The 72,089-nt window shown below is 36.6% G+C and overlaps 1 protein-coding gene across 1 annotated transcript; it reads right to left on the bottom strand.

Moving 5' to 3' along the window:
• Positions 1-39,990: 39,990 nt before the first annotated feature.
• On the bottom strand, positions 39,991-46,721 carry LOC140141448 (uncharacterized). Its single transcript, XM_072163304.1, has one exon. It carries the CDS (start codon positions 46,358-46,360, stop codon positions 44,126-44,128), a length of 2,235 nt encoding a protein of 744 aa, XP_072019405.1. The 5' UTR covers positions 46,361-46,721; the 3' UTR covers positions 39,991-44,125.
• Between the last annotated feature and the right edge of the window lie 25,368 nt (positions 46,722-72,089).

The raw sequence follows: 72,089 nt of genomic DNA, 5'->3' as shown, positions 1-72,089 counted from the left end.
ACATTTGAAAATGTTGGTACAAAACACATACTCTGCAACTTGAGGCCAAATTTTCCACTATGATTGTTTTATTGAGGTTGTTGAACTATGCAATTGGAATGAGGCCATTTTGGCTAATAGTGTTTGTTTTTTTAACAAAATGTATAAGATAAGATGTTTTATAAGTCCAATACTTGAAATTTAAATATAACTAAAATACTTTAGGAAATAAAACGGCAGTATCCGTAAATGTGCTTCGTGTGACCTTTAATTGGTCCATCCCTGATTGGTCAGCAATAGTTGTTAGTTTCCCTGGATCTGTTTGCTTCCTGTTGTCTATATGAATTGTACTTAATCATCAAGACACTCACTGCACTTTACTGGTCGAACGCATTCAAATGTTAGATCGGTTTTTTTTTATACTTTTTATTAATTATATTTGTTACTTGAATGCTATGGTATTTTAACAAAGTTGGCTTTCACCGCCGTTAAAATACTTTTCAAGTGATATTATCAGGGATAGGGTAAGGAGTGAATAAGAGTACTTGTTCTCCTCCTCCTCCCTCCCTCCCTTCCTCCTCCCTCCTCCCTCCCTCCCTCCCTTACTCCCTCCCTCCCTATCTCTACCCTGTCCACGCTCAATGCTCTCTCTCGCCCTCTCTATAAATATTATTTATTTGTAATGTATTTTAATACTTTCTCTTTTCCTTCCATTACCACTATTTTGATATGAATTATAAAGACCGTAAAAAATGATACAATTGCAATTTTACTTTTCAGAAAAAAAAAAAGGGGTCTTGGCAACAATGTTATATGCTGTGGAATACGTACTATCCTGGCTACCGGGAAAAAAAATTACTTGGTTTCTTTACTACTTTTGCCTTGCTGGTCTCACTGAATCTCCTGAGTTGGGCAACATTTTGCCATATTCTCACAGATGAAGTTTGCACCGTAAAATGCATCAGGTCACCTTCCTTTAACCCTAACACCCATGAATACCAGAGAATAGCAAGATAAAAACTCTGCCCATGCGTGAATGCCATGGCCTGCGATGACGCAATCACCCTAAGTGCTACATGCTCACGGAATCGCTGCCCACCGGGGCAGTATAACCCGTGTGGCTACTGGTCGGTGATCGTGTGCTTGGCATGCGGGTATGGCAAGCCAAGGGGGCCAAAAGCGTGGAACAGCTACGCGTAGCTTCTTTCTCGTTACGAGCAGCTGTTTGACCAGTCAAAATAGTCAAATTTAATCACGTGGTTAGGTCGTTAGCTGCGCGTAGTATAGTTATAGGTATCCTCTTTCACAATTATTATCTTGTAATTAATTTACGGAATTAGCATATAGATAACGAACGGGTAAAGGAGGCCAAATCACAGCACGTGTCAAGAGAACATGTTGCTAATGCCTGGCTAAAATGACACAAAGCATATTTATTTAGTGTTTCCATGTTTAATAGCAAGTAACTTTATACTCGTGCTGTATTAGCGGTACAGTGGATATGAAGGTCAAACAACAAGTACTACTGATGTAAAGCGCTGTGTAAAGATATTGCAGGGAAAGCGATATCACATGCCACTGTGTAAATATGGAGAGAGTAAAATGGGTCATCATTTTTTTCGGAACGGGGGGAGGGGGGTTCCTAAATTTACAAAAAGTCAGCGTCAATAAATTGCGGCCCTCACTATTTCGGCATCAAAATGTTATGACCCCCGACTCCCACCACCGATACACCTTACCCCCTAGACAGGCTAAAAATGTATTGAAATTAGTCTTTTTGAATACAATAAACACACTATCTGTAGTCATCTTGTGACTCCCTACATTTTGTCATTATCAATTTATGCCCCCCCCCCCCCTTATTTTTCTTTCCAAAAAAGTATGACCCCCTATATTTGGGATCCCCTTCCGAAGAAAATGATAGCCCCTAAATATAGAACAATCATCATTCTGTTCAGATATTACTTTATAATAGCACCTATACCATTTTTGCTGATATACTACAGATATTTTCATTTACAAAAATTAACAACGTAATATTTGTGAGAGAGGATGTTTACATCAGCTCCACGTGTTTAAAACTGCGAATCTGATTGGTTAATAAGCTGCACGTAACGAGAAAGAAGCTGCGCGTAGCTAGTCCCACGTTCTGAGCCGCTTAGCTTGCCATATGCGGGGGGCGCAGGCTCGAATCCCGGGGTGCCAAGCGACTTCTTTGTTCATCTTCTCTCCTATTTCGTTTCTTCTTTCACTTCTGATAGCAAAAAGCAGGGCTGGGTGCTAGGGTTAATACGACGCTTATACATCGCATTTCTCTGTGAACTGCTATGCGAGAAGAATTTCATTGCCCAGGCCACTTTATTATTGTAATTTACGTAATTTACGTAAAGAAATCACAGTGTGCGATTTTGAATAATGGGTCGTGGAGGTAATAGAAAATTGTTTAATGTTTTTGGCTGCACCATCGGATAGATGAGTACTACCACTGCTGTAAAGGTGATCCAATAAGGTATAAGATATAAACTGCTTAAGTGAAGGTTATGTCTTAAGTTATAGGTTACGAATACAGGGTGATTTAAAAGAACTGTACCAAATTTAAAAATATAACTAAAATACTTACCGATATTTAAATCATTTCATATTGCAAGATATAAATAGGATAATAGTATGTTGCCTATTATTGGTAAAATATCTTGTCTTTACCTCCAACAGTTTTAATGAAAAATTGACCAAACACGGATGAGTTTTTAATCCGCATTATCTGTGCTAATGCTACCAAAATTATCGAATTGTGGGTACTATGTTCTTGTCATTAAACTATTAATGCGATGCATTTCACTAACATTAACACATCGCAAATCCTTTAAGTCAAATCTCGTCACAACATTAGCATATAAATTCCATGGAATAGTTATGATGAGTTTAGGACAACATACGATAGTTCTTAATTGTTATTGAAATACACCCCTGGGAATAGACAATATGTAACGCAAATGATTCATAAAATATGAGTGTTCTAATTAATTAATTATGCTTGTGGTAATTAGTCAAAGGGCATGCGGACAAGTGTTCGCAACAGGCATTGAAAATAATGCACTGTATTCCCATTATAAAGACATGAGTAACTATTTTAAGCTTTTTGACTAAAGTTCCCTTACTACAGCCATCTGTAGCGACGTAAATCGGTGCCTTCTTTTAAGTGTCATATCTGGAATCTCTTTGCTGTCTCAAACTTCACAGGTATATCAATGACACATTTAACTAATGAAACATCATTTGTAATCAAATATCATATTAAATTAGTAATTATGTGCCAATTAATTAACCCCCTTTTTCCATTATTACATAAACATGAGTTTGGCCGCCCTGTATATCTTTACGGGGTATGATTGAAGACGGGTTTTTATTTTGAAAGCTCTATGTCATGTGTTCTTAATGCAGTATTTGTTTGAGAGAAAAAAACCCTTTTTATGTTACACCCTGTATAATTCATAAACTCCCTGCATAATAACATTTGATGTTAACATATTATGTATTCTTATAGAGTCAGCTTTTTAATTTATTTACTTCATGTCAATCGGGTGTATAGAATAAAAGTTATGTTCATTTGGATCTGAATTGGTGACAGATCTCCCAATTATTTTGCAAAGTGTTAGTTTTTCCATACCAACTTAATAAATGGACATACGTCTTTTTTACATAATTTACAAGAACAATTGGAGTACGCCTTTGTGTATTTCATTCATTATCACAATCTACATTTGATTTCCTTTTAATTAATATCGATCTTTATTTTGCATTAATTACTTTAAACTATCTTGGAAATTAGTTTTCTCAAAGGCAAATTAGAACTGTAATAACGCTGAAATTGAAAATTAATAAGTTTCAAAAAGATCAAAATAAATAATAAAATGCGATTGTAGTTTTCGTTATGTCAGGCTTTCCCCGTAGATTTATCCTATCGTGTGCAAATTCAAAAGATGACAACTTAAAAAAAATAATAAACATTTATACATTTTCTGGCTTGTTTTGTTTTGGTGTTTGCTTGACCTCGATGTGGCCACCACCTTTTTGTTCCGGTAGTGCGTAAACTACTCTATCTTTAAGACGACCCAAAGTAGTTTTGTTTTTTAAGGCGTTGGTGAATGCAACTGGATCGACTTTACTATAACCACACCTCGATAATGCCATAGGTTCTAACTTTTTGCCTCCATTATTATTGCCTGCGTGGGGTAAAGCATAGATAACTTCATCGTTGTGATTATTTATACTATTTGTCACAGTAGACCGAGTTGGAATTGGAATAGTAGAATATATTTTAGTGTTCTTATCCATAGGAACCGACTTAACATCAATATTTAATTTTACAACATCGAAATGTGACTTTGTATTCTCATGCTGAGGAGTCACAAAACGATGTCTGTCTTTTAACATGACAACTGTTAACAAAAGAACTACTATAGTTAAAACAATAAGCGCTACGATAAGTGTCCAGATTAAAATCGGAATATGGTGAGTTTTAGCGCGAGAACTCTTTGAATAAGAATCGGTGTGGTTTGCTGGTTTTCGATGAATTTCTGGTATTTTAACAATTTTTGTCTGTAAATTCTTTTGAATAGTTTGATATGAAATAGACATTGTAGGTGTCACAGATAATCTGCGTGCTGCTACTGCAGAATCAACCGCAACATTTGTCCTTTTATAGAATCAGTAGTCACTTTGTCTGGTTCAATTGTGTCCATTGCTTCTTGTTCCAGTGATTGTGTTTGAGTCAACGTTTCCATTGTAGCGTTTGTATCTTGGGGCAACTCTGGTATATTTACATTTAACGAAGTTTGATACGGTGTAGTTGCTCTTAGTTTAGGCGTATTTGTGTCGGTGCCAGGATATGTAGCAAGCACTACCAACAAATGTGGTTCAATTGATGTCAACGACTGTTGCTGTTCATTAAAATTTCACACCAAACGCGTGTTCTATTGTCTCTCACACCCACCTCCTTAATACGAAATGATTGACCATTATTTTTAAATCGATACCGACCTGTGGTTTCGTTAAAAACGCGTCTCTCGCCATTTGGTAATTCAATCAACCACCTGTACGTAACTGTTGAGACATCCTTAAAATTCAGATTGCACTCAAAGTCTGCGCTTTTGCCTTCCAATCGTTCTACTAGTATTGATTTTATTAGAGCCGGCAGCACCTGTATAGGTGGAATGCTACACAGCGCACCTCTATCAGTGTCGTTTTACCTGCGTAACAGCTGAAAATGGAGTTGTTATCGCCCATGTTGACATTCCATAGTATGGTATGCGTGCCACCTGGCTCGACACGTTGCTTTTGTAATAGTTTATTATTCGTGCTCGCCCAGGTGAGATCCGTGGGAAAATAATCAGGTGGCAGGTGACATGTAAACATCAGCGATGTACCAACTCTCGCGTACCGATTATGGTCAAGAGGAACCACGGTACATCTTGGAGTTGGCCATGCACGTTTTGATACAGTCAAAGATGCCGCGTGAGATTTGAATTTCTTCCTAGCGGTATTTGCTTGACAGAAATATCTACCCCCATCTTCTGGTTTAACGTTTTGAATTTCAAGGGTATACGCATTGGTATAAACATCGTACGAGACAGAATACCTATCATCTTCTCCAAGAAGCGCAGTTCTGCATGATGAAACTGTACTCGGTCCCAAGTCCGTTTCCTTCATCCAGTTAAAAGATTGGCATGGATAACGTCCATCCAAAACGCATCGAAATCGTGCGTGTCCACCTTCATGTACCTGTGCATCTTGCGGTTCGGATGGTTGACTCCATCCTGAAGACACTAGCATTAGTTGAAGAATTATCAAAATCAGCATAGCGATAAATGGCGTGGAAAAATCAGTTTCTGTACTACCAAGCTGATGGTAACTGTTCCAAGATCTTCGTTAACTCATATCGTGGCATCACAGGCACAAAATGTTATCTATCATTGTGGTGACACATTCTAAGCTGTCCATATATGCAAACCATGTATGTGTAAAGATCGCCAGCTTTTTATTAGCTCAAGCAGTGAACTTCATCGGGTTTTAGTAACGCCAGGACTTCCTCGTTGGTCATAGGTTGCCTGAGGGTTGCATGCTATATTTGTAGTATGATAACGTATAAATATGAACGCATTTCAAGGTTCACCTGTGTTTCACACTAAAGCCACAGCCTTTCTAAACAGATACCTGACTAAGATATATGGTTACGTTAATTACTGACTTAGTTAATTGGCCATGTTTCATTTCCCATAATTCATTAGAACAGTCCTAATTTACGTCATCATCTTTGAGCAGACGATAGCGATAATTTCAATTTAGTCATCACCAACCAGCAGATGATAAGGATACTCCAAGTTTGGAATCTATCTTGTACATGTCAATGGTGAGCAGGCGATGGTCTGTGAGTGTACACTCTTATAAAAATGGTAATAAAATGGCTCTACTACGGCTATCCTTATCCTCCTTGGGCATGTTGGGAAACCTTAAAAGGTTCTTCAAAAACATTTATGTTATCAATAAGGTTAAAAATCCATTTGAGTTCTTGAACTTATTTCCTGAGGGTGTTCCCATTAGGAAACGAATTTGGAGAAAACTTTCTGTTAATAAAATACTATGCTGAGCCACCAGCCTGGGTGGTTCACGCTCTAGTAATTTCAGATGATTGAGCTCAGTAATACATCAAAGAATGTCTTCCAATTTATGAAAACAAATAGATAATCAGCTTATCGGATTAAAAGCTTAGAGGGAAGGTCTTGCTGCTCAGCGAGTGTTTGTAATTATCATCAGGTTTTCTCCGAATTCATTCTATAATGCGTACAGGACAAAATGGTTGCACAATTTTTAAATATAAAACTCTTCCAGACAATTGGACTTCTATAGAAGAATGTGTCGATATACGAAAAATAGCATTCAGAATAAAAACTTTAGAGAGAAATGACCCGTGAGAATATCGCCCAATGTCCTTTGTCTGCTATCTTTCGGTAGCAAGTAATAATTTGCTAATATTATTGTAGAAATGTTTTTGCTAGAACAGCTGAATTCGATATGTTTTCTCCACGATAGATGACTCAAACATACCTCGAAATATAATCCTAATTTTGACCAAACCTGAAAAATTGACAAACACATATAATTTAACAAGAGTTGATTGACCTGTTAACTAATCACCTTGCAAAGTGCGTATATGTGTCATTGTGCCTAAAAAAACTTGAAACTGGAGAATGATATTTTATTTGGACTTTTTCTCAAAATTCGGCCAATGTCTGATATGTCAGTATTCTTCATACATTACCAAAATGTTAGTTTAAAAAGTAAAACATCAAAACAAAAAGGTGTGCAGTTTTGTGGAATCGAGATAAGACCTAATGTGTTTGATTGGCATAACCCGACCGACCTAAACATAGGCCCGACTCTAGACTTTTCTTACTTATTTTTTAACAAAAATACAAATAAATAAATAAATAAATAAAAGGGTTCCAATGCCTTTATCATAAGGAATTTACAGCTTAAAAACTGAGCAGCATCTGTAAAAATATATATATATATATTTTTTATGTTACGCCAATCAAACAATTATTTAGGCCTAATACTTTTTCAATCAAGTGCCGGTACTATGGATTGTGGGATATTCGCAAGTGATATAAATATCAATCGAAGACGTATATCATAATGTGGTATGATATGATCCAATTAGGCTAAAGGAAGCAATGTTGACAAATGTGTCATTATCCTCATCAACTTACCCAACCAATTAAGCATATACAAGGTGTCCTCCAAAACGGGTCACAACAAAATACCCCAGACATCTATTGTAATTAACTGAAGTACATTTGATAAAACAGTTTTAAAGATATGATCTCGAAAGTAAGAAGGTAGCAGGACCAATATCCCATCTTGGTATGGTTGCAGTCTACTTGCGTTCATCCGTCGATCAATAAATTATTCTATTTTGATTAAAAATGTCAACATTTTTGTGAAAAAATATAAACTGATAATAACATTCTCAGAAGATTTCCTATAATCTCAGAAAGAGATGTGGTGGAGCCAATTCTATTGCAATTAATACAACAATAACCACTAACCGCTAAATTTGGATATCAAACTAGTTTACCCCGCAGGGCAACAAAGACCCACTATGTCCAACAAGCTGAAACTAAAAATTAGCTCCGGTAGAGGGCATGTCTTGACGAATGAGGGAAGTTAAGGGTTAAAAGATTTAAAAAACAAACAAATAAAAGTAGAACAAATATTCAGTATCAGCGGCAGCCCCGAGGCCAGCGTTTCCCACACGGTGACTAAACAGAGTAAACACTACAAGTGTGACCACAATATAAGGGCCGCGTAGGGCAAGAAAGCAAAGAGAAACGGTAATGTATAATAGTAACCTTAAAGTAATTTGACACCACAAAATATATATTCTACTTTTAATATTAACATTTTAATCGAAAAAAGGTAGAAGAGGTGTCCGGCAAGGTCCGCAGAGCTAGAACAGTGATTGTTCGCGGGCAACCCAACCCAAACCTTAACGAGGTGTCGGATGGGTCACTCTAACTTGGGCAATGGGGAACAGGCTTGGATGCGAGGATTTCAGCTAGCCGGAGGATCATGTTGAGTTTTGGCCACGGCCTAGCTATTTCCTCGGCTGACTCAACCTGGTGTGGCTCTGAGAAGATACGGTTTGGTTTGTTGAAATGCAAGGAGGCGAAAAGAAATCACCATACAAGTAACTGCAAAGGAGACATGTGCACGCGGTCTGGACAATGGAAATAACTAAGGTGCAGTGAAGCATAGAACGTATCGCAGTGGAAAAAGCTCTCTAGAGTTTAAAGGGATACCTAGATAATCGTGCATGACCGTGGTAGTTGAAAGCACCATTCACTCTACAAAAACGAAAAACGAAGGTAGAAGAGGCGCCTTTTGCACGCTTGCAAGAGGACTTGCCTTCACATTTTGTAGTACTTTGTAAGACAACAGCCTGTTCGTTAAGGACCGAACGTGAAAATTTCCCCACTCAAAAACGCAAGTCCAGTTGACTAGATTGTAGTTCAAATGATAATCGTCTCAAACATAACCAACTTGGCTTCAAAGTTATGAGGTTATATTGTGCCAATTTTCTTGCGTTTTTGATTTGTGTGAGTCGCTAATTAGTTTTTGACTGAATTCTCAATTTCACATTTGCCTCTTATTGCCAGGTTTAATAGGTCAAATCATGTCACCCATTAGACGCGTTAAATATTTACCGACAACAATAATATATATTTATTATGTAACGCTATATTCGTTATGAACACGGCAGAGTGCCGAATACGCAAAATTGCTGTTCTGAGTAAACGGCGTTTGAAAATCTTGGTACCATTCCATTGGTCTTCCTAAAAATTTAGAACATTCGTTAGCACTCATTTGAAATGTATATTATAGAAGTGAATGTACACGAATTATTGGCAATACTTGCATATTCTGAAATAATCGATATATCCCTCAAAACTCGTTTTAACAGCTATTCGGCTTTATGCTGTATCCAAAATGTCTCTACCACTGCGCAGAGAGAGGTCGAATACGCTTTCACCTACGTGTAAACCATAGCACGCATTCTTGATTTGGGGTTGTCCTAAGGCTATGTAGAATTAACTTGCTATATAAGTTATAAATAGTCATCCCTGTAATATTGAGCAAAAACTCGAGGATTTTTAAGCAAAAATAACAATATTGGCCAATATTTTGCGTATGATTTTCCGGGATTTTCCAATTTCACGGGCGCGCACTTACATTATTAAACCACAGCAATATCATGTGGGGAATGTTTGTACTTATTTTGGTATCACTGGATAGAAGATACCTACAGCTATACGTTGGTATCAAATATATTAGTATAGGACATGTAATATAGAAAATTCGGGGTTTCCCGCTATACAATACTATAGATCAACATGATTTGTACAGCTAAGTATACGATTCGTCTCTCTGGCGAATTCATTTATCGCACTTAGGCGCGATTCGTCCAAATCAAAATTTCAATAACTACGTAGGTGAGTAAGATTTACCATTAATTTTTGGTGGAAATAAAAGATAACCTGAAACATAATCATAAGCATACAAAAACTCAATTTGCTCAAAATTCTCGATTCGTCACTCTGCCGAATTCATAACGATATGCTATCTGGCTGAAAGGGAAACATTACATTAAACACTGAAAGATTCTGTCAATTTGCTTTACTGATGAAAAATACATACAACATGTTCAACAACTGGTTTTCGTTGCAATTAATTAATCAATTATTGCTTAATCATAATGACAAATGTCTGAAAAAAAGCAGCTGCATGCAGACATTTTTAATGTCGAGCATATCTTGGCATTAACAGTTAAAATCTAGGAGATAACGCTGGCAAAACGTCGGCCAGGCACAAGTGACCTGGTGAAGGGGGTCGCCGTAGATAGTTGGTCAGGGTATTTTTACAGGGTAATTGGGCGTTACCCTGATCGGAACCGACGGTAACGAGGTCTTTTATCATGGACCATCTGCCCCGCCATTACCAGATGAATCACGTCGAGAACGGAGATTTTTTTGGTCCTGTGGGGAATTGAACCCGGGACCTCTCGCATCAAAGGCAAAGACCTTAACCAGCGTGCTACGTTGCATTGAAAAACAAGAACGAAATTGTTCATATACTTAAAGTAATTATGTGATTTCAATGTGGGTTTTCACTGACCACATTGTCCCTTTTAATTTCGAGAGAAGCAAACAAAGTACAGCATTGGAAATTACAATCAAGCAAAAATTGAGGGCGTCGCTGTGGAGCAAGTCACACGGCTTTAATATGGTTTCTGTTATATGGCAATGATGCAGTTAAAAACAATAGTCAACTCTATCATAATTATGTTCGTTTGTTTGTTTGATTGATTGATTGATTGCTGGCTTGCTTGATTGCTTGTTTGAGTCGGGTTGGTTTTTACTTTCAAGTTCTGAAAACTGCTGCGTACTTGTGTTTGAATGTCTTATTTAAAACTGAGCCTATATTTATCTCTGACAAACAAAAAGCTTAATAAGCATAATCAAACACCTGAAATAAACTGAATGACTCTACTTTAAACCACTGCACACTCCCACCTCACTACACCCGTGAATGTTGAAATAAAGTATTTTCCGTTGGGAATGGATGACCCGATTCACATTTAAACGTTTTAAACTCAAATCCGCATATGTGAAAGTCAGTGTGCATCTTGTAGTGGTTTGGGGTGCGTGTGCGTGTAGGGCTATCAAGGTGCGATGTCGTGTACGTGCTTGACGGTCATGACGCGATGTCGTCTGCCGCGCACAAGAGTGACAATGGGGAATGCGGATTCCGCTTCGTGTAGAGTCACTCAATACTCATGATGAATACCTGCAGGCGAGCAAAAATTATATTTAGCACCACTTGTCATTGCTAATATAAACCACAAAACAAACCAATTTCCCAATCAATGGTGTTAATTGATTGTTTACATTATTATAAACATCGTAACCGCTGAAATAACATAGCCACACTTTAGTACCATGTTTACTATTTTTTTAAAGTAGACACACTTTATGCTTTTATATCCTGAAATGAGACATATTTAAATATAAATAATACAGCGGAAAGACACGGCGCGAGAAAAGCAGTAATCCTTTTTTGATCAAAAATGTCAAATTCCGATACGCAATTTGCATTTACGCGCCAAGTGTATTTCTATTTTTGCGAATAAAAATATAATAAAAATAAAACAAGTTATAACTTTAAGTCAAGACCTTGTTTTCAGTCATTATTATCATTATCTTAGAAAGCGTTTCAGGAAAGTTGTCTTAACGCCAATTTGTGTTGTATAATGCTGGTTTCATACTACCCTGCCGCTTGCCGCTGAGCGGCGTGGCGCACTCGCATTGCAGACAAACGGACACAATAAAGGCTTGTCATTGGTTGAAACGCCCTGCCGCTTGCCGCAGCGGCAAGCGGCAGGAAAGTATGCTGGAGGCTTAACTGTTTGTAATCAAATGCTTGGAAAACCTTTGAATCGTGTTTCTCACTTTAGCATTAGCAAAGACGCAAGGCTAATGTGAAGATCTCATGGGTTATTTAATATTATATATACAGTAAGACAAAATAGTTAAGGTACCAGTTATGTTCACCTCCTGTTATCCTATGTCATAGCTGCATCTTTTAGCTCGAATTTAAGATCTCATTCGTTGAAATTGTTCAAGAAATAAAGACACGGCGATCCCAAAACCCAAGGAAGATACCAATTTAAAAGTTGCAGTTTGCTGAATTAAATGCCCTATTGATTTGGACACAAAGCGTTCGTGAACATGAGAACTAGCGCTGAGCTTCCATTGATTAGCACGTTAAAACTAGGCTCGTGTTTTCATTGATTAGAACACAAAAGTGCAATTTTTGATTTCGTTTCTGGTACCTTAAATCTGTATATAACCATAACTCTACGAATGAATCCTAGCTCCAAAACACATGAAGACTTACTTGAAGCGTAGCACTGATGGCAAATAAAGCTAGTAATTTTTCCCAGGGATTTGTTTCAACAATGGCGTGCCGGCCTGAATTGGCCTATTAAAATTATTATTCGAGATATCAATGGACACAAATCTGCATCTTTTCAACAACTAATATACGCGTGGGCTTAAGGGCTGGGGTATGAACGTTTGGACAGTATTTATTTTGGGACATCAGAGCACATCAGACATATCGAATTGCATTCTGAATACGAAGATGTCATTCTGATATCAAATAATTTTGATTTTTTGAAATTCGCAATTTAATACACATTTTATGGCAAATCATTAAAAATTGATATTTTTGATATTTAACAGTACTTGAAGTAAACTTTAGAAATCTGATGATTTATACTTAAAGTGTATGTAGGTGGGATGAAAAGCCGACGATCAATTGAAAATTTTGACCTTTCGTATTGAAGATATGGGTTTTTTCCCAAAACACCAAAAAAAATTAGGTGTTTTTGGGAAAAAAATCCATATCTTCAATATGAAAGGGCAAAATTTTCAATTGATCGCCGACTTTTCCTCCCAGCTACATACACTTTAAGAAAATAACATTAGATTTATATAATTTACTTCGAGGACTGTTATATATCAAAAATTTGAAAAATATCAAATTTTTATAATTTGTCATAAAATTTGTATTATATTGTGATTTTCAAAAAATGAAAATTATTTGATATCAGAAAGACATGCTTCGTATTCAGAATGCAATTCGATAGGTCTGAGGTGCTCTCATATCCCAAAAAATACTGTCGAAACGCAATAAACGCTCATTTTAGATCCCTTAACAACCTTTAACTAATTGATTAAGATAAAAATTAAGATAAAATAATTATACACTGATTATGCCTAAAATAATACACTGTGAAGTGGACCATAATTATGGGCATACAATGGCAAGCCATTGGGGTAGGGTGTACAATTTAGCAAAAACAATTGTGCGGCTTTAAATTACTGCGCGAGTCAATAAAGTCACAAATCACGCTCGCGTCAGTCATGCATTGCGAAACACACAATTCTATCAATTATGTACAGACGAATCCAACGAGCCAAGTCATGGTCGGGATTTGGTCGGCCATCTTTGGGTCCCCGCAACACCAAAAAACCGCTTAAAAATCGATGATAGATTCTTTTGTGTTGTAAAGTGTCATCATTCTTTTGTCTACGTGTAACACGGGTGATAGAATGCAGTTTAAAATACCCTCCAAGGCCGCATTATGATATTGAGCCGACGGGGACCCAACTTTGGCAGCCATTGAGGTATAGGAATGCTTGAAATTGGATTCGTCTATATTATGTTATGAGTCTTGCTGTTTGCCTATTATATGCCGAACCACCCCGTTGTCACATTTTAGCTCGCTTCGTAGAGATCAAAAGGGTTTTATGGGATTCTCTTAGTAGCGTCGATCAGGTACCTGTTTTGCCCGGCGTACCTGTTTTGCCCGTTGCAGAGCATTAGGACTAGGATTAGGGTTTGGATTAGGATTAGGGTTAGGGTTAGGATTAGGGTTAGGGTTAGGGTTAGGGTTATTCATTGGTAATATACTAGTACTAGTAATAGTAATAGTATACCGTGTGCGCGCGCTTTATTTCGTAAACAATAAGTATATAATAAATAGACGGGTTTCTAGCACAACCACTTGTAGCATAGTATGTAGTGCCTCGACTATGGATCGATAGGTTGCTAGTTCGAACCCCGGTCGATCCTTGGTAGAATCTTAAATCTAACTTGTTTCGTTTCTTTTTATTAAGTAAGAGGAAATAATAGTAGCCTAAGTAACTCCAACGGAACGGAACGCAACACAACACAACGCTAGTAAGCATTTCGCGCTTGTTAGCCGTCGGATATCGTGAAAATGTGACAAGAGGCTGGCCGAACAAACTGTGTTAGTCATGTTAGTCCGTGGGACATGCCTCTCCTAAAAGTAACATGTCCGGCTGAAAATATTAACATGTCCATATTTTTTATGATTTTGATGTATCGGTGCTCGGGCACTGTCTTAGTGTCTAGTTACCAATGGACAAAATTTCTAATGTGGGCAAAATTAGAAAATGCAAAATTGTAAATTCGTGCGGCTGATCCGCTCATTTACCAGGTAGTCTGCACGCGAAGGGCGCGAAAATTCTCAATTTTAGAGTTGAAATAGACCAAAATAAAGGCTAAACGGAAAATAAACATCACACGTTTTGTCTATTTTGTCAACTACTAGTCATACTGACAACAATTGAGGGCGTCCTCAGGACGGCTGGTTGGCAGGCGGCATAGAACACGCAACACGTGACGTTCGAGGCTGGCGAAAATGGCTGACAGCCCCATTCAAAATAGACGGTTAGCAGTTATAAATTGAAAAAACAACATACTTACAATGTGGTACATTGTCGTACCCCAACGGTTTTAGAGTAAGATAATTTTGCTTTGACACCACATAACAAATTTAGAATTGTTTGTGAAGATTTCATGATTATGTTTTTAATCCAATGGCGACCTCAAAATTGGCGATATCGCTTCCATCACCGCCTGCTGGTTCGGGAAATAGTATGCAGAAGACAAAGTAGCCCATCTCAATCTCGCAAGTGCGGGCGGGCTTTATTTTACACACTGCATTGGGCCGTACATAACGCGTTTAATTCGTTATGGCCCCAATGGCTTGCCATATAATGCCATAAATGACAGACTGATACATGACTTAAATGTAGACTGCGCCACCATCGTATGAGGAAAGAAGATTGACGGTTGGTGAGTTAAGCTTAAAAGATGCTCAGGAAAGAAGAACAGTCATGTACTTTCAAAATTTCCGTTACAATCATAAACCCGGCTGTGTGTAAGTGTATAACATGGATTTCCCCATAGGAAAGACAACGTGATGACAGAATCTGACAAGGCAGGTTTTGTGCATATATAGGCCAGATTCTGACGACAAAAAGAAAATACATCAAAATTCACAAGTTTAACATGTTTAACCGATTAAGTGGATGTTGGGAACAAATTGATATTTGAGATAAGATACAAACAAACAATACAAATCAAAATTGAGGCTGCTATTCCATTTCTCCGATCAGAACCAGATCGGTCTTCCTTTTATGCGCTATTAACATGTGTAAACCAATGATCGTAATTGACTGTGACATCAGACGCGATACATTCTTTTTATCTCTGTCTTTACTTATTATGTGGTCTCAGTCTGCATGGTACAAAAAATATATATTGAATACATTTAGGCTTACACATTTTCACGTCAGCACAAATGCACCTTCAATTGTCGTTAAAAAGTTTAAAATTTTAACCCAATTCCAATATCCTCGAAAGATACTTGCACGATATAAAGACAGATGTATGCTGTGCTGTCGCACGTCTTTACAAAGGGAAATACGTGCCCATTCCAGGGCCAATTTGACGGTATTAAAGTACTTTCATTCCATCAACGCGACTTTCAATTGTGAGTGTCAAAACTATAGAAATCTTCCGGTAAATAAAAGTATTTATCATGGTGCTGAAATGTACAAGGTGACAATCCATTCCTTCTATTTCCTCTTATAAATTTGCAGAAATGATCTTTAGTATTCCTTACATTTCCACTTTTATTGGTAGCTATTAAGGGAACTGGAATGAGCGTTTTGAGCGTTTCGACAGCATTTTTGTGGGACATGAGAGCACATCAGACATATCGAATTGCATTCTGAATACGAAGAATGTCTTTCTGATATCAAATAATTTTCATTTTATGAAATTCACGATATACTACAAATTTTATGAAAAATTATTAAAATTTGATATTTTTCACATTTTGGCAGTCCTCGAAGTAAATTTAATGACATATTCTTAAAGTGTATATAGCTGGGAGGAAAAGCCGACGATCAATTGAAAATGTTGACCTTTCATATTGTAGATATGGATTTTTTTCCCAAAAAGACCTAATTTGTTTTGGTGTTTTGAGAAAAAAATCCATATCTTCAACACGAAAGGTCAAAATTTTCAATTGATTGTCGGCTTTTCATCCCACCTACATACACTTTAGGTAGAAATCATCAGATTTATAAAGTTTACTTCGAGTACTGTTAAATATCAAAGATATCAATTTTTAATGATTTGCCATAAAATGTGTATTACATTGCCAATTTCAAAAAATCAAAATTATTTGATATCAGAAGGCCATTCTTCGTATTCAGAATGCAATTCGATATGTCTGATGTGCTCTAATGTCCCACAATAAATACTGTCCAAACGTTCATACCCCATCCCTTACGATAGATTCTATTCGACTGTTAAAACGAAAATGGTCGCTCAGAAAATTCTTGTCGATACAGCAATATTGTACAGCATGCTAATGTTTTTATTAGTATGCTTTAAAATGCATAATGCTTAATTATATAAAAAATGCCTTTGTTTTTTGTTTTTATCAGAAATGTATAATTTTATTCGTGTACGTGTGACTTATACGCGCGAGCGCGGCGTCAATTTGACGTACGTATTCAGTCTGTACAACCGACACCTTGCAACCAACCAGCAGTTTGGATGATGACCACATTGTGACATTGCTTGTCATGCTTACATAAAGCCATATTATAACATTTCTGTAAAAATAGATTAGTATTTATTTTCCATAAAATGTTAGCTTTTACTGTCAGATATGTCCCCTTTTAATTTTGAGCCGAACAAGTGAGGTAAAGCACAGAAAATTGGAATTTACTACTAGCGCCCATGCATGTTACTCCCGCGGTTGTAATACGGTACGATCCTCGGGGTGTGGGGGTGTGTGTATCCCGCACACCCTGTACGTACTGTGCATACGTGTTCGACTAATATTTCCATCGTAATAATAAAACGCCGGTTCCATCGGTTTATTCAAAATCTCGGATTTATTTAGCAAATTTTGAGTTCTCCTCAGCAAATGTTATAATATGGCTTTAACGAGTGTAATATAGGCCTACATCGATGCGGATAGGCATACATTGATGCTGATAGGCCTACATTGATGCGGATCCTACGGAAATCTAAATCAAATTGTTTTTAATTTTCATCTTAAAAATTCACCCTACGCAATACAGAAGTTTGAAAATCACAACCATCCCAGCAAACACAAAACGTTTTCGACATAATTCGCAAAATGTTATAAAAGGTTGTCAGAAAACGTTTAAATGTCGGGTTATATAAAGGGTATGAAACGTTTTCATAACCTTAAACAACATTTTTTGATAATCTACTGATCAGCAAACAAAAATGTTTTACAGAAAACGTTTAAATGTTGGGTTATATAAAGGGTATAAAAACGTTTTAATAACATTCCAAAAACATTCTTGAAAACTTGGTACAAAACATTCTAAACAGAATGTTATTTTGGGGTGGAAAAAATATTTTGCGAAAAATGTTTGCACAAAATATTTTCAATAACGTTTTAAAAACGCTTTCATGACCTTTATATAACCCAACATTTAAATGTTATTAAAATGTTTTGAAAAAAACATTTTAAGAACATTTCTGTGTTTGCTGGGTTCAAATATTTTAACATAATGTTATTTAAGTATTGACACAATATTTGGCAAAAATGTTTACAAAAATAGTTTACAACAACATTTTTTGAAAACATTTAAAAATATTGTTGTAGTGTGTTTTCATACAAAACGTTTTAAAACGTTATCATGGCCTTTATATAACCCGACATTTTAATGTTATTAAAACGTTTTTACCTAAACCAAAAGCCAAAATCTAACTTATTTAAAACGTTTTTAAAACGTTTTTGTGTTTGCTGGGATATCAGCATTATTTCAATCGATTGTATATCAAGTTCTTGTTTCTTACTTAATCGAAATGCATAAATTGCAATGGCGTATAAATTCTCGGAAATTACAGAAGTGCACGCTATAAATCCCATCAAGCATGTAAAGCTAGATCCATCAAACCTTAACATTTATCGTTTTCATCAATGCAACATGTGCAAAGCGTGACCAAGTTCATTTCTTGTAAGGGAACGTGTAAACCTACTGGATTTTAGTAACCGCAAATTTAAAACAGGACATGTACCTCGTTATGACGGGTCTTTCAAAAAGTTCTGCATCAAATCTTATAGCACTACAAATTAACTTAACTGATTAACTTATTTCGAGATGCTATATAAACATCAAATATAAATTACATTATAATTTCAATTCTTTGAATCTTGCTTTCGTTTTTATTTTACTAACAAGATTAAACCACAAGATAGAAATGACCAACATTTATATTCATGATAATTCAAAAAAATATCAGAAGTCAACATGTAAAACATGCAGAGATACGATGGGTAAGGCAGACTTTATTGACTGACCCTGGTATATCACGACTTACTTGATACCCACTGTAGTTGATACTGTTGTAACGTAGATGCATTTCACTATATTCTTGCAAGCGGAAAGCATATTTCCAAAATATCATGGCGTTTAATATAGACTTATCACGTTTTGGAAAATAAGCTTTTCAAAATATAGATTCTCTACTGCAACATGTGCAAGGTGCCTTTAAAATAAGATAGTAATTTCATAAGTAGTATATAGATTAAGCCTGTACACTGGCTCGGTTAAAACGTGTTGTATTGTATTATCTTGGAAGTTGGTGTATGAGGTCCAGGGTTCGATTCCCGGCGGTGGAAAGCTTGCTGCGATATTGACCTAGATAAATAAAGTCCGAATTTAGTTGACAACATTTGTATATAGATTAAATTCAAATTTCCGCTCTTCATGATGCATTTATAGTTGGGTAAATGTGAGAAAATTTAGTCCATCGGAGGGGACGTTAAGCCGTTTTTCCATACCTGTACTTATAGCTTATAGTCAGTTTCGGGAAGAGTAGGGTGTTAACCCCTGGATGTTCACAATTCCCCACAGTAGCTTCAAACTAATAATTTCAATTCAAGTTTCTAGATTAGAGACAATGCTGTGCATGTTTACATGACTCCTTTTTCTAGGTTATTCACCGTTGAACATGTTCAACGGCCAGGATAATTGAATTTCTCCTGTACATACGAAAGAGGATATCTTCCAAATCTAACATAATTATTAAGGACAATTTTCTTAAACCCTAATGTGCTGACGGATTGCCCTGCATTTATTTGACAGTATATCGGTTGAGAACGCTTATTGAAGAGAGTGTTTGCAATGTGATGGCCAGACAGTCTTCCTTTCTGACAGCACACCTTAACATTTCCAGAAGTGTGATTTGTAGCACGCCTGGTATTTTCAAAACTCAACCCCTGACCAATCCATTTTATAACTATAGTTGGATTTTTTATTATTTTTTTAAAAAGAGAATAATGTACCAGTAATAGGCTGAGAAAATTGATACGTGTCTAGAATTTAAGCAACATTTCTAACAAACTTCCAATATAAATTTTAAGTAGGATTTTTTGGAAAAATTAATGTCACAAATATATTGCGAAATATTAGGAAAGAGGGCTTACATGACTTGTATTAGTAGTTTGTTTGCGATGTTGTTTATTTGTTAGTAGGCCTATTTCTTATTGTTTCTTTGTTTTAAAAGCACGAGTTTGACTTCCACTTTTTGCGTCAATTTTGCGCAAAATGGTTGATTTTGCCCCCAAAAAAAAAAATCCTGCTACTGGTTGTAGTATTACTCGTAAGCAACGCCGGCTATACTTTTACGTGTAAAATAAGTAAGGCAATAAACACGTTGAAGTGTTTAAAAGTGCAATCCGGACATTTTTACAATAATGCCTACATTACGGTGTACCATGTGGGACATATAAACTTCAATCAGTATTTGCAAACTTCATTCGGTTTGAAGTTTGCAAAAACTTGAAGTTTGCAAAAACTGCTTGAAGTTTGCAAAAACTGCTTGAAGTTTGCAAAAACTGCTTGTAGTTTGCAAAAACTGCTTGTAGTTTGCAAAAACTGCTTGAAGTTTGCAAAAACTGCTTGAAGTTTGCAAAAACTGATTGAAGTTTGCAAAAACTGATTGAAGTTTGCAAAAACTGATTGAAGTTTGCAAAAACTGATTGAAGTTTGCAAAAACTGATTGAAGTTTGCAAAACTGATTGAAGTTTGCAAAAACTGATTGAAGTTTGCAAAAACTGATTGAAGTGTGGAAAAAATATTGAAGTTTGCAAAAAATGATTGAAGTTTGCAAAAACTGATTGAAGTTTGCAAAAACTGATTGAAGTTTGCAAAAACTGATTGAAGTTTGCAAAACTGATTGAAGTTTGCAAAACTGATTGAAGTTTGCAAAAACTGATTGAAGTTTGCAAAAACTGATTGAAGTTTGCAAAACTGATTGAAGTTTGCAAAAACTGATTGAAGTTTGCAAAACTGATTGAAGTTTGCAAAACTGATTGAAGTTTGCATGTTCCTCATGGTATACCGTACTACGTGCACTTTCTCCGGTAAACATGGTAAAGAACTCTTTAGCCATATTGAAAAACAAATCCTGAACGTGTCGTGTTGATATATGAAGCCAAGTTCGTGTTCCGGTTAAGATACATGAAATGATGCGCCAACCCGCAGTGTAAATCGAGACGTCATGATGGTAAATACAGCGACATGAGGACTGACTCTTTGTGATCCGTTTCTCCACCCATGCATGTTTATCATGTTTATAGTCATTCGACTGGTCGTCAGTAAACGGGTATAAAATGCCCTTGTTTACAAATGTTAGGTCCGTGACTGATCCCCACTCATGATTTCAATCATCTGTTTAGATAGTTCTCCATAACTTGCAATATTTGCTCAAAATACAAGTTAAAACAATTATTATGCGGACCATGCATGATGTCTGCAGTCTGCAATGGTGCCATGCCATTCATCTTGAGCATTTCACATTGCTCTCTCATGATCAGTATAATGGCAGTCCAAGTAAAAATAATAAGTTTGAGCGAAACATATAATATAACCTTTGACCATATTGACACTACTCTCTCCGTCCATTCCCATTCCTCTCCTTCGCCGCCCCCCCCCTCGATCTCCATCTTCGCGCCCCCTCCCTTTGACACCCTCTCCACCCTCTCCCGATCCTTTTCGATCATCTCTTACTATCAGCGGCGTACCCATCCCCTCCCGCCTCCCGTGGGATGCTGGTCGGCCTGATATTTAAAGTATTTAGACATGCACGTACTTTTTCAGTTTTAACCATTTTCGTTTGAAAGTTGTCATGTCCCCTTTTCCCCCACCCCACCTAAAACGTCATGGCTACGGCACTGCCTCTCCACTAAACCACCACCAGTCTTACTCTCTCTGCCACATTTCTCCCCATCCTGTTTGATAATCTCTCACTCTCTGTTTTACCAACAACTTAAATTTTCTCCAACAAGCTCTTCACTCAGCTCTCGCTCTATGTCCACTAATCAAAACTTCTCACACAAAAACCTGTTAGACCTGAAAATTATAAAGCCGAATATGGAGTAAAATTAGACGCCATGTACTTGTTGATGCGATTCCTAATTTCCTATTCTTAAAACGTATAAAGACGTCTAAATTCCCTCTACCATATATCCATGAACTACCTTAACCGTATCCATAAAATTCGCGTTAGCATACGGGCATTAGTAAAATAACATCCGGGACTCAAGGCACTTCCTTCTGATAGGCACAGGGGCCCGATGCTATTTATGAAGTTCCTGTGAAGGATAGAGATAGCCTCTTAAACTTTGTAATAGCAATTTTATACACGCTATTGTGTTATCAGTTTTATAATCAAATTCAAATGTATAGGTAACTCATATTATTTGGTCCACCTATACATGTTTTGTATCTCGATCAAAATTTAGGATACGCCCCGGAGAAGAATGTTGGCCAAACTAGGTACCGTATTATATTGATCATGTTTATATAGAACTTCACAAGGCTTCATGCAAGTTCTTTAAAACTATATACATGCATTAACCTTAACGCGACTGGCGACTGGAATGGAAAGAAGTGAGGAATAAAGAGAGAAAACAAATAAAGAAGTTGTTTGCTCTTGATGGGATTCGAACCCCAGACCGGGGTCGCCGACATTCAGCCACGGGTCTTACGCTGGCATGGCTGGCCGGGCCACAAATAATTTTTCCGTAGTTAACATTTGAATAGGGAGCCCGTTTAAGCAACTGTATGCGTGCATGGTGTCCCGCACAACCCTATTATGGTTAGGGTTATAGCAAACTTACATAAGTTTCTCCTATTCAAGGTGGTATTGGAGGCATTTTGGAAGTGTTCTGTTGTAAACAGATTAATTGAGTAGAAAAAAGCACACTTATCAATATACCTTTTATATGAAGCAAATCGGACATACGGTTTTCAAAATATATCAATTTATATTTGCTTTATATCTTATTGTTTTTATCATAATCAATAAAGTTAATGAGCTAAAATGACTGGAGAAGCTCATTAATATGTAATTGTTGGCCAATATTTTGCTAAAAATCCATGCATAAATGTTCATGGTACTTTTATTTTGCATACTATTGCCTTGAAACTTGGTCAAAGTATTTCTAATGTTCTAATGTATTATAAATTTTATGCAAATTAGCTCAATAATTATGCAAATTAGAGGGCGGCTTCACTCTACATTAGAACATATTATTACATATTCACTGATATTAGTTTTACAAACACTTTAACCAAGTTTCAAGGAAAAATTATCTAAAATAAATGTACCCTGAACATTTATGCATGGATTTTTAGCAAAATATTGGCAAAAATTACATAATCACAGTCATTTAAGCTCATTAACTACATCGATTATTGATAAAAACAATGAGATACGAAGAAAATATAAATTGATATATTGTGAACACCGTACGTCCGTACGTATTAACAAAATGCATATTGGTCAGTGTACTTTGCCCTACTCTATAAAGCTGTTTAAAAATGTTTGAAAATGCCTCCAATGCCACTTCAATTGTTAACGACGGAACGAAATATTGCGTCCGGGCCAGCGAAAGCGTGCCTATCACTTAAAGTGATTGCGTCATCAAATCCCGTGGGATGCACGCACGCGCAGTGAAGTTGATTGTAGTATTTTGTAAGTATTTTATAAAAAACGAGACATGTAAATGGTCTACAATAAGTAAGTCAAAACCTCATAATAGAGAGGTTGCGATTTTCCAAACGTAGACGTAGGACGTACGTTTTTACGTACGTTAACACGTACGTTTTTACGTAGCTATGTATTGCAGTGAGGCCACATACTTTACCAACGCTCGTGTTGTGGCGCTATGTCCTATAGTCAGTCATCTGGTGATTTGTTTTGCATGAAATCAGCCCGGGGTAGTCGGTGGGGTCAGTGATCAATAAAGGGATCTTAATCCTCTCTACGTCATACATAAATTCGCCCAGTCTCATTTCCCTAATATTAAATTTTTAAAAAAATGGAATTTCAGTTCGGCACAGGTGGGCCTCGAACCCACGCCGCTGCTACATACAGAATACAGAAGTCCAGCGCACTAATCCACTGGACCACATGACAGTTCGGTAGCCATATTGAATTTGAAACATATAGGCTATAGGCAACTCCAACATTGATCGGGTATAGACCACTTGACATGTGACGTCATTGCCCGGCAGTATGCGCGCGCAATTATGACAATTTCCATTGTTCTTTGCCGTGCAGTGTGCGTACGCATCGGAGTGTGGTCAGGGCACGTGCATTTCAAATCGCCCACCATATTTCATATAGTACAAGAAAGCCATTGAACAGTGTAGCGGTTTGTTTGAGCATATCGACAGACGAGTCCTCGCCTTTGTTGATAAACAATGATTTCATATTAGCATAATGACAGTACTCATCAGTTAATAGCCACTTGGTGAATAGATGGGCATTATCAGCTGTCAAAGAGATGTCTTATGCAGCTGCCAATCACGATAGAGGCTTGAAAACATTTTGTTATAAACCCAAAACTGATATAAGGACAAAACTGTGCATGTTGGTACTTGATTGTTTGGATTCTTATATGTTGAAAATCCCTTGTAGTAGTATTTTTTATGTGTAGTGTATATTGTTTATAAATTATACAGTTTTTCAATTTTGGGCATTAATGCTCACCAACCTATTTTATCGTAGTGCATTTCTTGAGCCGAAATGTCGTGGTAGATTGCAATCATGCTTTTGTTGAACTGCACTCCGCCATAACTACGGTGAAGGACACCGGTTCAAATCCTTTGTTTGGAGCCAATCAATAAAAAAGAATGCAGGGCCTCTATAAGTTAAGAAGTTACGTAATAATCGCAATAGATGAATACAATGTTTGAATAGATCGCCCAACCATGCCAACACAAGCAGATTGCACTAATCACCTGTGTATGTCTGCAAACATAGATTGAATACAATACAGCTCTTTTCATCTTATAGGTGCGAGTGAACCGTTGCCTTGCCAGAGGTCTATACTTTGAATTTGTGTGTAAATAAATAAATAATTAAATAAATAAATAAATAAATAAATAAATAAATAAATAAATAAATAAATAAATAAATAAATAAATAAATAAATAAATAAATAAATAAATAAATAAATAACCGATCAGGAATTGTGCATATTTGAACGTGTTCCTAATGTTCATAAAATATCTGAGCCAAACTTTCCTTGCCCTCCCCCACCCAACTTTCGACCTGCAAAAAAATGCTTGCCCCCCCCTTGACCTGCCAACCAATCTTTTACCCCACCCCCACCCCTATAATACTTCACCACCTCGGGGATACACAAAGTTATTGCACCCCCTCTCAGCTGTACAAAAAACACATGATATGTTGACTATAACATTCGTAGAGAAACACTCGTTCTCTACGTTTCCTTTACCTAGACTCAAGGTAAAATCAGCCTATTTCCACGTGGAACCATGGTGGAACGTACGTTTTAATGCTACGTTGAGTCCAAAATGTCAAATCGCAAGGTAATTTTTTATACGCAAAGTATCACACACATTTCAATAGACAATCTCTGCGTATGAATATTGCGTTTAAATTTAGTCCATTTTAACACATCGCTGTACCTTTATTATAATGATTTGTTACAAACAAAAGGATCATAATAATAATTAGACTTTTCTTCGTATGTTCATTATCCTTGACTGTCTTTAACATATTGTGAAATGGACAAATTTTGTGCATTTTCAACGATGTATCTACGTCGATTTCGCACGTGGAATATCTTCAAAAATAGCTAAATACGTGACCTCGCTTCGATACAGGAGAGTGGTTTTGAATAGATCAACGTACGTCCGATGTCTACGTTTGGAAATCGCAACCTCTCTAATAATGTAAAGTGGGGGCCCGATTCCATGAACGTGTTTGGCTATTTTCTTTTACATCAGGTTTTTCATTCGACCTTTTGAAATTATATGCTTACGAGGTATTTCCCACCGAGCGACAATAATGAAGAAACAATAAATCATTAATAATATATTAATTATTTATTTGTTTTAAGATAATCAATTGTGCACCTTCAACAGACCCAATCAGGTAAACAGGTATTGTTTTTTGTACGAAATTGTGTTTAAATTGCGCATTGAAGATAAACATCTCAAACAAAATAATTACCCCCTTTAAATAATGTCCATTATTCAAAAACGGGCTATTGTATTGCAAATCTGCAAAATGCGTTGGAAGCCGAATTTATTTCTGCGCATTTTGACACCTCATTTAATACGATAGGCCAGAAAACAATAAAACACCAGTCAATTTAATGTAGCGAGGTCCATATTTGAAACTTGCACTATACAACAATACAAAAACACTCAGGTATAATTACACAGATTTACTTCTAAAGTCTGCAAAAAAAGTAACTCAGCTGTTATAAATATGCCTATAGATTCAGAACTAATAATTGTTTTCACAATGTTTCAACATAAAAAGAAGGATGTCAAAATTGACAATGCAGCAGTGTTTTGAAAGAAAAATACCCAAATTTAAAAGTTGCAGTTATTTGTATTGATTTGAAGTAAGCGCGAAGATAATGGCGGGCTTTACGTGTTTCCAGTGCTGGCATTATAACCATTGATCCCTGTAAACGGCAACTTTTAAATTCGGGTATTTTTCTGTAAAAGCACTACTGTGTTGTTAATATTGAACGACATTTGACGAATGGGGTATCAAAATTCGTGTAAATAAATCATCCTTCTCTCTATGCAGTTAGGACGCTGGACAACCGATTGTTATTGTTCTGCAAGGCTCACTCAGTCATTTAATAAGGCAATACAAACGATCGAATTTGGTATTCAAATGAACAAAAAAAATTTCTCAGCCAAATGAAAAGCAATAATTTTCATTTTTTCAGTAAATGTCAGGAAAAACTGTAATGCTTGATACTGTATTTTTTTTCTTCAAATCTTAGTGTTAAACTTAGTCGTGAAATTCAGTCATTTAGTGTAAGATTTTCGATTTTGATAGGCTTCAACTCTGCCCGCGAGCCTTTTTTTGGATCAACCTTTTAGCTTTTCAAAGTAATATAGTTCGCTAAAGAAGGATTTTTCCCCACTTTCTAACGCACATCACCGTGAGCGATATATCATAGTTTTGTCAGAATTTCCGTTTTGATTCCATAATTGTTGACTACCAGCTGAAAAATTTTCAAATCCACGCGTGAAATGTTAGGCTAATACTAGCATTGTGGATCGATATCTCTGGGTGCCCGGCCTGGATACAGTGTTGCCAGAACTTCAATATAGCAAAGAAATTACCTAGTGTTTCAATTGTCATGAAGGTGACTGGGTATAGTGCCTTTTGTTTGTGTTTGTTTGAAATTGCTTAAACCCACCGAAAGTCATAATGAAGCAGCCAAAACAATACAAGGTTAAACATGGAAGTTTATAACAACCTATTATAATGACCCAAAGGAAAAATCATTTATGGCAACAATGAGCCTTGCATTGTAAGTCATGGTTAAAATGTGTTGAGTACCCACCCCACCCCCATAGGCCTACATAATATTACATACCGGTACCTTATAATATTTATATAGCACGGCTATAACTATACATTTAGAAAGTAGGTCCTATAGCGCTAAATTATGACAAATAGGCCTACACAAAACCGAACGCAAGTCTGAAGGGTGTAATGAAAATGCCAACCCGCGATTGGGGGGGGGGGTCATTCAAAATTCACATGGAGACGCTAAAAATGAATTCCGTAAAAAGCTCGCGGGCGAACTAAAGGCCTATAAAAATCAAAAATATCACACTAAAAGACAAAATATGATGCTTGAATTTTAACACCAGGATTTAAAAAAAAATGTATATCCAAGCACTATGTCTTTAACTGATATTACTGAAGAAAAAAAAAAATTGCTTTATATTTGACCGAGAAAATAAATTTCATAGCAAAAAGGTGTATCTATGAATTGTGCTGATTTTAACATGTATCGATCGACTTTTAGCGCAACTATGCATTTCTAAAGAATTGGTTGTCCAGCGTCCTAACTGATTAGTTCTGAATCTATAGGCGTATTTATAACAGCTGAGTTACTTTTTTGTGCAGACTTTATTTATACTGAATACAAATCAATAGAATTTACTGCAACTTTCAAATCTTGGGTTACATTGATTTAAATGTACGCTGTGACCTCAGTATTTAGTCAATAACAAATAAGGTGTCAAAATGTACAGAAATATATTCTACTTCCAACGGATTTTACAGATTTGTAATACAGTATCCCGTTTCTAAATAATTGCCATTATTTAAAGATTCATGCCATGTATAACAATAATTTATTATTTTTATTTTTGTAAGTTTATTGATTTTATTTGTCAGAAATATCTACATGTATGACCTATTTACTTTATATAAACATTATAGTGGTTCTTTTATTATCACTCTATCTGGAAATACCGTTCGACTCAACGAAGATGCAAATGTATGGGCTATTTAATTTGAAATCCATACACCCCCGGCCCCTGTGGAAACATGACCTACATACTTCACACGGGGTTATGTATTTCACTTTACCTGAATGATAAAATCCAATTATTCTAGATAATGTTCCTTAATGTTGCATTACAAATCATACAAATCCTCCGAGGTTTCCATAAAATGCTAGAGTTTCACGTGATGACACACTACCTAGACGCATCATGGATAGCCGATGGCGTATCAGATATCGTCAAATGTCATTATATTTTACTTCACTTCTTGACATTTTCATTCGCTGAAAGGTCAGGTTACACCCAAATTGTCTAAAAATAATTTCCCCTCTCTCTCGCTCGCGCGCGCTCTATATATATTTCCCTCTCCCCTACTTCAATAATATTCCTCTCGGTATTTCTCTCCCTTTACTCAAGTTTGAGAAATGAAATTTTCTCTTAAATTGTTGCTTATCGTGCAAGAGAAACATTACTTTTGTACAAATGTACATTTTTAAACTTCATTTTAGACACATTAGTAATGTATATATAATTAACGCATCACAGACCAGACACCCGCGTCATCGTGACATTTGGCTTGCTTTCCGCCTTAAGGGTAGACGAGGTATTGTTGGTCGAAGCAGTCACAAATCGATTTCCATTATCTAAATCAATATATTATTGAAACATAACACTTTGATGTTTTGCAAAGGTTCATTCTACACATTATATACTTTGAAAACTTGCTTTATTTAATTGTTGTTAATGAGTTATGTACGTTTTTCAAAAGTGTTGTTGTTTCAGCCCTTTTTACGACATAACTCGAGAACCACAGGACCTACAAACGTATATATTTGAATTCTTCTACACCCTCGCTATGAAATGATCAATGCAATTTTTGCCAAAGCTCATTACCATTCGCAAGATGCTGTGAACTATATCAAATCACAACAATTTTAAATAGTTGCTAACCTTAATATTATTTAACGACACTGTTAAATTATGTTAAAGAGAAAATAAACGTAAAGAATAATGACCATGGTACATGTGTTACTTTTTAATCACTCAGCATTACAACAAATACCATCAGATTACATTCACATTATGCACTTGGTCTTGCTACTATAGGCCTAACAGTTGCCCGGTCAAGTTTAATAGAGATTTTTTTTAAATCGGTGGAACCATAGACCATCCATAGGTTTCGATGATGGTCTATGGAACTTATTTTTTTACTGTGAGGAAATGTGGGCAAAAATAGATTTTTAAATACAATGTCGATGAAATTTTTATCACTTTGGGGGATTTTATAGACGTACAGTTAATTGTTACATGAAACATTTCGAACGTGGAGCTTATTAATGCCATATTATAACATTTGCTGAGGAGAATGCCCTCAAAAAAACTCGTTATTGTAATGTACTTTAGTCAATAAAGATACTCTGCAAAAATCAAAACTTTAGGTACTGTAGTTTTGTCAAAATCCGAGATTTTGAATAAAACGATGGAACCGGCGTTTTATTATTACGATGGAAATATTAGTCGAACACGTATGCACAGTACGTACGCGGCGTGCGGGATACACATACACACACACCCCGAGGATCGTACCGCATTACAACCGCGGGAGTAACATGCAAGGTGCTAATAGTAAATTCCAATTTTCTATGCTTTACCTCACTTGTTAGGCTCAAAATTAAAAGGGGACATATCTGACAGTAACAGCTAACATTTTATGGAAAATAAATAGGCCTACTAATCTATTTTTACAGAAATGTTATAATATGGCTTTAAAGGAGGGCGCTAATTAGGTTGACTTATCATTTATTTGTTGCCTCAGCAAAGTTGTTGTTGTTTTTGTTGTTGACATTACTCAATAAAGAATTGGGGCAACAAATTACTTTAATTTAATAAAGTTAAACAAATTATGAATTGAGCGAAGGGGCCTATTCATGTCACTAATAGTTTCATTCGTTTTATATTGACGTTCTGTATGTGATTACCATCATATAGCTTAGTAAAAATGTAAGGAGGAAATACCTGGCATGGGAAATTAAACAGTCTGCCGTCTGTGGAATAAAATGAGAATTAAATTATTTATTTTAATACTCTAAGATTCATGATAAGGGATTGAATTCAATTACAAATGGCAAATGATAGTTTGTAACTTTGTGTTATATTGATTGCTCCCCTCCCCCCAACTCACAGACAAAAAGAAAGAACATGAATATCGCGAACTTGCTTTCCCTCGCCATATCTCTTGTTGTCGTCTACAACTTCTTCTGAATTATTCCTCGATCCTTTTTCCTTACACAGGTATTAAACATTTAGCTGACACTGGCACATTATTAAAATGGTGTAAAATTGCGACTTTACAATATACGGGTATCAACATTTGCTTTAAATATATAGTGCGAAGCTAAAAATGTTCGTGCGCTGCCGGCGCATTGACGGTTATGCTCGGACTTAAGACCGCGACCGCATTCGTCATGTTCGTTAAAATCGATCATGAAATAAAGACGCGGTGATCCAAAATCTGTAAATAAATCACTTTATCTTCTGGAAAGAAACACTGTAAAATTAACTTTAATGCGGTATACCTTAGACTACCCCGTAGTCCACTTGCCCATTGTGCATACTCTGGATATTGTATTTAAAGATGAAGCCCCACTTTTGGTCTAAGTTCCTTAGGGAATTAATCAAGGTTAAAATGTATCCATGTAAATTCTGTTCTGTCTGTCATCAAAGTAACAGGTGTAAGTCAGTTCTTCACAGAAGAACTGGCCAGGCGGGGCTTCCTCTTTAAGCTTAAAACTCTGATTTAATTAATGTGTGCACAATTGATAGATTTTCACATCTGATCTTTTCAGTCACCCTACTCCCTCTGTTTGTTAGCTTCCCAAGTGTATTTTTAACCTGGAATTTCGCGATTAATAAACTGGCAGATTCTAAAATCAGAATTGTTCAGTACTGAAGTGCCAATACAATTATGACATTATGATATGTTGCATTCAATAATATAAGCCACTTTACTTTTACTGTCACTAATATAATTATATTAACTTTTTCATAACAATTTTATACTAGTATTTTGATGTATTAAATATCAGTATAATTTCGAGTTCAACTGAATGCTTTCATCATGATTAACATGCTTTTATTTATCAAAAATAGACTATGGCATAGTCTAGGTATACCTTCGCTGTAATTGCTTGTCAGTTTCGCTGTTTACAACGATCGGGACCACAAAGCAATTCGCGCTTAGCAACGTGCTTGCTAATTGTGCTAATTAATCATATTTACGCTAAAATAGTTCTCGTGTTTTTTTTATAGATTCATAAAGTGGACGATATTGGCATAAGTTTGAAGAAAATCCTTATCGTAAACTAATAGGTCACCCCTTAATGATACTTGAAGAAATAGGGAGCCCCTGGTGAATAGTAACTTTATAGTGTACATGCTACGGCCAATTTGCTCCATAATTTCTCATGTTATAGATTATGTCAATCTTAATCAATGGCTTTGCGATTCGTTCTTCTCACATCCGCTTATAGTAAAAGCAACAATAAGTCTTTATTCAGGTATGATAAAAGGATGATAAAGACCATGCCGAGTTCATCGTCACGGTCAATTGTCATTCTCCTCCAAGCCAAGATGGATGTTATTTGACATCGTGTACTTGTCGCAAATTAAGCTTTAAACCTTCCAGGCTTATTCTGGTTTATCTCATGGCTGCGTCAGGCCTACCGACTTACTGAATTAATCCAACTGGACTGCCTGTCCACTACAGTAGCCACAGGTGAAAGGAACTTCTATACAAATAAACCTTGTCTTTCAATCGCAACTGAAAGACAAGGTTTATTTGTACCATACTGCAGTTACTGTCCGTTTTCCTATACACAATACACAGTGCTCTCACCATTGACGCGCGACCTTTGTATGTTAGAAGTATATTGCATTTGTCTAGTTAACATCACTGTGTGAAAAATGACCAGCCAATATTTAAACTATTCTCCAAACTTCTAGCAAATATATTTCTCTAACATGACCTAAAATTACAGCTAGGTTAGATGCTCAGAAATAGTCGCACTTTCGTAAAATATGAGTGAGGGCAAGGCATAGCTAGCTCCTAGCTAGCCAAACTCCCCGTGTTAATTGAATGGAGATTTGAGCGAAAATATTGAGCTATATTGGTAACGGACCGCTCAGTTCTGAAAAAAAAAAAAAAAAAACGGTACAAGCTACATTTAAACTATTCTACGAAATTCTAGAAAATATAGTTTTGTAACATGTCCTAAATTTTTAGCTAATTTAGGTGTTTGGAAATAGTCGCACTTTTGTGTTTTAGGAAGGATATGTAAACGACAGATAACACCAAAAATATGAAGAAATTATTTCCAAACCGTGTTAAGTCAACAATCATTATATTGCTCATTTTCAAGAATGCTGGTTAACAAAACGCAGACCATTGTCTCATTTCGTGAACAAAGGTCCACATACCATTGTTTCCTTGCGTTTCCTTTATAATCGGTTACCCAAATGAAGCTGTATTATACCAGACATATGTGAACAACAGACATAAAACAGACACATGTGCACAACCAGAGAAGATCCGATTTAATCAGTTGAGCTGTTTCAATGAGTGTTATCTTGGTTTAATAGATAGCTTTTAATGGGGTTTAAGTCCTGCAAAGGTCGAAGTGAATTCTACTGTAGACATGACTGCATCATGCAGAAGTTCCTTTCACCGGTGGCTATTGTAGTGGACTGGTAGTCCAGTTGGTTCAATCCAGTAAGGCATCTAGTGCGTGAGTGCTAGCCCTGATCATAGCTCCCCTACCCTTTCTCTATTCATGCCATGTACAGGACCAATGTTTAATACTGGACTCCCTCAGATTTTAGCCAGGTCAGCTGGGAGCTGGCTAGCTCATGAGCTCGGGAGGAGGCATTTTGCTAAGACACTAGACTACCCCTGCAGAACACAGCGTACCTAGGGGTACTAAGTTTGATAAAAGAGTCCACTATCTAGTTTACCAAGTCAAATGCCAAATAGATTTTTGAAATGTCAAAGTTTAGATGGTAAATATAATAATTATAATGGTAATAATTATTTTGAAAGAATAACTTCAACATTTTGAAAAGAAACGGGAATTTCTGGAAGATGCGGCAAAGCTTCCATTTGGTATTCATTCACTAACTAAGGACGCCCAAGCATAATTTGTACAAGCGCTCTTAAGCAAAGTCATAGTTCATTGAATTTACAACCGTATGACAAAACAGACGAAAATAGTATACTTTTTGCACAAGATTTACAATAATGAGAATTGGCCATTGCTCCTTCTAATGAAGCTAGGATATGAACAATAGAAGTGTGCTTTTTCATTTAATGACATGAGGTTTGACTTGTGCTTGGATAGGTAGTTTTCAACAAATTTACCACATTCGCCTTGCTATAACATTGAATCGCGTTATCTGTTAACCTAATGACGAAAAGTGTTTTTAGGGGGAAGTGTTAGCTTTCGTTTGATATATATAAAAAAACAGTCTTACATTGCTATGCACTGAACCGTGTAGTGTAATCAAAGACTGTGCGGAGACAATTCACTGCTTGCTTGAGAACTCTTGGGCGAAAATGCGTGCTCAGGTGTATCGAGGTGGACACTGTGCGTAGATGATAAGAGAATCGTTTTTATATAGAAACCTTTCCATATTGATTTGAAGCACCCGTTGCATTTTTTTGCGTCTTGTTTGCATTTTGTAATGGACATTGGACAAAGGGGTATGCAAAATGAAGGGGCAAATCTTCTCGTTCTATTGGTGACATATCGGGATTAATGTAGCTTACATGCTTTAAAAGGTAGAATTTGTTGAAGAAAGTTTTTCGAACAGTTTTGGCAATTTTCCGCCCATTTCCCTTTAATGACTATTTTTGCCCTTCTTCTTCTGCCGCCCCTTCACTTTCGCCCCCCCCCCCCTCCGCATTTACGCTAGGGGGCCCCCCCCCCCCCCCAAAAATAAGCTCATGCAGCCAGGATCAGCTCCCCGAGTTTCGTACCAGGAATTTTTTTCATGAGAACAGAGGTAAACACTGCGGGGGTTCGAACTCGTAGCGTCGTCAAGCGCTCACTAGACTTGTAGTACCCCCTTAAAGTTAGCTGACACTGTATGGCTCAAAATATATACGATTTTGCATTATATATTTTTGCATTCACGGCTTACACTGTTAGAACATATGGTAAAAGTTTCAACCAACACAGATTACCAGGTCAACCACACAACATTTATTGGCTATCACTTTAACCAACAAGTTTAGATTTTTTTACCCAGAAGTTTAAACTTGTTAGTTAAAATGTTTTAGCCAACAAATGTGTGGTTCACCTACTACTTTTAACTTGTTGACATTTTCAACCGGATTACCACGTGGACCACATAATAAGTGTTAAAATGTTAACCAACAAGTGTTTAGAGTTTTTAATCCACGTGTACAGAAGTTTAAACTTTAACCAGCAACTGTGGCATTCACATAGTAAACAGTGTTGGTTAAAATTTCAACACGTATTCTAACAGTGTATGGACTCAGGGACTCAGCCCCCTTCGCTCCCCTGGATCCGCCACTGTTGCTCCGCCCCTTGTTTGCTGATGAATGAAACTTTTTAAATTTTATACACGACTTAAATTAATCAATCAGCACATACTTTTAAAGGAATTCTCTTCTTTATACAAAAACTTACTCACACGTTATTATATTCTAGTCGTTATAATACATTAAGTAATACAAATTTACAAAATATAGTTTTGATATATTACATAAAATAGAATCTTAAATACAAATATTTAGGGAACAACCCATAAGTTCGATGCTGTGATATGAGTAAAAGTCCTTCGTTAGGGATGAAGGGTGTGGGTCAAAAAGTCCGATTACGTTTGTAAAATAATAGTTAAAATATCGGTCCCAAAGTTGATTTTTTAAGCTTAGGGTTTTCATTATTTCACACTTGCGTTATAGGGAGTAAGGGAGAGAGGGGTCCGCCCCCTAATGAAAGCATCGTCCTTTATAGGACGTCGGGATTTAACTTTTGGGTTGCTCCCTACGATTTATAATACAATATTCAGTAGTGTGGGTCATTAAGCATTCAGTATAATGTAGACCATAACATGACGCAGGCTATATATATTAAATTGCTATTTACCGGTATTTAGCAATTGAACAATCCCCAGTTTGCGCAAATGTCTATTACAAAATTGGCAAGCTAATATTACCAGGACAATGAAAATGACTCATTTTTTGAGAAAATAAGACGTTTAAAATTGATATTCCGCAAAAACCAACTTAAGCGGTGAGTTCCTTCGAACGAGACAGATTTGGCCTAGAAAAAAGGTGACGTCATGGAATGAGATGTGCCCGCTTTGAGAAAAGGGACTATAAACGCTCTAAATGGACAGACCGTATACTGTTGTTGTTCACAGAAAAAAAACCCTCTAAATTAAGTATTACAAATTTAATGGTTTTTAAACATATGGATAAAATCAGTCGCTTCTTTTTTATATATTTGTAAATTGTGACATTACAATTCATATGTATATCAATATCATGAGAAATAGTAGGCCTAAAAAATAAATACATAATTTGAGCTTAGAATTTCATCGTGATCATCTAAGACTAGCATATAAACGTCCACAAACTCTTGTATCTGATTTCCCTGTGCGATATCAGTTAGATGAAATATTACAAAGCAAACGCATAGTAACAATACTGTGTGGGCGTTGTTTCCGAAATGAGAACAATAGTCTGCATATTGTTATGCACCATTGTTATGGTAAATAATAGTACAATTTATTGTTGCTAATGTCAAACTTGTCACATAAGTAAATGAGAGCATGATATAGTGTCCGCTTCATTTACCGACGTCATCAGCCAAACGGGGGAAGAACACCTACGCTTCAAACGGAGGAAGAACACGTACGAGGCTGAACTTTACCCACACAATTTCTCCTTTTTCAGGAGAAATACGCATAAAAAACTGCAACGAGTGTCAACTTGTAATGTAATAATTATTCTCTTCGAATAGAGATAAACTTGTTTTTGCAATAGACCTGACCTGAAAAATACGTGTAGTCAACAAGGTATTGTTACACTGGAAACCAGACTGATACATGACACATATTGCTCCATATAAGCACTTTTCATGGATTTAAGGTGCACATTTATCATGTTTATTTCTACGTGACAGTCTGGGAGGATTTCCTGCCTGAGCTGCCTCCTGAACAAGTGTTTTTACTAATGTCATTTGAATGGGCTCACCCTAGGGAGGAAGATCAGGCTTTCAAAATTAGCCATCAAAATCGGCAGAACAATTGCAATTGTATTTCCTTACATTACCTAAACGGCAATGACACTGTACATGGAATATAGCTTTTCAAATTCAGTTGGCTTATAAGCATTTCTGTTTCAAATTGACAAATCACAAAAAAAGAAAATAAGGCAAGAATATTAACATTCAAAATGAACAAAAAATGTTACGCGATACATGTTATAGTGATTTGTTGGAACCATAAAAGCAAACCAATTAGAGAATAAAGGTATTATTTTTAACCGCTGGAGTACATCTATCGTCTCATAATACATGGGCAGCATCATTATTTTTACGCCAAAATACTGATGTTGCGTGTTATATGAGACGATAGATACACGACAGCGGCTAAAAACACTTCAATTCAAATAAATATATTAATCATTAAGTAGATCAAATTTTAATCAAATTATTGAATTCTACATTTGACAAGGAATTACCTACGGCTTAGAATCGATCAGTGATATGCACCTTGATTGGTTCAAACAGCGCGTACGAGTATCGCGTCGACTCGCACGCGCTAAAGTGCGTGATATCGTGTCATACCACACGGGTCAGAACCAATAAGATTGCAAGAACATTCTCAAATGTTTAAGAATGCCTTTTATAGCATTTACTAGGTTTTGTATTTATTTCAAAAACTATTATGTATAGTGTACCGAGCTTGAATCACAAAAGAACAACAAAAATAGTCAGAGAATATTTTTCTTCACAAAATGAACAGAAAAGACTGATAATACTGAAAAGGTTTCTGTCACTGTCAATTGATGAACATAAACAGAATTTAATATTAATAGATATATGACGAACATCAAAAATATAATGAATCATTTGCAGTATAAACATGATATATAACACGATGTAGACTTACAAAGTTCAATTGATATAAAATCTAAATACAACACGTGATAACCAGCTACACACACATGATAAGAAGACCAAACTTTTCAGCTTAACAACAGGTTCTTTACTTCGAAGATTATCTTTTAGCCGGGTCTTTTCAGAAGCTTCCGGAGTAATGAATCAAAACGATGAACAAAGATAGATTACCGACCCTATACAAATACACATAGCGCCACATTATTGCAGTAACGGTTTATGAAGTGTAACAATCATACTTGTTACAAAGAGAGAATACCGACCATACAGAATTGCACATAGCACCACATTATTGTAGTATGGCTTATGACTACATTCTGCAAGACAAGTTAAAGTGTAACAATCATATAAATCCCACTCTTTCAGTGGCATTTAGAAGTTATAAGAATGTCTTTTGTGTCATATCGTTTCAAACGAAAGTTATGAACATTGCCACCAACGCGTTAAGATCACTTTCCCCAAGGAACGCACCAAAGACATTAATTTGCGGTACCATTTATGTTCAACCCAGCCCTGCATATCATACAAAAACAAAATGTGTCAAAATAAAGTAACAATCAGCCAATACCTGTATTAACCGTTAGCTCTGCTTTAAGACCATTGAAATCGGGAGAGATTTAAATAAACAGTGATCTAAAACCAAAGGAAGGGAATGAACGAAATCAAATGTGCATTCATATGTACATGGAAAGCACGGCGCTAGTTCTCTCTCTCTCGAGTACGCTTTTGTACATATCAATAGAGCATAGTAATAATGGAGAAAGCTACAACTTTTGAATTTGTAATTCCTGGTGATTTTGGATCACCGTGTCTTCATTTCTTAACCAACTTCAACGAAACGAATGAGATCTTGAATCCGAGCTAAAAAATGTCTTTATTGACTGCTGGTTATAATTATGACATACCTGTATTTGTTTAGGATATAGGACTACAAGGGGTGGAAATAATTTGTACCTTGATTCTTTTGCGTCTGTATTCCATTCCAAAAAATGGACTGCTATGCTATTTTGGTAGTGATACAGTGATTTTTTTTTTGCTGAGATTAAAGGTCCGTAACCCGATCAACAGCATCATCCCCCCGATTTTTTTCATTGTTGATGAGTTTTTGATATCATTAAATGAATCGTATTTTTCTCATTACCATCCTGCTTCAAATCGATGTATTTCCGAAGAAATCTTGAAAAAACACCTTGTTACAGGCTACCAGTTGGTCGCATTTCACACGACACGGGAGTTTTGGGTAGTCATAGAATGAAATCGGGATAGATTCGGAAGACTTCACCCCAGTACCAATTCGTCCGCAAAAATACATCAAATAGGCCCCCTAATGTCAAACTATAGATGGCGCTATAATGATATAAAACAAAAAACAAAAATAACGAAATACACAGGAGGCGAAATAAATAAGGAAACATGATCTATATTGTCAAGCATGATACGAGGAATATGAAAAAAATTATGAGAGCACCCCCCCCCATTAAAAAATTAGTTACAAAATAAAACAAAGAAAAATCATAAATATGTGAAAATGTGCATGATATAGCTAAAAATAAAGAAATAATTAAGTAAATACAGCATGGGCTATCTTGTCAAGAATGATAATGAGCGCAGTGATATGTAATGTTTTTTAAGATTAATCAGTATGAATAGAGGGTATAAAAGTGTACAGGGGCGAGCCGGTTTTCAGTGCCAAAGCGAACACTTCCTGTTTCCACCGGGACATGCACTCGGCCGTTGTTTCGGGATGCCTGACCAGAATGCAATTCACGCGTACCAGTGTATTGGCTTGCTAATATGCTCATTATTCTTATTTATGCTGAAATTGTTCCCGTTTTCTCACATAGATGGATAAAGGGGACAATATTTGACATTGTATGTAAGTTTGAAGAGAATCTATATCCTAAACCGATAGGGTTACCCCCTTTAAGGGTACATTGAGAAAACCTAAGATAAGCCAATGTTTTTTTAAAGCAAACACTTCAAGCAAACCTTTATGACAACATAATATTACAACCTGATTACGCACTTGCATTCCTACCGACATATTCGCCGTAGAAGTAGTGATGTAACACGATTTTAATCATACCGATCGGTGAAAAAAACACTTTTGAATGTATTGCCCTGCACTATAAGTAGGTTGCAGTCATCACTGTGTATGCCATGTCTGTGTATGTGTGCATCCATAGATTTGAATACAATACCGCTCTTTTCAAAGACATCCAATTCGACAGAACAATTGCAATTGTATTCCGTTACAATACCTTAACTTCAATGACACTGTAGATAAAGTATATCAAATCGGTTGATTTTTATAAGAATTTTCATTTCTGTTTCAAAATGGCAAATGACAACAAGAAAACTAAGGCAAGCATTTTAGTATTCAAAATGAACAAAAAAATGTTATGCATTTATTTTTAACAGCTTTATATATAAGCCCTATTTCAAAAACTGTAATGCATTATACATAATAGTGTATCGAGATCGAGTCACAAAAATAATAAGAGAATATATTTCTTCACAAAATGAACAGAAAAGATTGATAAAACTGAACACATTTATGTCACTGTCAATTGAATAAAATAAACAGAAGTTAATATTAATAGATATGACGAACATCAAAAATATAATGAATCATTTGCATTATAAACATGATATACCGTATAACACGATGTAGCTTACAAAGTTCAATTGATATAAAATCTAAAAAGGCACGTGATAACCAGCTACACACATGATAAGAAGACCAAACTGTTCAGCCTAACAACAGGTTCCTTACTTCGTAGATTATCTTTTAGCCGGTCTTTTAAGAAGCTTCCGGAGTAATGAATCAAAAAGATGAACAAAGATAGATTACCGAGCCGATAGAATTGCACATTCATATAGCATCACATTATTGTAGTATGGTTTATGACTACATTCTGCAAGACAAGTTAAAGTGTAACAATCATACTTGTTTTTAAAGGTATACCAAATCCTACTCTTCCCGTGACATTTAGAGTTTTTACGAATGTTTTTTTTATTATGTCATATCGTTTCAAATGAAAGTGGTCATGCTATGAACATTGTCAACAATGCTTTATGATCAATTTCCCCAAGGAACGTATCACAGACAAAAACACTTGAGGTACCAGTTATGTTCAACCCAGCCCTGCGTATCCTACAAAAACAAAAATATGTCAACATTAAAACAATCAGCCAATACATGTAACATTTAGCTCCGATTTAAGATCTCATTTATTGAAATCGGTCGCGATTTAAAGAAATAGTGATCTAAAACCCAAGGAAGGAACGAAATGAAAAGTTGCATTTACATGGTAAGCCCTGCGCTAGTTCTCTTGCTCGAGTAAGCTTTTTGAACAAATCAATAGAGCATGCAATGGAGCAAGCTACAACTTTTGAATTTGCATCTTCCTTGTAATTTTGGATCATCGTGTCTTCATTTCTTGACCGATTTCAACGAATGGGTTCTTGAATCCGAGCTAAAATGCAGTTATTGGCTGCTGGTTCTAATTATGACATATTTGTTTAGGATACAGTCTAGTCACCAGTTGGCTTTGCTATGCACCTGAATGATTTATTTTTCTCTCCTATTTCTTCGTAATCCATAAAGTCCCTAGTACACAAATTTTGCTGTTCCTAAACAAAATATTGTCCCATGGGTGGGTGAAAGGTCATTGAACTTTATATGGGGTCAAATTTCAAACTTCATCAAATTGTGTCGAAAACATTACGAATGTTTTCCTCTGGTGATAAGAATTCAGAGAATATATAGTTTTACCTATCTAGGATGAACTGTTCTTGAGTTATTACCAAAAAGGGCAAAGGTCAACCGTAGACCTCTAGAGGGTCAACATTTTAAACTTGCTCCGATTTTTATCAACATGGTGTCAAAATCTTCGTTTTAAAAATGATCTTAAATAATGCTAGTTAGCAATATGTAGGATGTTTCATTATCTAGATTTCGCATCAAAATAGGTCAATGACCATAGAAACCCATTGGCCTTGACATGTTTTGGTGCGTACATAGCTCGAGTCATAAAATAACAAGAAAATAGTAAGAGAATAATTTTCTTCACCAAATGAACAGAAAGACTGATAATACTGAAAACGTTTCTGTCACTGTCAATTGATGAACATAAACAGAATTTAATATTAATAGATATATGACGAACATCAAATATAATATGAATCATTTGCAATATAAACATGATATAACACGATGTAGACTTACAAAGTTCAATTGATATAAAATCTGAATACAGCACGTGATAACCAGCTACACACACATGATAAGAAGACCAAACTGTTCAGATTAACAACAGGTTCCTTACTTCGAAGATTATATTTTAGCCGGGTCTTTTCAGAAGCTTCCGGAGTAATGAATCAAAACGATGAACAAAGATAGATTACCGAGCATATAGAATTGCACATAGCACCACATTATTGTAGTAATGATTTATGACTACATTCTGCCAGACAAGTTAGAGTGTAACAATCATACTTATTTTAAAGGTATAATACATCCCATTCTTCGCGTGACATTTAGAAGTTTTAAGAATGTATTTTGTTTCATATCGTTTCAAACGAAAGTTACGAACATTGCCACCAACGCGTTACGATCCTTTCCCCCAAGGAACGCACCACAGACAACAAACTTGAGGTACAAGTTATGTTCAACCCAGTATTCTGCGTATTCTACAAAAACAAAATGTGTCAAAATTAAAACAATCAGCCAATACCTATATTAACCTTTAGCTCTGATTTAAGCCCTCGTTTATTGAAATCGGTTGAGATTTAAAGAAACAGCGATCTAAAACCCAAGGAAGGAACGAACTCAAAACTTGCATTTACATGGAAAGCACGGCGCTCGAGTACGCTTTTTCAACAAATCAACAGAGCATGGAATGGAACAACCTAAAACTTTTGAATTTGCATCTTTCTTGTGATTTTGGATCATCGTGTTCTCATTTCTTAACCGATTTCAACGAAACGAATGAGATCTTGAATCCGAGCTAAAAATGCAGTTATTGGCTGCTGGTTCTAATTATGACATATTTGTCTTTGTTCAGGATATAGTCTAGTCACCAGGTGGCTTTGCCATGCACCTGAATGATTTATTTTTTTTCTCCTATTTCTTCGTAATCCATAAAGTCCCTAGTACACAAATTGTGTTGTTCCTAAAACAAAATATTGCCCCATGGGTGGGGGAACGGTCATTGAACTTTATATGGGGTCAAATTTCAAACTTCATCAAATTGTGTCGAAAACAAGCTACACACACATGATAAGAAGACCAAACTGTTCAGCTTAACAACAGGTTCCTTACTTCGAAGATTATCTTTAGCCGGGTCTTTTAAGAAGCTTCCGGAGTAATGAATCAAAACGATGAACAAAGATAGATTACCGACCCTATAGAATTGCACATAGCACCACATTATTGCAGTAACGGTTTATGAAGTATAACAATCATAAACTCAACCAATAAAGTATCGAAACGATTATAGATGGTCAGATATATCGGGAACTGAAATATATAGCAAAAACTTATTTAATGTATATAAAGCGAAACTTTCTCCTGCGCATTTTGATACCTCTTTTGTTGCTCTACGATATCATTTAGTCGAGTTATGGGCGCCTGAGGGGCTTCAAGTCAGATTTTAAAAGTTGCACTTAGCTCCTATTCAAGCCAAATGCGTTGTACTGTAACCAATAAATGACCATTGCTTTTGTCCGCCAAATTCAAACGAGTGTGTGTGATGGTGGGCACACCAAGTATTGAGATGTCAGCAGAAAGAGTTCATGAGATAAGTCAGAGATAAGTAAAGGGTAGCAAGTATTGAAGTTGGAAGTCGAAGGAGTAAAATAAAGTTAAGTTCATGGTTAAGTAAACAGTAAGAGCACATCTTTGTCTTGATTTGTGTGTGTGTGTGTACACGACGAACGCATTTGGCTTGAATAGGAGCTAAGTGCAACTTTCAAAATCCGACTTGAAGCCACTCACGCGCCCATAACTCGACCAAATGATATCGTAGAGAAACTAAAGAGGTATCAAAATGCGCAGGAGAAAGCTGCACTTTATATACATTAAATAAGTTTTTGCTATATATTTCATTTTCCGATATATCTGACCATCTATAATCGTTTCGATACTTTATTGGTTGAGTTTACTTGTTTTTAAAGGCACTCTTGACATCTAGACGTTTTAAGAATATTTTTTTATCATTGTGTCATATCGTTTCAAATGAAAGTGTTTATGTTTTGAACATTGACCCCACTGCACTGCATTAAGATCATATTTCCCGATGAACGCACCAGACAGCAAACGAATTACGACACCAGTTATGTTATCTCTGCTTATATTTTGAAAACCAATAGTGCGATGCAGAGTTACAGCGTACGCCTAGTGCAGGGTGTTACATTCAAAAATAGTTTTCACCTATCGCTATGGTCAATAATTTTGTTAAATTACTACTTCAACGGTGAATAGCAATCCATGTTTGTAATGCTTTCGCATCCACGAACACACTTCATCAACATGGGCAATGCGATACATACACTAATGGAAATCATTTTTTTTTACAAATCCATACTAATGCCTTTAATATCAGCATAAACAGTTCTCTCGTCTTCACCTATAATACTCTCCTTATCACCCATGCTACCCGTACTAAGTTCTAAATCTGCATATACAAGTCCTTCAATGTTTTTCCTTTGTCTCTGTTCCGATGATAATTTAATCGACTTTCTAGATCCAAAGCGAAGTTCTGTAAGAGACAGAGACGAGACGAGTGATCTCTTCTTGCCTTTTGAAACAGATGTCCCAAATCGAGATCTCTTTTTTGAAATCAAGTCATTTGCATCATTCTTTATAATATCGGCGACGGAACTTGAGCTTTTCATTCGCAGTGTCCCCCCGCCTTTTTGAAGCGGCAAGGCATACAAGACTATTTCGTCTTTTGTGTGTCGTCTGCGAGATGCTCTGACTGTTTGAGGTGAATTCGGAAGTGAAGACGCCCGATTGTCAATGTTACATTGAGACAGAACAGGCGCTTGCATGGGAATACGACACGAGGCGCGACCATGGGAGCGATGGTTTGCCGGAATAAATGATGCTTGACGATCTCTAAAGTCTGCCTTGACATCTTCTGTCGCCGTGCCACGCCTTTTTGTTGTACGTCGAGAAAGCAGTGGCGTAGCGGGTAACGAAGACCCTTTGTTATCTTGGTAGGTCATACAAACGGTGTGCGTTTTCCTACTTCGCCCATGTCGAGCGGGAAGAGTCTGGGTTTTTGTATGATAATCATGTGATGACCTAAATGGCATTGGTCTCATTGTTTCGGACCCTTTTGAAAAGGGCAATGCATACACGACAACATCGTCTATATCCCGTTGTTGGCGACTTGCGAGTGATTGCGTGGATGGAGTGACTTTTGTCACATCCGGCGGCTCATTATACTCGCACATCTCAAGACCTCTGTCATACGTTTTATCTGTTGTTAGAATAGTCAGCGGAGAAGAATCGTTTTGGGAATCAGGACTCCCTCTAATCTTTTTCTTCATAGTTTTAAGCCGCCCTTTTAGCAAGTATATCCACAATACTATAACTACAACTACCAAAAAGATGGCAGCGGCTGTTCCCCCAGCAACTGCTGCTGAATGCCCTTTCGCGCCATTTGTGTTGTCAGATGCCGAGATATCATCCACTGATGACATCTGTTCTTCGTCATATTCGCTGACGGAATCTCTTACCGCATCCTCTATCGTATTTCGTATTATATGTGAGCCTTGTGACATTACAAGTAATCTAGCCGTTCCAGTCGCTTCAGAATATATTCCACGTTCGTTTCTAGCAGTACACCAAACATGCGTGTTGTTATCTCTCTCTGTTACATGTTTTATCCGGAATGATGCGTTGTCATCTAGTACTCTATACCGTCCTGAAGAGTTTGAAAATCTATGCAATTTTTGATCTCCATCAACGACAAACCACACACGTGACTTGATTGACGGTGTACTTATTACAACCTGGCATTGAAATTCGGCATTATCGCCTTCCACTTTGCGCACTATAACAGGTGAAACTACAGGTGTAGGGGGTATTTTCAAAGGGCTTACGGTGCAACCCTTAACAGCATTTCCATATCCCGCAAAGCATGTAAAGTACTCGTAATTTTCCGTAGTCCTCAGTTGCCACATAATGTCATAACTTTGTCTAGGGTGTACCGTCATTGTCCCACCAAAGTCAGCTGATTTTCGATAGGTCCAAGTTAATGGCAAACTCGGAGATCCCGCTGGTGGCGAGCATGTAAATTTGACTGTTTCTCCGACTACAGGGTTTCTTGGAGTAACATTACAATTAGGTCTAGGCCAACTGTTCAATACAATCAAAGACGCGATGGCAGATGGGCGATTTACATTCATATTATTATCCTGATAAACGCACCCATACGCCCCTGCGTCACTAGGCCTAATATCCCTTATCTCCAGTCTATATTCATTTATGTTTTGTTTAGTCACAGAGTATCTCGTTTCATCAAAATATTTCCGATCCGTTAAACCTACACATGTTGAAATATACTTCTTAGTTCGATATCTAACATTTCCCGATCCAACGTATTTCACCCAGTATATATTGGTACACGGATACACCCCATTCAATCGACATCGAAAGTCCGCTATTCCACCCTGCAAAACTGTGGAATTCACTGGGTGCGCAGAAAACACCTGTCCTGATGTAACATCAACCGCTGCTGCCACAAATATCATTAACATTCCACACATCAAAGGTGCCGCCATTCTCTCATCATCCATATAACATAGTATCGGATTACAACATGGTGTATTAATCCTTAAATGTCAGATGCAATGTAGAGGACAATCAAGCGCAGGTACAGCTTGTATTACCAGACGATAAGTGACTTATGACTGAATCGTTAGTAGAAATATTACATTTTGACCGTCCCAAGTGGGAACTATACCGTATCCATCTGGAAATACACCTCCACAAGTGTTCTGCTCCGATAGGTGGAAATTCTGTGATCATACTTAAATAGGATCATATAACACTTGTACGCTTTTCCGCTCTAAGTTATCTCCTTGACAGCTTGCCTAGATGATCTCACGTAATATATTACAAGCATGACGCGTGTTTTTATTGGATTGCTGGGGGTCCTACCGTTTAAAAGTCAAGGAATTCTACAGTAGTTCTTACTAAAAGTTTATTTCAAATTGAAGAAGAATGTCGCTGCTAATATTAAGTATGTTTATTCTATCAAAATGTGTTCGTCGTATTTACGCAAAATATTGTCAAGATAATTCAAAATGTGAAATTTTGGTACATTTTTTAACATTTCAAAATGTCGTCTGCGAGTTAAATTCGCGCCTAAATGGTTACACAAGCAGACAGTTTCTCTCGTTTGCTAAATAGTTGCTGGGGAATTGAATTTAGTCTCCAGCACAGTCTTGCTTGTTGATTGATGTAGCTCGGGTCAGTGACTCCTATCGAAGACAAAGTCTACTTGAATATTTTCTAGTAAGTTTAATGTACATGTTCAAATGCATATCTCCTTGGTAGACTACAACAAGGCTCTTGTCAATTTCCGCCTTAATAAATCGTTTAGAAGTCTGGTAATTTTACTGTAAGAACATACATATTGACGGCAATCTAATATCCAGTTTAAATCCTGCAGTATTGATAGATTGTTGATTGTTGATCTGGATTATGGGATATTAATCGAAACAATATTTTTACATGTAGATAGACATGCAAATTGACATAAGCAAGGAAACTCTAATTCTTAAGCAAATTATGACATCAAATCAGTTCTAAAAATAAAGACAAAAACAAAAATATAAACTTATGGAGGCAAGTAAGAGGGAGTACATGTCATTGTAAAAGCGTGACCTGCAACTTTATGGTCAGCATCTTTATAATGTAATTATGTTGTCAATATACATCTATATAGAAATTGTAGTTTTATTTATAACAATTAACACAAACTATTTAAATGTTTACCGTGACTCGTCAAAAAAAATTATAATTATATATAAATATTACACGTAGGTTAATACAGCATGTATTGGACCGCAACACTCTGTTTCACGTTGTTAAGCGATCGTCAGGCGAATGACTACGGAGGTTTTATCTTCATAACTCTCCATGCAAGGAAGAAAAAACCTCCGTTAGTCATTCGCCTGACGATCACTTAACAGCGTGAAACACGGTGTTGCGAGTCCAATACATGATGTATTAACATACGTGTAATACTACTGCTCTTTTTCGAAATCGAGCACTACATGTATTTTGCAGCAGTTTGTGATAACATTTTCGTGTATGTATATAAAATAAATAAATAAATTATTGGTCTACGCAAACGGGATCTGATCTGGCACAAAATCAACATTGCGTCATGTGACTAATGAAGTTGTATTACAAAGACAATTTTGTTGTCCGCATGCCAAGCCAATTTTTCGCTGTTTTGGGTTAAAAAAATATGTTTCAGTTATTTTTCAGCATTTCTTATAAATGTTCTTATCCGATTAATCTTCGATTTGTAATGAAAATAATCAAATCAAGATTAGTTTAATACAATTGATAGAACACTGTTACAAGATGTCATTTAGCATTCACTTATCACTCTAAATTTCACGGATTTAAAATGATCTTAAGGGATCGTGATTGGGGACCAATCGATGATTTAAAATTATATCTTAAAGATTTAAAATCAAATCTTTAAGATTTAAGATTTAAAATTACATAATTATTATACACAACTGCGACAGAAATTCCTTGTCTTTTTTTTTACAAGGAGCATGCCTAGTTCCTCTTTTGATGTTCACTGATGTGTACAGAGCGCACCCTTCCAACTCGCACAAATCGGAAGGCTATTTGGCACAAGTTCTGTGGGATTAAAATTGGTTTATTTGCGTTGTAAAATGGTATGTCATGCATTTATGAGTTATTTTAAATCAAAAGTTGGTTGGTCCTTAATTACAATCCTAAAGGATTTATTTTTAAATCCTTGTAAAATTGTTATCCAGGATTTGTGATTAAATTATACGATATCAACAAATGAATGATTAAGCTCATCTTAGAGTGTCTGATCACACATAAAGACGATTAGAATTGTAATACTAATGTATACCATTAGAAATGTACATTGCATAGTTGTTCAGTATTTTTATTGCTTCGGTTCGGTGATGATTTTTAAAATGCTGTGACTTGTAGGAAGTCCAAAAGCTTGCAAAGATTTAACTTCTTATTTAAAGAGACATAATGAAGGAAGTCAAGTCGTCATTATTTCCAGTCTGTGAGGTATCATGGTGAACAGGAAAGTGGGATTCTGACAAAATAAGTTATATTTGAAACATAAATAGACTCATGTAACCCTACGATAACACTGGAGTACTAGGAAGTAGTAACACAGTTTCATGGGGCACTCCCGAGGTGTGACGCGTATGTATGGCTGTTTTAACAAGACCCCCCCCCTTTTTATCAACCCCGCTGTCACCCGGCCACACTGTTTTTTCCTGAACATGTCACCAAAAGCCCTTGTTTTTTCAATTCAGTAACTTTAATAATCACCGATTTTCTTACTTAGTTTGAAAACACAAAGCCAGAATGTATAAAAGAACAAGTCCACTTGTAACACATTCATTGCTGGAGAGTGACTTTAAAAAAAAATGGGTTTAATCAAGAAAAGTGCGTGGTTTATGTCAGTGTTCTTTTCAACATACTTTGTGTGCTTTATTTTGTATTATCTTACTAATGGTAATCTCATTCCAACATTGCTGTCATTATATGATTAAAAAAAACATCCAAGTACAGAATTTAAAATGAACAACCACGAAGTCCTTGAAATGCTAATCGTCATACCCAATACAGTTTAACGCACTCATTTGCACGTGAAACTTACCATATTGACCAGGTAAATCTAACTGAAGGAATTAAAATGATACTCAGTTTTTTAGTTTCCTCAAAATCACTTCCCATGGACTTGGGTGGGTTTTGTATTCATGTATTCAATTGTTTTGTAAAATATGAAGTGAAATAAGACAAAACCGATGAGAAAATGCGCAGTGATTGGTGTTTTCACATTGCTTGCACGTGAGAAACGCACATGTTGTTTTTTGTTTACATCTAAAACCCAATATCGATAAAGTGCGTCATGTGAAAAATGTCTTCAAAGGTTTCAACACGCACCCATATCAAAAAATGAGACCTTTTCGGATAACTTCCCGATAGTCACCGGGTAGACACCGGCAAATTTCACATGCAAATTAGATAGGTAGCGGGTGACTACCCGATAAATTTTTGGGAAACCATAGTGGATACCTTTCAGGTAATAGGTACCGGATGACTACCCGATGACTGTTTTGGGAAACTAGCGGGTAACCATCCGATGACTTTTTTGGGGAACTAGCGGATAACTACCCGATAACTTTTCGGGGACCTAGCGGATAACTTTTGGTGACGATATACCTGGTGACCTCCTTGGAGACTTCCTGTTGACCTTTTGGGGAATGCAGAAATACAAATTCATGAGTATGCAGGATGCACAAATTTATTAGGCAATTTAGCTTATTATTTGAATTATAGATTTTGGAGAAATATAACTCTGCAGTCATGGCAGTTGAGCTTGTGCTATCTTGCTTTAAGAAACTTGAAAGTATACAATGTAATTTTAAATATTCCTGATTTAATTTAATTGGTTATCACACCTTTATAAGGTGCATACCTTTCAATTAATGTACAACCACATTGATATGATATCAGCATATACATGTATTACAGTACCTAAATGTGATCACATCACTGACACAGCATAATAATTTTCATATCAAATATTATAATTTATTTACAACAAATAGCTTAACTTAAAGCTGATCAGTTAATTGACACATTAGCTGATGATTAGTAATTTAATTGAAATTAATTTACTGTCAAAATCATGTATGATTTACTAGAAAAGATATAAACTAAAACATTCAAATGTGTCATATATTAGGTACATCAGTGTATAAAGACTGCATCAATACAAATCATTTCGTACAAATTTTCCTACCTGCATTGTCATATGAAATCAAGCATTCAATGCTTTCTAATTCCTACAGCATGTTCCAGATTAATTAGTAAACATCTTGTAATGTCCTACATGTAAATCCATACATTTTGGACCACAAATAACTTGAATATTCTGCACAAATATATTCCAACTGCCAACAGCTAGCTAGTCCATTATTTGAATTCATTCAGTGACCTTTGACCATATACCCACCCACGCATTCTTAAGATGCTTAATGCTATTTTCAAGGTCAAATTAAAAGCGGATAACCACCGGGTAACTCCTGCAAAGAATATAAGTTTCTGGGAACCTTCTGGGTAACTCATTTGAAATATTTGAGTTTTTGGGAGACTTCCGGATGCCTACCCGAAAACTTTTGTATAACTTCATTAGGTATCCGCAAGGTATCCGCAAGGTATCCGCTAGTGGGCACTTTCGGATAACTCTGGAAAAGGTACCCGAAAGGTTTCTGATGACCACCGAATGGTCATCGGGTGGTCACCGGGAAACTTATCTTTTTGCTATGGGCACAGCGCACCCGCGATAAAGCATTAACGTCACTACCGAAATTGAAGTGAATCAAGGAATAGTATCGAATTATTTTGTTAATTTCTATTTCTAAACACGTGAATGAGTACGTGCAAAACTTATTAGCCTTGTCCAAGTTTTGATAATTTACTCTCCAGAAAAGCCCCACACTTTAGATACGCTCTGTATGAAGCCACTAACTTCCTCCGATCTTGTCAATTAATAGGAAAGACCTTGTCAAATAACGTAACACGTAATTTAACAAATCATCACTTTCATCTGATACGAGAGATTTATTTAAAAGAAAAATGAAATCGATAATAAATAGAACTATTTTTACATTTTCTTGGAAGTCATATCTATTTCAAACCAACACTGAATGCATGTACAAGTAACATTCTGGAAACACAGTGAAGTGAATTTTAAAGTAGTATATTAGGAGGAGGGCGGAGTGAGAAGAAAGACAGAGTGGGAGGAGATGAAGAATAAGCGCAGTGGTGGGTGTTTATAAATCCAAAAATGTATTTATTTTATTATTATTTGTAGTAGTGCCAGTAACACCAGCAGCAAGAATATATTATTTATAAACATATTATTAATACTAGCAAACTCGTGACACTTGGGCATTGGGAGTTAATATACAATGTAAATATAATGATTAAATGCATAACCATAGACCAATGTGGCGCGTTGGTTTACACGCCCTGGATGCATGTCGTCGTGTGTTCATTGGGTCTGGTCATGACGCCCAAGTTCCATCCAATATAAAAATATCCACTTCGCCACCCAATGACCAAACCTTTGACAAACCTAGTTAATAATAACACTTACCTATATTCTTGTCTCTGGAAACCTAATGTGTGCGATCGAGGAAACAACTATCACTCTATACTAACGAGCCATACTTCCTTTAATTAACCCTTTCATATCTGACACCAATAACACTTATCTATGTCACATAATACGTCCTGGTAGTATAATTAAGTCATGTCATTAATTATCACCTAACACCACTGACTTGGCTTAAAAGTGTAGTTTACTGCATACATGACGTACTTTATAAAAACAATTAAGGAATGGGATATTAACGTTTAGCGACGTTTTAATGTATTTTTGTGGGAGCTGAGAGAACACCAGACCTATCGAATTGCATTCTTAATACGAGGAATGTCCTTCTGATATCAAATAATTTTGATTTCTTGAAATTCGCGACATAATACAAATGTTATGACAAATTATAAAATTTAATATTTTTTAAATTTGTGATATTTAACAGTCCTCGAAGTAAACTTTATAAATCTAATGACATGTACTGAAAGTGTATCAATTGACAATTTTGACCGTTCATATTATTGATACATTTTTTTCCCAAAAAGACCTATTTTTTTGTGTGTTTTGGGGGGAAATTCCATATCTTCAATACGAGAGGTAAAAATTTCCACTTGATCGTCGGCTTTTCTTCCCAGCTACATACGCTTTAAGTACATATAATTAGATTTATAAAGTTTACTTCGAGGACTGTTAAATATCAAAAATATAATTTTTTAATCATTTGCCATAAAACCCGAATTTCAAAAAATTAAAATTATTTGATATCAGAAGGACATTTTTCGTATTCAGAATGCAATATACGATATGCCTGATGTGCTCTCATGTCCCACAACAACTACTATCCAAACGTCCATACCCCATTCCTTAAAAAACTTGTAGTTCAAAGTAGGTAATGGTGTCTACGATAGACGAGGTACAAAACACACCAAGAGCCAACCGATGGTACAAGAGGATACTTAGAATATATAAAACCAGAAAGATTTGAGCTAGGTAAACCAACTGGATGTGGCTACGTAAGACAAAGCCAAAGATCGATGCAGACGAATGTAGTATGCAAACCATGCAAGTGTTTTAACACTGCACTAGAACAATTAATACTAAACCACAGGGATAAGCAGACAAAGGTTAACACAAGTAATTGATGTACACACAAACTTTTTTTTATTTGAAAAGAAATATCTATTAAACAAAAATTAATAAAATTAAGTTTAAAGGTCAAATTAGGAGTACAACTATACGGCCATGCAGTATTTATCTTGCTCGAGGTGGGTTGACATGGCAACTATTCGTTTGAAATTGTTTGTAACATTCATTGGCCTAATTTATAGTTTGGTTTGGCCTCCACAGCCCGGTTATATTACAAAAAATCACGCAGGTTCATATCAGTTCATGATTTCTCTCATATTATACTGAAGGGCATATGTCATCTATTATATATGTATAAGGGCGGGCTAATGCGGCCCATACCCAATGACTCCCTTTTTTGGTTGCGGCTACCCAATGACCCCCTTTTGTTCTAGAATAGCATCATCAAAATGCCAAAAAATAATGCCGAAACGTTCAAATGTTGCTCAAATTTTTCAAAATTATGCCGAAAGTTTTATTCAATTTTTTTCAAAATTTTCTACCAGATGACCCTTTTTTTAGATTAAACAGATTGTGTGTATTACTCAGCCTGATCGAATGAGCGTATTTCGTATAGCGAATACCGTATACCGTATACTTCTATGTGATTGCAGCCTTATGGAGGACAGAATTTTATTTTAATGAGGATGACTCTGTTATGAGTGACGTCGTATTGCATACACTCTTTAAGTAGCTGCAAACTCACTTATAGCAGAACTCACTAAAAATATACTATCAACTTGAGTGAAAGGCCCCAATTAGCCTTTTCGAAGTACATGAAGTATGACGTACACAAAAAGATGACAGTCTTTAATCTGGGTAAAACCCGGCAAATTCAAAAGACTTTTTGAAGGATTATGAGTTCGAATGTATAAATGTAATATTTATTATGTTGCGTCATATTTTACACAAAAAGTATTTTATTGAAAATCCTCCCACACTAGCCTGTGTAATAAATTAGCCTTAAAATAATATTTTATTCTAAAAACTCTTTTAGAAACAATTTAATTTTGGAGTATACTACTGTGTAACTCTATACCATTTTGTGTAATAAAATAGGAACAAAACGTGTTGAAATTTCCCAATTAATGTTCCCTCAGCTGTAAAAACGTTTAAATAATGGATTCGACAAAAACAGACTGTGTGTATTATTCAACCAGAAACAAAGAACAATCATTATAAACAAGTATCGACTGTGCATCACACTTCCACAATCACTCGCGCACATCATTTTGCAAGAGGGAATCCCAGCAATAAAATGGAGCTCTTCAGTCCATCACTTTTGCCCTTGACATTACGATCATCATAGCTTTAAAGAAATTAGTTTTTAAAGTACAATGTAACATTGACATTGACAGATAACCTATAATAGAACTAACAATGACTTTCATGTGTTTAGTACATTTCCTTGTACCAGACGACCTATATATTTTCAGTCACGAAACAAAATGACACAATCATTCGTGTTAGAATTCCATTTTACTTATACTGTACCAGTATTGTCTATAAATTGACCAAGCATTGAAACTGTTTTCATTTCTTCGCAATTTATGTGAAACCGATCATCTCTAGCCAATCTTATGTGTGGTATTCAGATGACACAAATGGCATTACTGGCAATTATTATTGCTGCTGTTTTGGTAAGCATGGTGAATGGAGACTCAGTTCAAATAGGAGCACCTCTGTTATCGCCGATATTTACAACACATCCCAAAAATGTCACGACAGTACAGGGGTACGCCGCATCATTCACCTGTACCTTACCCGCGTCATTTAATGGCAATGTCCATTGGGTAAAAGGATATACTTTAAAATTAGCTGACGATTTGATATCGACCAATACCACCATCAAGTCCAAATTGTTCGATCCTACAAAGTTTCACGTAAACCGTGTAGTGACTGGTACAAATGCAATATATAATTTAACGATTTCAAACACCAGTGTTGAAGATACCGATGGCTATTTGTGTGGTTTGTCTAACCGTACCGGGTATACTATGTGGCAAGTGTCTCGTAGTGCATCTTTACTTGTTGTTGGTAGACCTAAATTTGCATGTCATACGTCTCTAAAAAACGCTATGGTAAACGACGTTGTGACTTTCAATTGTACATTTGAAGAAGTAATTACTGCTCCACTACCTCTAGCTTGGAAACGCCTCCCTTTACAAGTTATCGGCGAAGAGGAACGTATTTTTCCAGAGCGGTTCTATTCGGTAACATTAACAACGCAAGAGACGGAAAACTTTGAAAGGTTTGCATGTTGTCTTGGTGAGGATGTAATGTGTAGCGTGACTCCACTTCAGATGCCTCCTGACCCACAGATTGAACAGATACCACGAGTGCTTCGTCCTGGTGATCGTGTGGCGTTTTCTTGTAAGCCAACTGTCAACTATCCCGCTGTTGATAACTACCTATGGAAAATCCAAAGTAACAATGATTTGATCGAATTGAATTTTACAACTGGTAAATACAAGATTGAGAACAACGGTGCGGTTCTTTCTATTAACAACCTAACCCAGTCTGACGATGGCTCTGTAATAAGTTGTTCTGCCACAAATGCGGTTGGAATCACGTCTAATTCTTCATCAACAAAGATTATATTTGAATCTGAACCGGTAACTAATATGCCTGAATCTGAACCAAGATCACCAAAAACTACTTTGCTCTTGATCATCATTGTTATTACCGTAATGAGTATCATGACGATAGCCTCGGTGCTAATTGTGCTAATATTACGACGGTCGCGACGTAAATCATCTGATGAGCGAAGCAAACAAGCACAGGCAGAAACCAATGAACAGCCTAGTCCACATCAAGAAGACGCTGAATCTGCTGGATCTCCAAAACCAATGAAGAACTTACCTCAAAATCAAGATGTTGAAGTGAATAATAATTGGACAAACCCGTCAACCGGTCGTATCGATAGTGCTGGTTATTTGAAGGCGTTAGAAGTACCTAGACTCAGTGACATTAGTGTCGACAGTGATGGTTATATGAAGGCACCAACACTACCTAGAATCAGTGAGATAAGTGTCGATAGTGCTGGTTATATGAAGGCCTCAACACTGCATAGGCTCAGTGGACTTAGTGAAAAAAGTGTCGACAGTGCTGGTTATGCAACGGGGACAACATCGCATAGACTAAGTGATATTAGTGTCAACAGTGCAGGCTATGTGAAGGGGGCATCATCATCATCTAGAATCAGTGATATTAGTGTCAACAGTGCTAGTTATGTGAAGGGGACGACATCATCTAGGATCAGCGACATTAGTGTCACCAGTACCGGTTATGTGAAGCCGTTAACATTACATACACTCCTTGAGCATGCACCTGCTAACAATTAAGACACGGCTGCTCATTATTACGATAACATTAACTGATTTGTGTTTAAATCTTTGATTTTATTCTAAAATCCAAATTGCTTTGTTATGTGGTGAAAGGTCATTCACCCGATGGGAAACATTTCGTCCCCGATTCACCTCGTAGTTGATGCAATTTTGGCCGGGAATTTTGGTATCATAATGATAAATCATAGTCTTCTGATTATGACGCTCCAGATAAAAACACGCATTTCAGAAGAAATCGTGATAAAACCGTCGATTAAAGCCATATTCTAACATTTGCTAAGGAGAACGCCCTCTGCAAAAATCAAGACTTTAGGTGCTGTGTTTTTGTCAAAATCACAGTACGTACACGGCGTGCGGGCGGGGCACATACACACACATCAGAGGGTCGTACCGTATTACAACCGCTGAAGTAACATGCATTAGCGCTAGTAGTAAATTCAAATTTTCTTTGCTTTACCTGACTTGTTCGGCTCAAAATTATATGGGGACATATCTGACAGTAACAGCTAACATTTTATGCAAAATAAATACTAATCTAAAAAAAAAAAAATGTTATAATATCGTCACCCTCATAACCAAAGTACCTAAGTCATTATTACATGTTTTTGATTTGCAATTTTGATTTTCTGAGGAATAAACCCAAAATTAATCACATTTCCAGCCGCATTCTTCAATAACTTGTGGAATTCATCTCTTTTGATGTTTTCCACAAGTTAATGAAGAATCTGAATTATGCATCTGCTCCCACGGATCTCAGAAATGTAATGTTTGTGCGTGTATGACCTATCGTTAAGAAGTTATGGGGCACAAAAGGTCACATGTCGATTTGCTTGTGTATGTGTCAAAAGTCAAAGTTGCTCCAATTTTCGTAAAAATTGCACAAATTGTTCGCGTAACTTAGAGGTTTCAGGAAAAGAATAGTTTACACTATTTGCGATGTCTAGTTAACATGTTACACAGCAAAGAGACAAATGATATGTAGGATTCCATAGGATCCATTGGAATTTGTATTTTTTATCATCTATCTTCTGAACTTGACATCGCAGATAGTAAAAACTATTCTTTTTCTAAATCCATTGAACTTGTGAAACAGTTTGCATCTGTTTTTACGAAACTCGGGGCAACATTAGTTTTTAACACCTGTATGCAAATTGACCATGGACCTGTCTAACCCCATAACTTGGTCACTATATGTCCTACGTGCAAATATATTACATTTGTGTGATTCTTAGACCCAGACGAATAATTTGACGGTTTAGGAAACAGTACGGAAAGGCTTTAATATGTATATTTTCCTGTTCCTGTCGCAACATATATCTAGACCATTTGGGGTTTGCAAATTGGGATCCAAAAACTTGGCATGTGAAAAGGAGAGGGGGGGAGACTTTTGGCGAGCCGATGGGGGGCGATTTTTGGCAGGCCGAGAGGGGAGGGCAAGGGTTTTTGGGCGGGCCGTTCAGAAATTTTACTGTGCATCACACTTTGCAATTTGCAAAGGGGAATCCCAGCTCTTCTGTCCATCACATTTGACCTTGACATTACCTAAAAAACATCGAACTTTTAAAGAAGTGCAAGGTAACCTTAACAATAGAACTCGCAATGACGTTTGTGTAAACAGGACATTTCCTCCTACTAGAATACCTACTTCATGTCACGCAACACAATGACAAAAACAACATCGTGTTATAGCAATTATTTCCCCATTGTCAAACATTGAAGTCGTTCTCATTACTGTCCAACGTATTGTCTGTCTCTAGCGAGTCGATTGCGTGGTATACAGATGACACAAATGGCATTGCTGGCAATTACTATTGCTATTGTTTTGGTAAGCATGGTGAATGGAGATTCAGTGCAATTGGCAATGTTTACAATAAATCCCGAAAATGTAACGGCAGTACAAGGGGGCGCTGCATCATTCACATGTGCCTTACCTGCATCATTCAATGGCACTTTCGACTTGCTTTGGTTAAAAGGACATGCTCCCAACGTTGGCTTCATCTCGAACAATACCGCAATATTCAAATCTATCAACAAGTTTTATGTAAGCCGCGTGGTAAACGGCACAAATGTGATATATACCTTAACGATTTCAAACACTAGCATTGAAGATATCGATGGCTACTTTTGTGCTGTGTCTTACCGTACCAGTCATAAGTTCCGTAAATCTCATACGGCATCTTTACTTGTTGTTGATAGACCTAAATTTGCATGTGAAACGTCACCGAAAAACGCTAATGTAGACGACGTTGTGACTTTCAATTGTACATTTCAAAAAGCAATTGGTGTTCCACTATTAGAGAGATTGCGGAGAGGCGTTCACTGCAAACGCCATACGGGTTACGGATTTCTGCATTTTGCGGTAGAACGTCATAGTCCTGTTCACATCCAAACTAGCCTCCTACACAGCCAGTTTGTGTCGGTCCTAACGCTCGTCGTTCCTAGTATGTTCGTGATAGCCGCATAGAGTCTGAACCAAGACTACGTGTAAACGCAATTGCAATCATGGTGGCGCTATGCTGAGACAAATAATCTAAAGGTAATAGGAAGCACCCATTGATTCACCTTGGGTGCATCGAACCAGAGAAGATTATCTTTTTCATCGAACTACTTTCCTCGGTATTGATATGCAAATACGACTGGCTGTATCTATAATGCTCTAAGCATTCAGTCCCGATTAGCGATATTTGAGTTTTGTGGGCTATTGGAAAATGAGTATAGGCCTATGTTCACACGTGTATGCTATTTGTCTAAATAATCTAAACAGAGTGTTGGATGCCTAGGAAGTCTTGGTGTATATTATTTGAATAACAAGAAACAAACTCCATTATCATATAAATAATACCCTGTTTACTTTCTAAAGCAAAATGAAAATAGATAATCTAATATGCCTAGTTACTACCCAGCAAACACAAATATATTACAGAAAACGTTAAATGTCGGGTTAAAGGTTATGTGAGGGTCAAGGGCATTAAAAGTTTTAATAAAATTCAAAAAAACCTTTGTTCTAAACTTGCTGATAAACGTTCTAACACAATAGACACTTAAATATGTTTGCCAAATGATATTTTACTATAGCATTTCGAATTTTGGCTTGAAATGTTGTTGTATTATTTTTTCAGTACAACACGAGTTTTCATGATTTTTATATAAACATACAACGATATTTTATCAAAAAGGTTTAAACTAAAACCAAAAACACATGCATTATCATGTTTTAAAAACATTTTGGAGTTTGCTGAATAGTATCCATAAGCAAAACACTTTGACAGCTGTTTAATGCACAACGAAAAGGCAAGGCGAAAAATAGCGTTGCACGAACTTCTGTTCCCCGTCCCAAACAGACAATCATACCGCATTTATGCCGTAACACGACACAATCTTGCCTAAAACGCCTCTTCGCAAGCTGATTTTTGGACGGCATTTTCCACACACAAATGAATAGGCAATTTACCCGTTCGAATTCGCGTCGAAAAAAATCGAAATTTGTTCACTTCTTCTTGTCTATACGAGATCAAATTTTAACCCCCAAAATGGATTTTATTACATGTCGGACTCTACTTGTTCTATTAGGATACTTTGATTCGTTTCATAACATGATAAACATAACATTTTTCTGCATTTTATGATGCGTTTTTTTTGTCATTTTGGAACGTCATTTTTTGCTACCAACCGCAACGTAATCGCCTTACGGTAATTCCACGATTGACCAATTCACAATAGATTTCACCCTCTAGAGGGCATAATAACCGATTTTCGACTAATGTAGCTTGCCGTTCGCGTTCCCGTGTCACGTTTCACGTAAATTTCGCAATCTCTCTACTTCTAGCTTGGAAACGTCTTCCATTACAAGTTATCGGAGAAGAGGAACGTCATTTCTCGGAGCAGTTCTATTCGGTAACTTTAACAACGCAAGAGACGGATAATTTTGAAAGGTTTGCATGTTGTCTTGGTGAGGATGTAATGTGTAGCGTGACTCCACTTCAGATACCTCCTGACCCACAGATTGAACAGATACCAGCAATGGTTCATCCTGGTGATCGTGTGGCGTTTTCTTGTAAGCCAACTATCAACGATCCTGCTGTTGCAAACTTTATATGGAAAATCAATAGTAATGAAAAATTGATCCAATTGAATTCTACAACTGATAAATACAATATTGATAACAATGGTACTGTACTTTCTATTGACAATTTAACACAATCTGACGAAGGTACTGTTGTAAGTTGTTCTGCCACAAATGTAGTTGGTATCACGTCTGACTCTCCATCGACAACGATTATGTTTGAATATGAACATAGATCACTATTTGATCATTTGATCCTGATCATTGTTATTACCGTAGTGAGTATCATCATTATAGCATCAGTGGTAATTGTAATAATATGTGTTAAAAGAAGACAACGATCACGACGTAAATCATCTGATGAGCACAACAACCAAACACAGACAGCAGAGCATAGCCCACAAGAACCCGAATCTGCTACGTCTCCGAAACCAATTATCAACGCACCGCAAAATAAAGATATTCAAAGGCAAAATAATGACAATGGGGCAACCGGAACTCAGCGAAATAGTGAATCGAAACAAGAGGAAATTACAACGTTTTCTAATTTTTCGTCGCAAATCTTGAATACGGGTGGTTCTCACCTAAGCGATATTAGTGTCGACAGTGCTGGTTATTCGAAGGCTCAGACATTACCTAGACTCAGTGACATTAGTGTCGACAGTGCTGGTTATGCGAAGGCGTCAGAATTACCTAGACACAGTGACATTAGTGTCGACAGTGCTGGTTATTCGAAGGCTCAAACGTTACCTAGACACAGTGATATTAGTGTCGACAGTGCTGGTTATACGAAGGTGTCAACACTACCTAGACTCAGTGGACTCAGTGAGATTATTGTAAACAGTGCTGGTTATGTGAAGGGGACAACATCGCCTAGACTCAGTGATATTAGTGTCAACAGTGCTGGTTATGTGAAGGGGACAGCGTCGTCTAGAATCAGTGATATTAGTGTCAACAGTACTGGATATGTGACGCCGTCGACATTACCTAGACTCATTAAGCTTGCATCTGCTGAAGCGACTACTTAAAACAACATTAAATGTTTAAAACTTCCAATATTTTATTCTAAAATACCAATTATTATGTTATATTTTAAAGATCACTGACCCGATGGACAGTATCATCCCCAGACTTACCTTATATAGTTATTGTCCTAAAATTACACGTATTTCGGGAGATATCGTGAAAAAAACGTCGATTTATTGCAATCACATTAAAGATAATTTCTCACGCTTTAAGTTATATTGCTTTTTGCATCTTCCGTTGGTTTACTTCGATGAAATCGGGTCATGCGGTAAAATTATGTAAACGTAAATACTAGTTAGAAGAGGCTGACTGCTTTATGATTAAATGTTGGCATTATTGCTACAGTTTGATCAGCTCGTAATCGGCGGGAATTGTTTGCCCACTACCTTTATTTTAATAAAAATGGATGAAAAAAATACTACTGATTGTACGTTCATTGATAATAATATATATTTATATACGCTCTCCCTTTTGGGATTGAGCACTTTATTCAAAAGATAGTCTAACTTGAGTAAAATGTTGTTAATATTTATAATAAATAAATATATTATATGTATAATGTTCTTTACTTCCAACCAAGATATAACGGCCTATTAAAGGATGAATACTTTGAAATAGAGCATTGCATTGTGGGATACCATGTTGCCTGCCAAGGCAATATGCTGTGGTCCGGTAATGTTTCCTGGGGAGGCAGTCGCACCGGACTGTATAATGCCCAGTGGTGTACTAAAAATATCACGTTAAATACTAAGCCTGAATTGCTATAATTTACAGTAAAATGTATGTTTTTAGATTTAATCCGGAGATCTCCGGTTTTATTCCGAGTTCATCGCGTACATGTGTATAGTTGAAGCAGTGACGTATAAATTGTGTGCATATCGCTGTTCATTTTACGTCCTGACGTATAAACTATGTGCATATCGCTGTTCGTCTTACATCATGTTTGTACATCCCAGCTGTGTGACGCTCCGCCAATAATCATGTTAATGATAGATATCGGAGAGCTACGGTAATAGGCGCATTCTAGGCACTGGAATGAATTTTTTTTCATTTGTTTGGTTCGAAATTAAAAGGGGGCAATGTGATCATTCGTTATCAGTGAAAGGTAAAATTTAAATTGGTATCTTTTTTCTATGCAAATTAGTACGCAATAGCCTTAAGGTTAACAACCACCGTACACTTGGGTGCCGCCGACAAGACCGGCATAGAAAGCTACCAAGGTGAAGGCTAGCGTTTTTGTTTGTATACTATGATCAGCTCTTAATAGGCGAGAATTATTCGGTTTTTGATACTGTGCGACTAAATAAAGTTCCAACTTTCGCACGCGTTAATACACAAAAGCGCGCGTCGTTCAGGCATTACGCAAAGCGCAGTTCGTGTAGGTGTTGCGCCCAGCTGTGTGTACGTCATTCTATATCAATCCACGATGTTATGAATCCCGCCATGAATTTGCCATTGACATTACTTTCCACCTATCATAGTTTTAAAGAAACTATTTTAAAAGGACAGTGTTACATTGTCATTTCATTTTGAGATAAAGGTCACATAACCTACAATTGACCTATAAACATTGACTTCCATGTGTATAATACATTTCCTCAATACCAGAAGGTCTACTTAACGTGACACAACAAATTGACATGAACAACTTCGTGATAGATTTCTCCTTTACTTCTACCTTCTAACAAATTTTCTATAAATGTGCTAAAAACTGTTCTCATTTTGTATTTTTTGTCCAGCGTGTACAATCTCTCGCGAGTCGATTGTGTAGTATACAGATGGCAAAATGGCATTGTTGGCAATTGTCGCTGCTATTTTCGTAAGCATTGTGCGTGGCGAATCAGTTCATGCAGGATCACCACTGTTATCGCCGATATTTACAACGCATCCCAAAGATGTCACGACAGTACCAGGGTCGGGCACATCATTCACCTGTGCCGTACCAAAGTCATTCAATGGCAATGTATATTGGGGGAAAAGATATACTTTAAATGTTGGTGATGATTTTATCTCGAACGATACCACTATCAGCCCGAACTATGATTCTAGAAAATTCCAAGTACGCCGCAAGGGGACAGGAACAGATGTTACGTATGAATTAACGATTTTAAACATCAGTGTTGACGATACCGATGGTTATTTCTGTGCTGTGTTTAACCACACCAGTCTTAGATATGAATTGTCTCATAACGCATCATTAGATGTTGTTAAATTTGAATGTGAAACAGTTCCGGAAACCGCTAAGATTGGAGTTGTTGTGACATTCAAGTGTGCATTTCAAATATCACATTATCATTCACTGCCTCTAACATGGAAACGTCTTCCATTGCAAGTTATCGGTAAAGAGAAGCGTGTTTTCCCCGGTCAGCACCATTCGGTAACTATAACCACGAATGAGACGCATAACTTTGAAAGCTTTGGATGTTGTCTTGGAGGGAACGTATTCTGTAATGTGATTCCACTCCAGGTGCCCCCTAATCCACGAATTGAACAGATACCAGCAAAAGTTCGTCCTGGTGATAATGTGGCATTTTCGTGTAAACTAACTGTCAACTATCCTACTGTGGCAAATTTCATATGGAAAATCAAAAATAACAATGAATTGGTCGAATTGAATTCTACAACTGATAGATACAACATTGAGAATAATGGTACGTTGCTTTCTATTGACAACTTAACTCGATCTGACCGTGGCACTGCAATAACTTGTTCTACTACAAATGCAGTTGGCGTCACAGCTATCTCTTCATTGACAACCATTAGGTTTGTATCTAGATCCAGGTCGATATTTAGTACTTTGCACCTGCTCATTGTTATTGGCCCTGCTTCTATCGTGACGATAGCAGCCGTGATAATTGTGCTAATGTCGCGACGATGTACACGAAAATCATCGGGTGAGCGCAACAAACAATCACAGACAAATAATACATATAATAGTGCACATAAACAAAACACTGAATCTTGTGGATTTCCAAAACCAATTACCAACGTTCTTCAAGATGAAGATGCTGAAGGACACAATAAAAACCTAAGCGATATGAATGTCGATATTGCTGGTTATTTGAAGGCAACAGAAACACCTAGACTCAGTGACGTCAGTGTCGACAGTGATGGTTATACGAAGGCGTCAAGATTATCTAGTCTTAGTGACATGAGTGTCGACAGTGCTGGTTATGCGAAGGCATCACGAATTCCTAGACTCAGTGGAATCAGTGATAATAGTGTCGACAGTGCTGGTTATATGAAGCCACCAACATTACCTACACTCATTGAGCTTACATCTGGAAACGACTAGAACTACTAAATTGCATTGTAAAGAATTCAAATAAGACTATACTGGGTCTTTAAGGTCTCTATAAATCGTGGATCCGTGTCATCAAAATATTTAGTTAAAAATTACTACTACATAATCTCTATAAGTCTTAGAGTTATGTTTTACAAGTCCAAAATGTTACTCAATTAAGACGTTTCGTCTTCCTTGCGGAAAATTTCATCAGTGAGTGCACCGATCTACAGGAACAGCACACTCTGTGGATATGAGTACGAGGATCCCAGCAAACACAAAATGTTTAACAGAAAACGTTTAAATATCGGGTAATATAAAGGGTATAAAACGTTTTAATAACATTCCAAAAACATTTTTGAAAACTTGATACAAAACATTCTAAACAGAATGTTATTCTGAGGTTGAAAAATATTTTGCGCAAAATGTTTGCCCAATATATTTGCAATAACGTTTTAAAAACGTTTTCATGGCCTTTATATAACCCGACATTTAAATGTTATTAAAACGTTTTGAAAAAGAAAAAAAACAACATTTTAATAACATTTCTGTGTTTGCTGGGATTGCAGCCCAGAGGAGGTGCAGCGGTTGGATCGGTGCATTTAAATCTTCTGCAAAGAAGAGTTTACACATGGTGTGTTGTGTTCTTGACTTTCAAGACATAATTTTTAATTTTAGTATTATACCCTGTATGTTATTCTAATAGTGCATATTTATACACAGGGGAAATACCAACCCTGTCCCAGTATGCAACACGATTGCATGAATCATCAAAGCGTATCTAATTATACTCCTATCATTTGTACACAATGTTATTGTTTTAAAACGGTACGTGTATAAAAAGATTTACAAGATGAGTACTTGACTTATGATATAATGAAGGGAAAATGAAGGGAAAGAAAATCGGTATTTGTATTGCAGAATGGATAGAACATGTTTGCAAGTGAGCCCTCTTATTTTCTTTGGAGTTTCAAATAACGGGTTTAAGATGGCGCATATTATTTTGCCGTCGTGTGTATGCAATCCATACGCAGCAACCCATTCTCTCTAAAGATATTACAATTGCCCAAAATATAATGAAATAGAGTGTATGCAATAAACCAACCGGAACGGTATAACATTTGAAATGGCAGCCATGCTGGAGGACAATTCTAAGATAACTTAAGATGACAGAGGGACAGGTCTCTAGATCGATTCCACAACCATTCATACGTATCACACATTTTATTGTACTATCATGTGAATTTTCCCGTGGCAGCTTATGGAGGACAGAATTTTATTTAAATGATGATGACTCTGTTATGAGTGACGTCGTATTGCATACCCTCTATGGGGACATCTTAAATAAATTAAACATGGGATTTGTTTTATTACAAAATATATATCTGGACCAGATGTACGAACTTCTACTTCCATCCACGGTCTAGAAATTGACTGATGTCGGCAAAATCATTTGATTATGGCAAAAGACACTTTTATAGTCATATCCCAATTAAATGTGTTACCAACTTGTGGTGTTGTTGTTATACAGTAGGCAATAAGCGTCATTACATTGTTAAAGGGGGTAACCCTATTGGTTTTGGATATGGATTGTCTTTAAAATTACATAATAATATCAAATATCTCCCCCTTTATGCTGCTTTGTGAAAAAACGAGAGCATTTTCAGCGTAAATGTGAATAAATAGCCAAATTTGCAATCCAATACCTTGTATACGTGAATTGCATTCTGGGTAGGCATGCAACAACAACAATTCCCGTTCGTATGACGAATGCTGACATGCTGCAATGCCCGGCCAGTATTGAACGGAAAATATTTGTTTTTTTTGTTTTTCGTACCGTTTCAGAAAAAAAGGAAACAAAATATATTTCCCTTGCAATATGTACATTTCAAATGAATATAAAAAGTTTGGGTTAAAAATGGAGAGGAAAAAAACCTTCCGCTACCGGGTTTTGAACCGGGTACCTCTTGGGTAAAAGAACGGCGCGCTAGCCAATTGAGCTATTTCACCAACTGAAATAATCAAGGTATTGTTTTAATTATATACGGCGGACCGTCTCCTCAGCACTTAGCGTAGTTCGCTTTTTTCTCTTCCCATGATCCGAAGTAATTTTTATTGTTTACAAACTGGTATACCTGTAAAACCGCTGTGATTCATGATTTCTCCGGAAATACATCGACTTGGAGCGTCAAATTTCAGGATAGTAATGAGAAAAATAGTATCTATTATGTGATACCAAAACCTCATCAACAATGAAAAAATCGGGGGATGATGCTGTCGATCGGGTCACGGACCTTTAATGTAATAGTATTTACTAGAAAAATAATGTTGAGAACAACTTTTGACCCTCAATCCCCCTAATCCTCCCCTCCACCACCACTTTTTATTTTAGATTCTTATAAAAAGCGACGGGCACAGAGGGTAACTGCTTCCTCTAATAACCTTGTTATAAAACGTTAACCTTGCTTTCAAAGTTAGAAATTCTTCTTCTGAGAAATTCTAAATTATATACCAACAGCCTATATAGTGTAACCTTATCTTAGTTTCTTAAAAGAAATATTCATACACAACCAAAGTCATACTTTTTGGTTTATAATAATTATTCAAAAATATGAATATTATACCAATTGTATCGGTCTTTTGTATAGTTTGGTGGCTCTGAAAAGAGCCGTTCATTCTGCGGTTCGAAAACGTTTTCTGTTTTTTTTTAGAACTATAGTCTACAGAGTCCTCTCTTGGACTCGTGTATGATATCAAGCTCAGACTAGGACCTGATACCGAATGATGAAACCTGACCTGAAATAATAATAATAATAATAATAATAATAATAATAATAATAATAATAATAATAATAATAATAATAATAATAATAATAAATAAAATTTAAAAAAACGGCTCCTAGATATTTTTATCCAGTTTTTTGAAAAAGGACAAATAATCGTTTCAAAAATATATAATCGCGTGTTCCATAAATACACATGTTTTCTTTTCAAACGGGCAACAATATAATATTTTTGGACCTGAACTAACCTGGTGTGGCATCGAGTGATTTCTCCTTTAATAATATAAATATTAACAGTAACTTTGATACCAAGCGATACACTTCCTCTTTCCGGGTTGACTTACTCATAAAAGGATCACAATTACACCAACATCAAGTTATAAATTCCCTTTTCTCGTATCATACTAGGATTTTGTCCATAAATTCAGCAAACACTGAAACAGTTTTCATTTCGCTCTCATTTTCTGTCAACGTTTAAACGACTCTGTGGTGTATATAGATGGAAAATGGCATTACGAGTAATTATTGCTGTTGTTTTAGCAAGCATGGTGAATGGTAATTCAGTGCAAACGAGATCGCCAACACATCCCAAAGATGCAACGACAGTACTGGGGTACTCCGCGTCATTTGCAGCTGATATCACGTCTGACTCTCCATCGACAACGATAATTTTTGAATCTGGACAAAGATCACTATTTGATAATTTGCACCTGATCATTATTATTACCGTAGTGAGTGTCCTGACGATAGCATTCGTGGTAACTGTGATAATATGTGTTCGTAGACGACGATCGCGCCAAGAACGATGGATTGATGACGGCATAATAAGTAAATCTTCAGTTGCACCACCACAGCCTAACGATGGAGGAGCACAGGCAGATGATGAGCAGCCTAGTGCACATCCACAAGACGTCGACTATGCTGTTCCGCAAAAACAAGACAATGTAACGCAGGAACTTAACAATCCGCACAGTACGTTGTTAAAACCAATTATCAACGTACCTGAAAATAATAATTTTGAAGCACAAAATAATGGAGATGGGGTAACGGAAAAACAACGGTATAGTGAACCTAAGTATGCAGACATGGCAACGTTGTCAAAGTTATCGCCGCAGTACGACAATACGAGTGGTTCTCACCTCAGTGATGCAAGTGTGAACAGTGCTGGTTATGTGAAGCCGTCAACATTGCCTAGATTCAGTGACATTAGTGTCGACAGTAATGATTATGTGAAGCCGCCAACATTACCTACACTCAGTGAGATTACACGTACTGACGACATGGAAACGACTGCTTAAACTAACATTGTAATGATTTACTTAAAGTAAGACTGTACAATAGGTCATCGTGTCCTTGTGAACCGTAGTTTCAGAATCCCTCAGGCTGTATCAGAATGATTGATACCCATAAATGTTGATGTTTTTTGAAAAGCCTGCCTCTTCCAAATACAGCATTGGGTGCTCTAGAAACGTCCAGAATGTATTGTTTATGACTTGCTATACTATTAATCTAGAAATTGTTTGGATCTTATAATGTTCAAACCTGATGGCTAACAATCATTTATTTCTTATACAAGTTAAATGTGCAAAGTTTTTCTTCGGAAGTTTTGGTGACCAAGAGTAGAGGAGCTTGTTCCATCTGGTGTCCATTTGCATGGCTGTTTTCCAGTCTAGCCATCCGCCTTGTTTGCTATACCATGCTGGAGATGGATATTAACACCTGTTTCTCTGATACATTATTCCTTAGTTATCTGGTCTATACGTTTGCTTGTGCTAGTGAAACCAAGACCATGCCGCATATGTTGTTTTTGTTTTTTGCAGAGCTCGTTGATAAGCAGACCCAGTGGCAGTGCCGCCGACAAGGGGGGGGGTAACTGGGGTCGTTACCCCGGGGCCGGGGTCCTAGGGGCCCGTAAAAAGTGAAGAGAAGATACTTTACTATGGGGCATTAAAAGCCAAGAAAACGGACCTCAGGGGCCCGTAAAAGATTCAGAATAGATATCTTACAATTAAGGCATATTTTCGTTACTTTACTATACGGGCCGACAAAGGTCTCTTTTCTTAGGCCTAAGGTATCTCTTCTTTGCTTTTTACGGGCCCTCCGAGGTCTCTTTTTTTCTTTTTATGGGTCCATTATATATCTTTTCTTTGCTTATTAAGGTTTTTTTACATACTCACTGAGGTCTCTTTTCTTTCCTTTACGGGCCTATGGTATCTTTTCTTTGCTTTTTACGGGCCCACTACGGTCTCTTTTCTTTGCCTTTACGGGTCCATTATAAGGTAGGCCTATGTTTTCTTTGCTCTTTTACGGCCCATAAAAACCAAACCGTAAAAACATAGAAAAGAGACGTGCATTTTATAAAAAAAATACAAGATAGCGTTTGAAGCACACACTCTAATAAATATTTCACTTGAATTTATTCTTTGCTTTTGCCAAAATGATCATCCTCGATATAATGAAATCTACGAGAAATCAGGGGAGTGCACAGCTTAATCGTGGGAACACAAATTGCAAATTTTCGCGCGCTTTGTGCCCTACTGCCCTTCACTTTATTATGATCATTTACCTTAAAATTGGCAATTTTTCCGCGCTTCGCACGGAGTTTCTTTCAATATGTCCAATCTGAGAGCAAAAGTCGCTAATTCTAATTACAAATTTTTGCGAGCTTGGCGCGCATAATTCACCGGTTCATACTTGGATCATTTTAGCTTCAAATTGGCTTTAAATTGGCAAATTTTTTACACTTCGCGTGGAAGTTGTTCAGAGAAACTTAATATGGGAGCAAATTGCAAATTTGTGCGCGCTTCGCGCGCATTTGTCTCCTTCAATGTTCATATTTGATTATTGGCATCTAAACATGCTACTTTCGCTCCCGTCTGCAACATAGCCTATGTTCAAGGATTTTACACCAACCTCCCTCCCCCATGTTACAAAGAAATTTATGCCACTGTTGCCCCCCCCCCCCACACACACACACCCCGACACCCACACTTATGAAGTCCTGCACCGTCATCACTGATCAAAGGGGCCCGTGCGTTCACATTGCCCCCGGGGCCCGTAATAGCTCTCGGCGGCACTGCCCAGTGGGCACACATGACGTTGAAATCACGTTGAAATTTCGACCTCGAACTGAAATCAGCTTCGACGTCGAAATCAGGTTGAAATCACGTTGTATTTGAAAATCAACTTAACCTGATGTCGACCTCCTTAATTTTTGCATTGAAAGTTGGTTGAAATCAGGTTAGGTTGAAACTTCAACGTTGTATCAACGTTGATTCAACATCGAAATCCTAACCTGTGCCCACTGGGGATGGCTCATAAATCCACAAGTTTCCTATGATGTTGATCTGGTCGCTATTGATTTTCTCCAAAAGAGACCTTCCTCTCCGGATCTCACCTCTTCATCACTGAGGTCCTTGACTATTTCGCGGCCCAGGAATCTCATTGAGGTCTTGTGGATGAAGATTTCTTTTCCATCAAACACTCTAACCTTTTTCATGGCAAAGCTCTTGCACTTTCTGGGTTTCGCCTTCAATCTTGCCCTTTACCTGTTCATTATTTAAAAACAATCATAGATTTAAATTTTTAAGAAAATGGTAAAATTTACATTTTATTTTTGAGAGTTAGTAACAACATAACCTTTACTACTACATGTACTATTACTTACAATGACCTTCCTGTCATATGTTGCATTTCCTCTTAACAGGTGACCTACTTACTTATATTTTGAAAATTAATTTTTAACCAAAACATATTTGTGACCAGCTCCAACAAAACCCGGAACATGCCGCCAGGCATGGTTTAGAGTTATAGGCCTTTAAAGATGACACCGCCCCCCAAAAAAAAAGAAATCAAAATTTGGAATTCTTAATTTCATGGTGGGACTATAGTGGACTTTCAAATCGTTGCAAGTACATATTAAAAAGAGGTTTATTTAATCAATAATTAACATTTGGACTATGATAATCCCCATTCAATCCAGCGTAAGGCAGGAAACTAATTAGCCATTACTGAATAGCAATGATAAAAATATCAAGTTATCATTTGCCAAAATATCCATATCTTAAAAAGGTATTGATTCTATGTATATAATTTAGGTATCATTACAACGCTTACTGTCTAGTGCTTATATTTGTATTCGAATCATGATGAAATGTAAAAAAGCGACTTGTTACTGGTTTTGTCAGAACGGGTTACATTATAGGTTGACAATTGTCAACCCAAATGACGGGTTTTTGTTAAAAAGTAAATTTCATAAAATATAGCAATGTTTTACATATGACTGTGAGTAACATTCTGGACTTTGTAAAATATAATGTGTAACTTTAGTATATTCCTTAAAGCTATTCTTACAGTGAATATTCACACCCAGAGGAGATATAAACCCTGTCCCAGTATGCGTGTTGCACAAATCATAAGATACGTAACGCTGTCAAACAATGACATTATGGGAAAAACCTCATATTATGTACTTTTGGCCCTTGAACATG

Source organism: Amphiura filiformis, chromosome 19 (genome assembly GCF_039555335.1).
Source record: "Amphiura filiformis chromosome 19, Afil_fr2py, whole genome shotgun sequence".
In the NCBI taxonomy this organism is placed as follows: Eukaryota; Metazoa; Echinodermata; class Ophiuroidea; order Amphilepidida; family Amphiuridae; genus Amphiura; species Amphiura filiformis.
This window is presented reverse-complemented; position numbering and strand designations above follow the sequence as displayed.

Excerpts from the sequence above, each read along its gene's own strand:
- LOC140141448 (XM_072163304.1), bottom strand. The coding sequence starts at position 46,360 with ATGGATGATGAGAGAATGGCGGCACCTTTGATGTGTGGAATGTTAATG.